Source organism: Canis lupus, unplaced genomic scaffold (assembly GCF_011100685.1).
Source record: "Canis lupus familiaris isolate Mischka breed German Shepherd unplaced genomic scaffold, alternate assembly UU_Cfam_GSD_1.0 chrUn_S2116H2315, whole genome shotgun sequence".
NCBI classification, from domain to species: Eukaryota; Metazoa; Chordata; class Mammalia; order Carnivora; family Canidae; genus Canis; species Canis lupus.
This window is the reverse complement of record NW_023330997.1, coordinates 1-53819: the sequence shown is the minus strand read 5'-3', so window position 1 is coordinate 53819 and position 53819 is coordinate 1. Positions and strand designations below refer to the sequence as shown.

The window sequence follows — 53819 nt, the reverse complement described above, 5'->3', positions numbered from 1 at the left end:
CCCTCTGTCACCATCCCCTGGACTGTCCCCACCAGTCACCAGCTGACTGATGCCCGTCTGGTCCTCAGTGGATGCTGTCCCCTGGACACTCTGGTTCCCAGGCTCAGGAGCAGCCCTGCCCCGCCAGGGGCCAGGCCGGGCTTGTGCAGAGAGGCCCTCCACCCTGGCTGACCCAGGGGCTCAAGCGCCCTTTCCCCGGGGATGGGCATGCCAGCCACATGGTCCAGGGTCACCATGCTTACACTTCACCATGAAGGCAGGGTCCATGGTAGTGACAGTGGTCACCACGGGCCCACGGAGCAGTCCTGGTGGGTGAAGACAGGCTTTAGGCAGGGGCTCTTCCAGGACGAGATCTGGACCCAGGGGCTGCCCAGTCTGTGGGCAAATGGCCCAGACATAAAGGCCCCAGAGGAGCCGCCCTCACCGTGGACAAGGTGGTGGGGGCGTCCAGAGCCCTGGGCCCCTGTGTTTGGAGACTGGGCGTGCCGACCTCGTGCAACCTCACAGCCCCGTTTGGGTCCGAGGTGGCTCTTTTGAGATGATGGGCTTTTAATGATCACCTTTGGCCCTAACAGCTCAGTGACTAAATCTATGAGCAAGAGAGAGACAGAGAGATAGAGACAGAGAGACAAAGACACGGAGAGAGACAGAGACAGACAAGAGAGAGACAGAGATAGAGATGGAGACAGAGAGAAGAGCCAGCACCAGGATTGTCCTCAGGAGGCTCAGGGGACCTGCCAGTCCCTCTGGCCTGGGGAGGTGGGGCCTGGCAGGCAGATGATCTTGCATTTTCGTACTTCCTTCCTCTGCACAGAGACCAAGACCAAAGCCAGAGAGAAGGGAGGAGAGAGGGAGGAGAAGCCGCCGGGGGTCTGCTCTAGGGACTTGAGGCCCTAAGTTCAGCGGACGCATCCTGTGAAGGCATCGGACCCAATGAGAGTCTGGAGCAGGAAGAACTGTGGGGACCTGAGGCCACAGTCCGCTGTCCCCCCCCCCCCCATGGCTTCCAGCTGTCACAGTGCTATGGAGAGCCTCTAGCAGTGAAGATGTGCCACCTGTGATGATTATTTTCTGTTAGTTTGACTGAGCCTCAGGGTGCTGTGATTTGGTTAAAGACGATTCTGGGTGTGTCTGTGAGGGTGTTTCTGGATAAGATCAGCATCTGAGTTGGTGAACTGAGTACAGTGGATGGTCTTCCCAAAGTGGGTGGGCATCATCTAATCAGTTGAAGGCCTGCATAGCCCGTAAAACCTGAGGGAAAATGCACTCTCTGCATCAGTCTCTGAGCTGGGACGTCAGTCTCCTGCCTTCAGACCTGGACTCAGACTGGAACTTACACCATCAGCTCTCCTGGGTCACTCACTTGCCAACCACATGTCTTGGGAATCCTCAGCCTCCATAGCCAGTTGAGCTGAATGCTCACAATGAATCTCTATATAAAGAGTCCAAGTGATATCTCCTCAGGTAGATATTGTCAAAGAAGAATGAGGGAGATCTCTGTGTGGAAATTCTTATTCCCAAACCCCACACTGTCCACTTTGCAAACCCTTTCAGGGCTCCGAGGCTACTAGAAACCTACCTGTTTGCACTTGGGGTCTCCTGGAGGATAAGTCTGGAGGTCGGCCCTGGCCTGGGGATGCAAGAGTCACAGGGCCCAGTGGTCATCCTGATGGACAGCTGGGGTGGGGATGGCCCCTGCAGAGATGCTCACAGCACCCAGCCCCTGGCCACCAGGGCACCAGAACCTGGCAAGCATGGGTGGGGCTGTGTGGCCCAGAGACTGGGCCACACATCATGGCATGGACATAGCCCAGAGCACATGCCTCCTCCCAGGTGTGTGCTGCTCCACTGAGCTCAGGACACGTCTTTGCAGGCCATCACGTGTGTGCTAATTCCTTCCCTCCCTGCAGCCAGAAGATGCCCCCAGGACAGCAGCCATCAGCCTCTGCTCCCAATTCCAGTGCCTTGAAGGGAAACAGAGCTGCCTTCCCTCCGTCTGATGTCCACTGACCCAGTATTCCCCCGACACGTCCCACATGCCTCCCCTTCGCAGGTGGTCCCTGCCAGCCCTTCAGGATGACGGGACCCCGAGACACAGCTCAGAACCGGGGCTCAGACTCCACCTTCGCAAGGGGAAGCTAGATCTTCATGCTGTGTGTATCTGGGGCTTGACCCACCACTTCTCCTGCTGGGTCACTTCCAGCAGATAGAGGGACTGGAGAGCATCCTCACAGTCACCACTGATGATGTCAGTGCTCAGCTCCACTGGTGAGAAAAGGGAACTCTGGTTCCATGCTGTGGGCAGGGGGGTGGGAGGAGCGTCTTCCTCTAAGAGCCCTGCATTGGGAAAGCCTGTTTGTACCAACGACGCTCTTCTCTCTGCACGCCTGGTCGGACGGTGGGAAGGGGCCAGTGCACAGGCTTTCCCTGGACTCCAAGAAGTTTCCCGCCAGAGCCCATTCCTTCAAAATGATCCCGCTGGTTTGGTTGCATTTGTATCATTTGAGGAAGACACAGCCATCTGCTGGCCTGGGGACACAGGTGTACTTCAGTTTGTCTGCATGAAGTCAACTTTGAAACACGGAAGTATTTACAGTTAAAATTCAGGTGTTCAGCTTTTTAGCTTGACTTTAAAGTCAGAAGGTAACCCCATGGGGCAGGTGTCCCTCTGGGCTGTGGCCAGCAGCGTCCTTTCTGCAGGCAGGAGCTCTGAAGCCCCCTCGGCCCTACCTCTGGGTTCCATCATACGTCATGGCCTGGAAGGCACTAAGGTTCAGAGGGAGGAGAAGTCTAGGCCCTTCAAGAATTGCTTGTCTGAGAAGGGCTGCACAATAGGGGGTCCAAGAGAACACTTGGTGTTAACTGACCACTGGTATTGCAGAGGAAACAGTAGGTCAGATGACATGTATCTGAAGCTTCATGGGGGCTTCCCTGACCTCAGGCTCTGCCTCTGACGACTCAGCCCAGGCCCTGCTAGCACCTATAGCACCTCTGTGGAGACTAGGAAAAGGCACCTGCTCCAGGGGACACCTAGATATCTGCCAAGGGCACCATGGGCTCCTCCTCAGGCCCCTCCTGCTACCCCCCCCCCCCGCCCCCATGCATCCTGAGCAGTGTACAACCTGTGCTACCAGGCAGGGCGGCCCTGACTCATCCCCTGTGATATGGGTTGGAAGCAGCTTCAGTTTGAAAGCACTCCAGGGCTTCCTTCTAGAAATTCATCTCAGGGAAGTAATCAGGACTGTGTGCCAAGATTTATGATCATAACCGTGTTGTTTATAATGGTGGAAAAATTGGAGACAATCTAAATGTTTAAAAATAGGGATCCATTAAGTAAATTATTGTGCAATATTCTCAGAGCATTCCAAGCATGCTTTACAAATAGTGCTGAAATGTGCACAAGGACGTCTGTGCAAGGACATCCATCGTAGGCTTATTTGTTGTAACAAAAGGCTGAAATAAACATCTGCTGATAGGGAACCACCTGAATCGTGGGGCGTCTGTGCAGTGGGACTCTGCTGTCTCCCCGTAGTGAGGGTGCTGTGGTCCTCACGACAGGGGAGCATCCTCGGGATGTCTGTCCATCTAAAAAGGAAGGTCATATGATATAAAAATGTTCATGTATATTCTTATATGTGCTTGTGTACCATCATCTCTGGAAAGACCCTTTAAGATGTGATGATAGTGGCCTCACTAGAGGCCAGGGGACTCTGGTCAAAGTCACTGAAAGGACACACTGTTTTCCTTCCACCAGATCCCATTTTATACTTTGCACTTTTAACCATAGACATGTCTTCTTTTGAGGAGATAAAAGCAAACAAGAAATCAGAAAAAGTTCATCGACTCTGGCACACACACCTCCTGGTCCAGGGTCTCAGAGTCATGGGAGACACTCTGCTCTGCTGGTTGGGCACCCTGTCCCCTGTGAATACCCACCTTTGTGCCTTTGTGTGGAAAACACAGCTCTGTGGCCTCTAAGGTCCTCACATGGGACTGCAGTGCCAAACCCCCCCTTCATATGTACTTACACACGTTTCAAGAAGTGTTTTATTGTAGACTAGCTTGACGTTTACTGAAGAGTTGTGGAGACAGAGCAGAGTTTTCATGTACTGCATTGACTGGCTCCCCTGCATTTGTCACAGTCCATGAACTCACACATTGCTACCACCTGATGTCTGCACCTTACCCGCTTTACCCAGAGCTCAAGGAGTCTCTGCGGACACCAAAGACAAAAGGGACGGATTATTCTAGTTTAACTTTGCGGAATTCTTTCATGTGGTCTGTTTGGCCTTGTGTGTGTGTGTGTGTGTGTGTGCATGTGTGCGTGCATCCAAGGGTGGATGTGGGTACACACATGTGTGGATGTATGTGTGAACATGTATCTGTGTGCAAGCATCTGCGTGTGTGTGCACATGCATATGTGTATGCCCACATGTGGTGCATGTATACATGCACCTGCATATGTGCATTTCTGTGTGCTTGCATGCATGTGCGCATCTGTGTGCATCTGCGTGCATGCAAACATCTGTGTATCTGTGTGTGCACATGTATGTGCATGTCAGGGTGTGTGTTCACACTTCCTTAATCTCTGGCCCCACCCGATACTCCCCATTCACCTGTTTCCCCCCCCAGCCCTCGAGTCAGCCCTTCCTCCAATGCCCCAGCTGTTTATCCTCTTGGACTGACGGATACACCTACCCAGTCCCTCTTTGCTGCCTCTCAAGGGAAGAGGCACATCAGTGACTTTAGGGTTAGAGAGACCTAGGCTATTTCCTACATTCCCTAAATGGCAATGGGGTCCCTGTATCGCCTATCTGGTGAGAAGCCCTGAGACTCCAGCATCTCTTTCCACATGGTGTTGTGAGACTGTCCAAAGGCAAAAGTTATGAAACAAAATAGTCATACGGGAATTTTCTCCAGGCACTTTCAATGTGCTGGTTGCATTAAATGCCCATTGGCAAGAATAGTGACTACTTACGAAAAGACATTTTCTGCTTCATTCTGGAAGCTGAATTAACAGCCTATCCCTCAACTGGGGATGATTGGACTAGAGACATAGATCAGAAGTTCTCCTTGTTACTTCCAAGGACTTTGTCCTTGGTCTTTCTCGGTCAACAGGCTGACAGCCTGGGTTCTGGAAACAGAGGTGCAGAGATCCGGGTGGCCATGGGCCCGCTCCAGCCATGCAGGGGAGAAGCACCCAGAGCCCAGGGAATAAGGGAGGGTGGAGACGACACAGGCCCCATCCCGCTCCCCTCCCAGGCATCCGAGAATCCAGAGCAGACCAGCATCTCTGCCAGGAGCTGCCCAGCACCAGGTTGGGTGGGGGGTGAGTCCTAAGAGGTGGTCAGAGATGAGCCTCTGACCCTCCAGACCTGAAGAGGCACTAACCTGCCTGACACTCAGGGCCTCCTGCTGCACCCCACCCCCGCATGACCTCTCTGGGCTCCTGAGACCCTCGCTGGCCCAGGAGAGAATGTGGGGAGCCCGCGAACAGCATCCTCCAGCGCGCGCCCTGGCAGAAGGCTGGGAGCCCTGGTCTACCTGGTGCCCGAGCCACAGCTGAGGCCTTTCCTGCAGGAGGACGTGGGGGTGGAGGGGCGGCTCCTGGGCGGGTTCCTGACGGAGCTTCTGTGTGTCCCGGGCACTGGCACGCAGGGCCCATTCCGAGGGGCGGCAGGCGGGGCAGGCCCTCATTTTCCCTCCCCGGGCCTGGGGCAGGAGGAGGCCAACAGCGAGGCTCAGGGGTCGGTGGCCCTGGGACCCGGGGCAACGAGGCCAGCGCTGGGCTCTCAGCCTGCCCCCCCCCCCCCCCCGAGCCACAGACACAGCCACACGCTGGGTAGCCCTGACGACCTGGGTGACGCCCAGGGAGCAGTGTGGACGCGTGGGGCGCCCCTTCGGTGAGTGCTGGTGTAGCTGTTCTGTTGCGCGTTGTATGGTCCGAAATTCCTCTGTGCCTTTACCTTCCCTGCCCCGTCCTCAGTCTGCACGTCGTCCCCCGGCATCCAGGGCTTCCAGACGCTCTGGCTTCCCGACTCCCTCACGCTGGGACCTTTCCTGCCCGACCGTGTCCCCCCGGGGCACGCTCCCCAGAGAGGACAGGGGACGGGGAGGTGGGAGGGGGCCGGCTGGGACAGAGGGACGGGCCCTCGGTCCCTACACCATCCCAGGCGCCGAGCGTCCGCTGCCCCCGGGGCCAGAGGTGGAGCCACCGTCTCTGAGCTGCAGACACGGCTCCAGGAGGATGTGTGATGTGCTCACTGGCACCGGCACGCACAAGGGTACCGGGACTTTCGCCTCCGTGTCAGTGAGTAAGTAGGACACCGGGGCCCCCGCGGGGAGCGGCTGCTGCCAGTGCATCCAGGGGGTGAGGACGGGGGCCCTACAGACAGATGGCAGACGGGCAGAATGGCAGACAGATGGAGCATGACAAGAAGACGATGGACAGAAGACGGGCAGACGAGCAGAAGGACAGGCGGGCAGTTGGGCAGACGGGCAGACGGGCAGCTGGGCAGACAGAATGGCTGACGGGCATGTGGGCAGGTGGGCAGATGGGCAGATGGCAGATGGACAGACACATGGACAGACAGGCAGACGGGGAGACAGACAGCTGGATTGGCGGGCAGACAGATGGGCAGACAGCCAGACGGGCAGGCAGCCAGACAGGCGGACAGCAAGACAGGCAGACAGATGAGCAGACGGGCCTACAGGAGGACAGACAGGCAGACAGACAGGCAAACAGCCAGACACCCAGACAGGTGGACAGGCAGACAGATGAGCAATTGGGCAGACGGGCAGACAGGCGGACAGACAGGCAGACAGACGGGCAGACGGGCAGCCCTGTGAGGACTGGCTCTGCTTCCCGCCAGCCTGGGGCCCCATGCACAGCCCTGTTTGCTGGCCCGGGAGCTGGGGGGCAGCTGGCGTCCCCCGATCTGCTGACTCCCTGGGTTCACCTCCTCCCTGGGAGGAGCCCCTCCCACCTGACTCTCAGGCATTCGGGGGCTGGGGCTGGACTCTGCACACCCAGGCCTGCAGCCAGGACCCCAGGGGACCCCACACCCGGCCAGTCCCTGTGCTCCATGTCTTGGTCACAGGAGGGGCTAGGGTGGGGACCCTCCCAGCTGGGCCTGGCAGATGGGATTCCAGGATCGGGGACGGGGGAAGGTGGCGGGGAGGGCAGGTGCGTCCTGCGCCGTCAGTGGACACTTGCACCGGGAGGGACCGTCCAGCCGGATGAGGACAGCGCAGGAGGGGGAGAGAGGCTCCGACACGGGGACAGAGCCGGGGCCGGCAGAGGGCACCTGCACCTGCCAGTCACGTGACCGCGGGCCGCGGGCCTCGGGCACTGGGGCTGACCCTGCAGGGCTCCCACCCGCCTGGCAGTTGCACAAACTTTACAACAAGCACCAACTGCTACGGCTCCGGGAGGCTCTGAGCGACCCGGGCTCGCCCGGTGGACATCCGGGTGTCAGGACCTGCCCCCCCCACGGGGGGCGCGCTCCTGCCGCTGCCGGGGAACCCGCCTCAGGCATCGCCGCCCCTTGCCGGCCACGCGTGCTGGAAAGTCAGTGTTGGACACAAACATTTGACTCTGCAGGAGCCACAGACGGTTTCCGGAGCTCGAATATTCACTGGCGGCTCCTCGGCGCCTGTGCAGTTGTGCGAACATTTCTGAGATGAGGGAATTCGGCTCGTTTGCGTAGGGCCGCGCTCGAGGGTAGCTGAGCACCTGGCGGCCCGGCCCGCCGCGGCTCCTCGCGCCCAGGGCAGCCAGACCGCAGCCTGCTGCCCGGCCCCCCCGGACCCCGCCCCCGGCGCTGGCTCTGGCTGGGGCGGCTCGCAAACCAGTGACGCCAGCATGAGGCAGGCCGGAGGGCAGTGCGGGAAGGAGAACGTGTTCCTTCAGTCATTCACTCACTTATTCAGCATCTGAATCTGTATCTGTTGACTCCCTACCTCGGGCCGGCACCGTGTCCTCACTGGAAGCACAGCCGTGAAGGGACCGACCAAACCCCAGCCCTCCTGGAGGTTATATTCCAGGCGTGAGAGCCACGTTTATTTCATACAACACGCAGTGTCGGCTGGTGACTGGAGCTCCGGGGCAGAACGAAGAGTCCGGGAGTGCGGACGAGGAGGAGGTGGGCCTGCCAGGTGCAGTTGGCCAGGTGGTGCACTGCCCAAGTCCGGCAGTACATTCCCAGCTGTCATCCTAGAGTTAGGCCCTCACAGGGGTGGCTTCCCAGCAGGTGGCAGTCACATGTCTGAGGAAGGATCTCCTTGTAATTTTCCAGGGCCCCGGCCTGGGCTCACAGCAATGGGAGGGTAGTGGTGGGGTAGTCCTGCCAGGATGACACAGAGCTGGGGATGTCACTTCCAGGCAGCCCTCCCCGCTCAGACAGCTCCTCACACAGCACTGCACGTCTCGGCCACCAGCAGACTCGGGACGAGCCAGGGCCTCAGTGTCCTCAGTGCCCAGACAGCGAGAGTGCCCCAGGCAGAGGGAACAGCTCGTGCAAAGGCCCTGAGGCAGAGAGACGGGTGTCTCAGGGACACAAGTGGCCAGTTTGGTGGGAGGCGTGGAGGAGGAGGATGTCAGGAGGTGGGAGAGGAGGCGAGTCCTGACTCACTGGTCTCAGGCAGGAGTTTGGCCTGGATCCTCAGTGGGTCTGAGGGTAAGTTGTTCAGATCAGCGCTGCTGTGAGGGAGACACGGGGTGACGGGGGGGGAAGCGGGGTCCCCTCATTTCTTCACTGATTCCGCCTACTTAAACATGATCAGAGTCTCTCCAAGGCGAGTGGTGCAGCGCCCGCTGACTTGTCTCAGGGCGCAGCGCACCGGGACGTCGCTGCGTGAAGGCCGCCGGGCTCACGCCGTGTCCAGCCCGTGGCGGGTGTGCCGTGGCGAAGGCGAGGGTGTAAATTCTCAGGTAGAGCCCACAGGGGTCCCGTCCACAGCCGGGGTCGGGGCGTTTCCCCTGTGCCGTGAACAGCAGCAGCGGGAAATGCTCTGGGTCCGGGCTGAGGCCTCCCCCGCGGGGACGTTTGCGCGTTCGCTGGCTGGTAATGGAAACTGCCCAGCTGCCCTGCTTCCCCCCACAGTGGGGCACTGTCTCTACTCCAGGCCATGGGCTCTCACGACCTCGGGCTGATCGTCAGCATCAAGGAAACAACGTACTTGTGCTCGAGTCCTGAGTCTGAAGAATCCTGGAGCCAGCAGCGATGCCCACAGCTGTCCCGGTGGTTCTGGTGTGTGCGTGGGGGGGGGGGGGGGGGGGGCGCGAGACCTCGCCGGGGCCCCAGGGCCAGTGTGGACACTGTCTGAATCCGATGGGCTCGGATGGGCCACCTGCCCACACCCGAGGCCGTCCTCGTGGGGGAGGAGGAGCCCCCGCGCTGCTCACACCTGAGTGCCCGGGGCTTGAGCGGACATGCAGGCCCAACGGCCGCCCTGAGCCGAGAGCAGGGCCCTGGCTGGGCTGCCACAGGGGGACACGACCACATGGCTCCCGGCCACCATCTCCAGCCGTGTCTACACGGGGCTGACCTCCGCGGGGACATGGCTCTGCCGGGACCTGGCTTTGCCCGCAGCCTGAGCCGGGAGCAGCCCTGCCCTCTGCGTCCTGCCGGACTCCCGGTCCTGTGCTTCCCATCAGGTACGGACTCCCCAGCAGAGAGTTGAGACACGGTGGCCTCTGCAAACCCGGGCGAGGGTCTTGGTGGACAGTTCACGTGTCGACCTGGCTGGGCTGCGTGCCCAGACATGCGGTCGATGTTCCTGTGGCTGTTTCTGGATGAGGCTGCCTGTGACGTCAGTGGAAATCAGTAAAGCACGTTGCCCCCACCCCCGCCCAAGGGTGGGCCCAAGGGTGGGCGTCCCGATCAGGGGACGGCCCGGAAGGTGCTGGGGGTGGGAAGGACTCACAGGGGAGACTGGCGCGGCCCCCTGCCTCCGACCCTCTCTGGACGTCTCCCCTGGAGCATGATACCTCTCCGCCATCCGTCAGCACTGCGATCCTTCGTGCCCTTTCTGTCAGCTTCTCCCAGAAGGGACGAGCTCCTCCCTGAATCACGGGCTGCTGGGAAACGTCTCGAGTCCCACGCGTCCCAGCGCGGGCCCATCAGGACACCCAGCGCCGAGGGTCCCGCTCACTTCACAGGGAGCACGTCCCTGCATCCAGGGGCCCAGAGGGCTTTCTCGGGGTCTGAGGCGGGCTGTGATCTGGTGTCCGGCTGTGCAGGCAGAGAACGTGCTGAAGCTCGCAATATTTTTACAAAAACTCCTTCCCAAAATTTATGAGCCTGAGCAACACATTCATTTTTGTGACACAGGATGAAATAAGGCATACATTTCCCCCATTTCTTTTTTAATTCATTGCGTGCGTTGTGCATTCCTCCAGCCTGTCAAAATGTTTTAATTCAAGAATTTGTTTTCAAACCGTGTGTGATTAGCACGACGGTGGGGGAGGGTGGCCCCTGTGAGAGTAACCGTGGTGATTATTCCAATTTGTCCGTGAGTGGCCGTGGTGGGGACAGGAGAGCGGGACGGAGGGTGGGGCGGGAAGGTGCCGCCCTGGACAGACAGGCTCCCAGCTGCTCTGCTCGCCTGTGTCCACAGACCTGGGCTCAGCGCTGCCCTCGGCTCCAAGGGCTGTTGGGGAGGGGGTGTCACGGGCGGGGGACCTCCTAGAGCCTCCCCAACCTCCTGCGGGAACCTGTCCGCAGCCTGCAGTCCTGGGGCCCCACGAAGGCCTCGGCACGAGGAGCGGGTGCTGGAAGGGCCCCAGGTGTGCCCACCCCATGTCCCAAGACCCCCAGTCACCCCCATTCTCAGGCCCCTTCACCTCCCTGGGGGTCGAAGGAGCCCCAAACCGCAGAGCTTTCCCCCAGTGACCTACAGGAGCTCCCACCACAGCCAGCAGAGCTGGCCTCTGGGGAGTGGGGCACCAGGCACAGGAGCCCAGCTCCCCACTGCTCATCAGGGCTTTGCTGACGGGCAAGTGCAGAGCAAATGCCCCCTCACTGGTCGGGCCGGATGCTCTGCCTCCATAGCCACCCCTGGCTTGGGGGAACGTGCCATCCTCTGACCAAGACGGCGGCCCAGCCTGGGGAGGGAAGGTCCACCGCGTGCAGGGCTGCCCCGCCCGGACCCAGACGCTGACCAGGCTGCGGGGGCTCAGGGGAGGGCAGCTCAGAGCAGAGGGAGCCCCCCCAAGCGGCATCCTCCTCTAAATGCACCCCCTCTAAATGCCGCCCTGTGCCCTGTGGATTCTTCAGAGCCCTCCCCCGGCGCCAGCCCACCTGCCCCTCCCGCACCCTGGGAAGAGCTGGCCCCAGGTGACGGCCCCCCGCGGTGACGGCCACTCCACCCCTGACCTCTGGGCAGAAGTAAGTCAATCGGAGAAGGACAAACAGTGTATGTTCTCATTCATTTGGGGAATATAAATAATAGTGAAAGGGAATATAAGGGAAGGGAGAAGAAATGTGTGGGAAATATCAGAAAGGGAGACAGAACGTAAAGACTGCTAACTCTGGGAAACGAACTGGGGGTGCTGGAAGGGGAGGAGGGCGGGGGGTGGGGGTGAATGGGTGACGGGCACTGAGGGGGGCACTTGATGGGATGAGCACTGGGTGTTATTCTGTATGTTGGCAAATTGAACACCAATAAAAAATAAATTTATTATTAAAAAAATAAAAGAAAAGAAAAAAGAAAAAAGAAAATTGATGTGGGGAAAAAAAAAAAGAAGTCGGGCCTGGTCACAAAGGCCTCCCTCCGGCTTGACTCCATCTCCTGGGCAGGGCGTCCCAATGGAAACTCTGCCAGGAAAATGACTTTATTTAGACTTCCTCTCTCCTGCCGGGCGTCTGGTTTTACAAAGCTTTGTCCTGAAGTTGATGCGGCAGAGAAACGTCCCCTGGTTGTTGGGGGCAGCAGAGCGCACACGCGGGACAGAAAGTGATTTCAGAGCCTTGGGCTCACTGTGGGCTCCGCAGGGCAAGGCGCAGGGAGGGGAGAGGACGAAGGGCGGCCAAGGAGGAGGCCCGCCTGGTGTGTGACGGAGGAGGCGAGGTGTGTGCGCTGTGTGCGGAGCCCCCGCGACGGGGAAGTGCCCAGGCATCAGGACCAGGGATGTGTGAGGAAAGGTGAGAAAGGCCCATGGAACTTGAGAAAAGATGCCTCACCTTCCTAATAATCAGCAGGATCTGACCTTTCTGCCCTCCCAGTCCACACTGTTATAGTTGGAGTGTAGACAGGAGCCTGGGACACCAGACCCACCTCCCTTGCGGGGGCAGCTCCCGTGTCCCCCCCAGAAATGCCCCAGGAGGTGGGCCTCTCCTGTGTCTGATGCTTGGAGGTTCTCCGTGTTCCTCTGGGCCCAGGGGACTCTGCGGGACCACGGGGCAGCGACCTGCCCGCCCCTCTCTGAGCCCTCTGGCCCCTCCCCGCCCCCGCTGGCCCCTCTCCGCTGCGTCTGCCCTCCTGCCCCCTGCCCCCTCCCCTGCGCTGGACCCCCACAGCCCACTGGCCCCACCCCAAGCCTACTGCCCCTTCACCGCCCTCAGGCCCCTCCCCGCCCCCGCTGCCCCCCCTTCCCCCAGGTCTGAGCTGGAGCCAGAGAAGTGCACGGGAGTGTGATCTGAACGTTTCTAATGATCGCCCACCCAGAAAGCATCTTCGTCACTTCTCCCTGTTGCTCCAATTCCTCTATAGGGGCTTTAAAGGGAGGGAGGCACCTTGTCTTAAGTTTATGGGTTTTTGTATTTTCCCCAGAGCTGCTGGGAGCCGGAGCCGGCAGGAGGTGGACATGATGCCCCCACCCGGGGCGGGAGCCCCGTGCCCGGTTCCCCCGTCAGACCCCCTTTCCCCCCTTTCTGAGGTAACTTGGGCCTCCTCCCTCTGCTTTCTGACCTGGGCAGCAGGCCTGAGGGACAGGTGCCCCCCCCCCCTCCGCCCCAGGGCGACGACATCTGGGGTCTGGGCAAGAGAGTGGGGCTGTTACTGTAGAATTCCCCAGAGTGAAAACACAGATGAGGCCTCAGCCTCCTGCTCTGATCTGGCCCTGTCTGACCAGGGTCCACGCCTCCCGGGCGAAGGGGGTCAGCCCAGTCCACGTGGGGCCATCCTGGGTGGGTGGTGAGCTGCAGGCCTGCCTGGAGGGAATTATGCTGAGTGAAGCAAGTCAATCGGAGAAGGACAATCATCATGTGGTTTCACTCATACAGGGAATATAAGAAATAGTGAAAGGGATTATATAAGGGAAAGGAGGGGAACTGAGTGGGAAAAATTAGAGAGGGAGACAAACCATGAGAGACACCTAACTCTGGGAAACGGACAAAGGGTAGTGGAAGGGGAGATGGGCAGGGGGTTGGGGTGACTGGGTGACGGGCACTGAGGGGGTCGCTTGATGGGTTGTGCACTGCGTGTTATCCTATATGTTGGCAAATTGAATTTAAACAAAAGTGACCGTCAAATGGTCCACGGATCTACATGTCTTAAATGTAAAAGTAAAATTCTTAAGAAAGAAAACGTGGGAGAAAGTTTTGTAATTGGTTAGGCAGGGCCTCAAGCACATTCATACCAGAGATACTGGCAAATTCACTTCATCAACATTGAAATCCTCTCTACAAATACGGTGCCGTACGAGCTGCCATGGGCTGGCAGTGAGCTCTGCCATTCAGAGACCTGGCAAGGTGCTTGCGTCTACAAGACATAAATAACTCCTAAAGCTGCATAATAGCGAAACAAGGCACCCTATTTTTTAAAACTGGCAAAAGATCTACACAGACATTGTAGCAAGGAAAGCACACAGTGACAAAGAAGCACAGGATGATGCCCAATGTCATGGGCCGCTAGGAAAATGCAAAGTAGACCACAGGAGACACCAGCGCACCCACTAGAATGGCCAAATATTACAAATATGTTCACAGGAAAAGGAAAAATGACAATGTCAAGTGTAGTTGGGGGTGTGGAGCCACAGGAGTTCAAATGCAGAGTGGCGCAGCCTCTGTGGCATAGAGCTGGGTGGTTTCCTACGCAGCGAAAGGCGCACTTAGGGAACGCCTGAGCCACCCCGGTCCTGGGTATCATTCAAGTGCAGCAGAAGCCTGTGTTTAGACAAACGCATGTGCGCCCACACCCGCGCGCGCACACACACAGACACACACACCCTGGACGTATGACACATCGTTTCACTGAACAAACTGGAAACAATCCAAGTGCCAGTGAGTGGACTGCAGACCGCGGGTCCCCATGCAGTGGACTATGCCACACACGAGAGCGTGGGACGAGTCTCAAGTGCGTTTGCTGTGTGGCCCCACTTACCTGAAGTTCTGGAGCTCCGGAGAGCTGTGAGCAGCTCCAGGAACCAGGGCTGAGAGGAGGTGTGCACACGGAGAAGCCAGGAGGGTCTGGGCAATTGATGAGACCCCCCTGCCGGCGGTGCAGCGTCCCCGACACCCTGCGTGTGTTCAAACTCAGAAGGGCCCGGCACAGTGAGTGTGTGGATCAAAACATACTTCACGGTGCATGTCCTCCCCAGCCAAGCGGTTCCGGGGCCTGAGCCCCACAGAGCTGCCCACGTGTGCGCACACACTCATCACTGGAAAGGACTGAGTTCCGTGAAACATCTCCCAGTTGGGATGAGTTAAATGAGTTCTGCAGCATCCAGGCCGTGCAGCATACTATTCAGCTGCTAAAGAAGGAGGCTGATCTCTATTTACTGATAGGAAACACTTTCCAGTGTGTGTGGTTTTATGAGAAAGCAGGTGCAGGGAAGCATATATCATGCACTACCATTTGTATGGAGATAAGAGACGTATCTATGTACTTCCTTTGCAGACACAGAACTCTCCGGAAGGATAAGGAGCTGATTGATAAACTGATTGTCTGGGGAGAAACCGAGAGACGGAGGGACAGTGGAGGATGGGCGCTGCAGTGAGGGAGTCTGCGTCATGTGTTCAAACAGAAATGATTTTAAAGCTGCCACGGGGCATGTGAACAGTGAGGTCCTGTGAGACGTCTGGGGGCAATGTGGTCAAAGCAGGTCCTTCAGGGGCAGCGGGCAGGGGCCAGGCTGGGGCGGAGATGGAGGGGGGGGCTGTCAGCAGGTGGCTCTGGAGGCTCGGGGGAGGGGCTGACCTGGGAGCCTGGTCTACCAGCGAGCGCATCAACATGCAGGACACCGTTTGCCTTGAATTTCAGATGAAGAGCACAGGACCCCTGGCATAGCTATGCCCCAGTGTTGCATGGGCTATACACATACAGAAGCTACTCTGGTTATCTGAAATTCGAGTGTACCTGGCCATCCTGTATTTTATCTGATAACCGCTGAGGAGAACACGTAAGGTGAGAAGAGACTGTGGGACTGAGCTCTAGGGAATTCAGGCAAGTGGGACCGGAGCTGACAATTCAGCCACACGGGTGGGGGTTGGGGACGCTCCCCCACCTTCTCCGCCTGAACCCCAGGACAGGATGGGGGCAAGGTGCCCCGAGGGGTATTTCTTAGGGTCCTAATCTTGGCACTCGGGACAGCAGCACAGAGCACAGGAGTCCCCGTGCCTCTGCAGATATGTTAAACACACGGGGATGTAAATACCTACATCACGTATGTCAGGACCTCATGCGCTGTATATACGGTTAGATCTATGTTCTATACTTCGTATACAATTTATGTACGATATAAATGCACACATTATACGAATATTTCATCTATTTATGTTGTTTTGAAGATGCGTCCGCTGAGACTGTGATTGTGACTCAATCGGGGAGAATGTTCTACCACTCGGAGCTTTTTAGACGCAGAATTTATTTCAGCGCCTCCCGTACACAGTCAGGGAGGACGGGGAGCAGTGGCTGAGGAGCCTGGAGCACCAGACACCGCCGGAGCAGGGGAGGCAGAAGGAGGGCTCAGAGGACAGGAGGGGAGGAAGAGCAGGTGGTCCTGCCACCTCCTCCCGCGGCTGGGGTTCAAGGGGGGGGTCACTGAGGACAGGGAAGTCCCAGTTTCTTTGAGAAAGTCAGTGTTTGCAAGACCCAGAAGTAGATCAGCAGCAGGGTGTTTGCATTTGAAATCAAGTACTCCATCCGCGTGAGGGGCGGGTAGGGGACGGAGTCTAGGAGAGGGGGTAGTTAACAGGGGGCACAGAGGACCCGGGGGGAGGGGAGGGGTGACAGAGAGGGGCGGGGAGGGCTCCGTGGAGGTGCAGGCCCCGCCCAGGGCAGCCAGCACCCCAGGGAGGTGCTGGGGCAGCTGAGGACCAGGTCCTTTCTGCTACCTGGGAGGGGCAGGGGCATCCCAGGGTATCACCTCCTCCGGGAGCCCCCCACACCCCCCAGGAGGGGAAGCGCTGTCCTCATCCCCGCACCCACGGGGAGACTGAGGCTTGGGCCCACCTGGGGCCACAGGGCCCTGGGGAGCTGGGGTCCCCCGCTGCCTGGGCCCCCGCCCCTCAGCGAGCTGCAGGCAGGAGACAAGGAGCACAGGCTGCTCACAGGCACTCCGCACCCCGCTCTGCTCCTCCCTCGAAACAGCAGCGCTGCTGATGCTCCTGGCAGCTCCTGAACCAGATAAATTAACTTAATCTTCCCGAGATTCAGCGAACCTGCATTATCTCCGGTTTCCTCATAAAGTCTAACAGCTTCCATCCAATTAATTACCGGCACAAAACACAGACTCAGAAACAGGGTGGATTCCAAGACTTTGAGTTGCTCCCCACACCAGTTAACCCTTCCCCTCCTGCCGCACTTGGAAGTCTCGCCAGCAGCACAGCTTTGGCCCAGAAGCAGCTCATTACAGGGGAGTCTCCTCACTTCCAAGGGTCCTTGGGGCTGCGTCTGTCCTGCTGCCACTGGTGAGCAGAGCGGTCACTCAGATGGCAGCCCAGGTGACCTGCACAAAATGCACGGGCAGCCCGGATGGTGACGGGACAGGGTCCTTGCAGGTGGGTGAAGGCTGCTCAGCTCTGCCCCCCAGGGCGGGCATCCATGAGGTCTGGCCTTGCCCCCTTGTCCTGGCATCCCCTTCATTAGGAACCTGCGGGCCCCCGAGGAGAGAAAGTCGCCGGCGTCTTGGGGGCTAAGAGGTGGCAGCCCCATTTCCGGAGACGAATTTAGACACCCAGTGTGACAGCTCCTGGGGACCCTGGAGGGCAGCTGAGTGAGCTGGTCCTTCTTCCTCAGGTAACAGCACCTGGTTTCCATCGGGGGGCTCTCCCCACGCTGTCCGGGTGGTCTGGGTAGGGCTGATGGCACCCCCACCCCAGGTGCTCAGCCTCTGCAGACCAGAGCCTTCCGTTCCCAGGACAGGGTGATGGATGCAGGCGTGGCAGGTGGCTGCATCCGCTTGGAGAAGAGAATTTGTCTCGGTGGACGTGACACCGAGGAGATGCTGGTCTGGGACGACGTGGGCACAGGAAACGTGACCCACGAGATAGAGAGGTCAGGCCCTGCTGCCAGGGCTTGAGCTACTGGATCAAACTGCGCCTGAAGCTGCACCATCCTGAGCTTCTCATTATTCCCCTTTGTGCCTGGGTCTGTTCTGTTTTTTTTTTTCTTTTTTTTTCTTTTCTTTTCTTTTTCTTTCTTTCCTTTCTTCTTTCTTTTTCTTTCTTCTTTCTTCTTTCTTCTTTCTTTCTTTCGTTCTTCTCTTTACTTCTTTTCTTTCTTTCTTTCTTCTTTCTTTCTTTCTTTCTTCTTTCTTCTTTCTTTCTTTCTTTCTTTCTTTCTTTCTTTCTTTTTTTTCATTCTGCTGGCTCACAAGCCCACCGGTGTGACATAGGACCCACTCCCCATTAGACATACACCTGGTCCCTGAAATCTCTAGGGGCTTTGGAACATTTCTCATGACTCATTAAGGGTCCTGCTGCTCTGAGCTGGCTCCGCCACAGCCCTGCAGACACCATGCTGGAGTCTGAGCCCCACAAACATCCTGCCCCTTCCTTTGCCACTCCCAGCCAAGGCCCCCGTCACCACTGGTCATGTCCCGCAGGGAGAGGCCCCTCCAGCCCGACCTCAGTGGCCCCCAAGCTCGGGGTGTGCAGAGGGTCCGAGGGGAAAAGCCCTGTTCAGCCTGTCGTGAGGAGGGGTCCGGCAAGCCTGCCCAGTGAAGGCAGAGGTGCCGTGGGCTCTGCCTCAGGGGCCTCGTCACAGCAGGTGGACAGGACACAGAGAAGCTCTCGGAGCAGGTGCAGCTGGGCACGGGGAGAAGGTGGCACCCACCCCCCGGTGTAAGAGGGTCTGCATCTGATCCCAGTCTTCAGAGGACGGGGGCCTGGGGGGTCAGGTCTGCGGTGACCCTGCGTCATGATGGGGGCTCATTTGCACCCCTCCTTCAGCCGCCCCCCAGCTGCGTGAGCACCTACCTCCTGCATCGACCCTGTACTACCGAAGCCTGAGCAACTTTGATCCCACACTGAGCCTGAGGCCGGCAGCAGCTGGACGGTCTGTGAGCACCGCGGTCCCGAGCTGGTGGTGGGGGGGTCTCAGTCTGCAGAGAGAACCTCTGTCCTGACCCATACTGACCCTGGCGAGAAGCCCTGGGCGCTCTGGGCCACCCCGTGCCGGCGGGGGTCTTGGTGGGCCCCCGTGGTCACTGCCCCGACTGACCTCAGAGCAGCCCCTGAGGCTCTCTGCTGGGATTCCCAGTCCCACCTCACAGGCAGGGAAACTGAGGCCAGAGAAGCCTGGTGGACCCACCCGCTCCGGCCCCACACTGATCGGACCCATGAGGGCCGTGGACACCCCCACCTCCCCAGGGGCCAGGCTCCTTGACCAGCACCTTCCAGCGGGGAGGGCATGCGGTGCTCACCTCAGGCCTGGGGCCAGGTGTCACTGCGTACACCCCTGCGCCCGTCTCTGCTGAGTGGACTCTGTCCTGTCTTGCTGGGGGTGCCCGGGTTCAGACCGCGGTGCCCTGACCCTGCCTGTGGGGGGCTCCTGGCCTCACCAGGGGACAGAGGGAGGTGGGGGCACCGAGGGTGTGCATGCCAGGGACGACCTCGAGGAAGGAGGGGCCACGGGGAGCCGCGGAAGGTTGTAGGGGAAGGGCATCCTGCCCCCGGAGTCCCCAGGGAGCCTCTTCATTGGTGCTGAGGCCTTGGCCACGTCCACCCTCACAGCTGTGCCCCCCTGAGGTCGATGACCTCTGTGTCCCCTTAGCGAGGGGTCAGCTGCAGGAGGGCCATAGGGAGGGCGGATCCTGCTGCAAAGAGCTTCATTCAGTGCCCCAGTGTCGGGGGGAGCCGGGGCTGGAGCTAGAAATAGACCGGCAGTGGCCCCACGCGGTGCAGGGCACGGGACCGGGTCCCGGGGTCACCCTTCCTGCTTCTGTGGGAGGAAACCCCAGCCGGGGGAGGCTGTTCCCAACAAGGCCGCCTTGTGTGGCTCTCTGAGGACCTTTCACAGGGAAGCCCAGCTGCAGCCCCCTCCCCTCCAGCGACCCGGGGCCTTCCTGTGGCCCAGGCCAGGAGGCCGGCAGACCCTGGGGGCCTGAGGAGGGCCTGGGAATGGGCCAGACCCACTGGAGCCCCAGCGCCTCCTCCCAGGCAGAGACTTGGGGTGCTGACCCAGGGTTTCCCATGGCGCACACCAGGGGCTCCTCTGTCAGCCCACCAGGGCAGAGAAGTCCATCAGGGAAGAGTGGACCCTGCTGGTGGGCGAGTTGTGGGCGCACTGCTGGGGACACTCGGGATGCAGGGTGGGTGCAGATGCTCTTCCACCCAGATCCCACAGGGGACTGCGGTTCTGAGCACTCTGCCTGTGCAGGGGGACAGCCTGGATCCCCAGGCGAGCTCGTCCTCCCCGGGAGGGCCCCTCTAGTGCTCTCCAGGGAGCCCAGGAGGCCGCAGACCCCAGGACCCAGCTGTCTCTCCAGTACCCCCTGCCCGCTCTCCCCGGGATCTGGAGAGCAGAGCTCTGTGGGCACCACGTCCCGTTGGGGCCGCACTCCACACCACCCTGCATGTCCTCACCAGACACACCCAGGGTCAAACGGACAGCAAGGCATTGACCCAATATTGACAGATTGATTGACTGAGTGACTGTGTGACCGGCGACAGGCTGGCCCAACTGTTGCTTGCTGTGAGCGTGGCCTGGAGCTCCCCAAGGAGGAGCAACTAGGGCACACATTGTAACTGTGCCCCCACGCGCCCCCAGAGCTTCCTTAGGTCATTACATCCCTTCCCGGGCCCGTCCAGCCTTATCGCCAGCATCAGCTGCCCCCCAGGTCTGTGTCAAAGAAGGTTCCGGAACATCCCACTGAACCCTCCCTTTTCTGAAAAGGACGAGGACATATACTATGGCTGCAAATCTTCCGATTTTGGGAAAGGCAGGCTCCTGAATGTCTGAAGATGTGACCTGATGAGTTCTGGGTGACCGTGGGGAGCCCCTTCTCAGAGGCAGATGATCGGAGGTCTCCAGGATGGTGAGCTCTGCAGCTGTCCAGATGTTTGAGGGCGGATTCCTGCCCAGGAACCAGAGACGGTCAGCACCCAGAGGGCGGGCTTCTGCGAGGTTTGGGGCAGGTGGCAGATGTGGAAAAAGGCAGCGACAGGAGAAAGTCCTCTCACACAGGGTTATGCACATGGCACGGAGGTGGTGGTGTTTCCTGCACGGCCATGTGTGTGCCTGTGCGCATACGCATGTGTGAATGTCACTGTGCGCACCCATGTCGTTCATGGGTGTGTGTGCATGCGTGTCATGTGCACATGCACATGCATGTGTGCATGGATGTGTATGTGTTCTGTGCGTGCATTCGCACGTGTACTGTGGGTGTCTGTGAGTGTGCACATGCGTGTGTGTGCATGTGCTGGGGTGTGTATGCACGTGTGTGTCTGGGTCTGCTTGTGCACCCCTGAGCCAGGAGACAGCAGGTGGAGAGCTGGCTTGGGGGGAGTGCTTCCGTTCTCTTTGTGGGCACTCTGCCCCACCCTGGCCTTGGGGTTGTCACACCAGTCCCTCCTGCGCCCAGATCCTCCCCATCTCCTCCCTGGGCCACATGCTGGAGCCGCACAGCAGGCCTGCTCTGAAGGAACCCTGAGCCCAGTGGATGCTGCAGTTTTGGGGCCCGGTCCTGAGACTGCCGGTCCCCCCGCCCCCCCTCCCCAGCCCTGATGAGGAAACAGCCTCGTGGACACAAATTAGTCCCCTGCGTGAGTCCCTGAGAACCTCTTCCTGGAGATGTTTTGTGTTCTCATGGGCTCTTCACAACCATCAGTGTGGAGACGAATCCTCCAGGGTCCAGAAGCAGCAGCATCCTCATTGTCCTCACTGGATCCTGATTGAGGAACGGGATGCGGACAGGGAGGGGAGTGGGAAAATGCTCCTGGGCCTTGGAATGTACTGAGCCGTTTGCGGGGAGCCAGGCCTGCAGGAGGTGGAGCAGGATCCGGCTCTCCAGCTGGGCACACCCCTGTTCTGTTCTGTCAAGGTGGCGGGGGAGGCTGACCTGGCGGGGTCCCCACCTGGCGTCAGGCTAGAAGCCTCTAGAAGGCCTGGTTTGTGTTGCAGGTCCCACGTCCGAGCCCAGACTCTCAGGGAGACCCAGGCCCTTGTCTTTAACCGGCTCCCAGGTGACCCGTGTGGGTCCCACAGCGAGAGAAGCAGCGTGCTGGTGGGAGCGGACTGTGGCTGGCAGTTGAAGCGCCCAGCACCCCCGCTCACCCACCCACCCGCTCACTCAACAGCCTCTCTCGTGGGGACTCGCTGGCGCAGGGGCCTGTGGTGAGCGAGCGGACCCCGGGCCCCGGGGGCATGGCCTTCACACTGAGCTGGGGGACATGGTGTGTGGCCGCGGGGGCCATGCGGGGAAACGGTTGGCACCAAGGGGTTACCTGCAGAGGCCGAAAGGAAGGCCGAGGGCTGGAACCCAGGGCGCTCAGGCCAGACAGCAAAGCTCCGGCGGTCTGCGTGGGATGACTTTCGGGAATCCAGCAGCCACCAGGAGCTCCCGAGGCCTCAGTGACAGCACAACTGAATTGCTTTTCAGGCCACTGGTCCATGAACGCAAGATGCGGAGTGAAGCCTTGGAAGGCCTGGAAAGCCTAGAGGCTGTGTCTGCGCAGGAGACCGTTCTGAACGCCAAGTGCTGCCCGCGTCAGCTGACACACCACAGTTATTAATTATGGATGCTGCTGGAATCTCTGCTGCACAGTTGGGACCATCAAATATACACAGCGGCACAAACCACCCAGCAAATGGGAGGCAACGGGGTAAAGGACCCGCCAAGAGGGGCGCACGGGACAAACTTGGTGCCAAGTGCCTGTGGGAAGAGCCACCCTTGCCGGTCCCTGTGACCTCCCCTCAGGATCCCAGGGGAGGAGATCCGTGTGTCGGTCACCCAGGGGACTCGCTGAGCGCCCGCTGTGTGCTAGGCCCCCGTGCCAGGCCCAGGGGAACGGCAGTGCCAGGGCAGGCCCGCGTCCTAGAGCACCTGCGCTGGGCAGCAGGGGGCACTGGGGCATCTGGGAACAGTGGAGCGCCTGTGGCTGTGTCTTCCCTGCTGGGGCAGGCTCGGAGGAGACCTGCTGGGGATGGAGTCTTGAGTCTGCCTTGAGCTCAGTTTGCCGTCACTGGTCCCCACACAGGTTCGGCAGCTGTGGGTGGGTCCTTTGATGAGGCCCTGTGTCTTCTGGATGCAAAGCACTCGGGATTCCAGTCAGGTCCCCTCTGAATAATGCCGGGGGGTGGGGGCATAACATGTTCTAGGTCCTAGCTTCCGGGGAGCTGGGGGCTGCTGGGCGGAGCCCACAGAGTGCAGCTTCGAACCATCGTGTCATGATTCAGGGGGAAGAGAAGCGTGGGCAGAGCCTGGGCGGGGAGCCCCCTGTGCCCGGGCCACTGATGCTCAGAGGAGGGCCTGCCGCGGGTTGGCCCCCTACCTGTTTCTCTGAGGGCCAGCTCCAGAGCAGGTGCTGCCGGGGGCTTCCTCTCGGGGTCTGGAGCCCAGGAGATGCTCAGCAGCCCTGGGGAGGGAGGTGTTTATGGCTCCATTCACTTGCCCACCAGGAAGAGCCTGGCCTCCCAGAAAACCTGACAGTCCCATGTCTGCCCGCTTGCTTGTCCAGGAGAGGCTTGTTGGTTAAGAATAAGACAGGGTTGTCCTCTGGTGCAGAAGGAGGAAACAACCAGAAACACCATCCTCTTCTCTGCTGTTGCTGGGTGTAAATGCCAATGAATCCCCTCTTGGAGGACAGTGCTGAGTAGAAGAACCCTCCCAGGAAAGGCCAAGTTTCATTCAAACCTTTGTATCTGGCTTCCCTTGTCCGGAAAGGTTTGAGTCTGAGTAGGGAAATCATGTCTCCCTTACTCCCTCTCCCTCTCCTGTTGGAAATGAAATCCAGTGATTCTTCCGAGGATAACTCTAGAATAATCTGATGCACATTTCTTTTCATTTATTTGAGTTGGAGAAATCCAGTGGCCAATTTGGAAGCTTTGTTTTTCTGTTCTTTGCTACACAGAAGTCACCAAGTAGCCAAATTCCTACCCCTAATGCTAATTAGCTCAGTCTGCAGGCCCTGAGGTAGTCCACTTTTTTTTCTAAAAACAGAAATAAAATATTAAACTATTATAACTGTGTGAGTCTGTGTAGGAGGAGGGACTTTGTCATCCCTCTATTCCCTGTGAAGTATGCTGGCAAAGCCGAGCCTTCCCAGAGAGAGCTGAATTTCTGAGAGGACAGCTTTGTGATGTTTTGCTTCTTTCCCAGGCGTGCTCCTAGTGCACAGGAGTGAAGTTAGCCCTGGACAGAGTCTCCCCTCTGAGTTTAATACCTGGTCATCTAGCATCCTGGAAGCATCGGGAAGTCTGTAAGAGCTGAAAGCGCAAGTGTCAAATGGTAACACGTGAAACTTGGGCGAGCTCCTGCCACCAGCTGCCTGTCCCCTCTATTCTTCATGGGCCTCCCTCATTATAGTAGGCGTGTGGCCACGGTACAGGTGGTGGAGATGATGTGCTAAGGAGTGTGGAGAAGATATTTTTACAAGGCAGGGATCTAGTTGCAAAGGACTGAAACCCGGTTGCTGTGGATCAAAGAGAAAAGATGTTTTTGTTTGCTCGTTTGTTTGTTTGTTTGTTTGTTTGTAAGCCTTGAAGTGGCCACTGGACCCTCACTTCTGTGGCTGTGGCCAGACTCAAGTCTTCATGGAAACAGGAGTAGAGCTTCTTGCCGTCTGCTGCCAGGCGATCCTGGTCAGGCCCCCGTTCGCAGCATCTTCTGTTCAGTACTAACCACCCCAGAGTCTAAACCATCACCACATGTAGAGGTGTATTTGTAGTTGTCTAAGTAACAGATGGATGAAATATGAATGAAATACATTCAATGAGATGAAGCACAGAAACTAAATATGCAACTAAATACGCCAAGTGACTCATCCCATGATAAAACTCACAGGTCTCCCTGGGCTGTGGTTGCTCCCTCCGTGCCAACAGGCAGCTCGGGCTGGACTGGGGGCTGGGGGATGTCAGGCAAGAATTTCAATCCCCTCCAGCCTGTGTCTCCTCGTCTGTGATATGGGGCAACATCAGGGAGCTGGGGGTCCACTGAGGCCATCACAGGAAGCATCTCTGGCACTTTCCCAGCAAGGGCCAGTCAGTGTGGCTCTCTTTCCAAGTCACCTGCAGGAGGAAGTCTGCCAAGAGCATGAATGTGTGCCAGTCAGGCCTCTCCAGTCCTAAGCTATGGACTGTGGTACAAACTGGAAAAAGTGAAGCAGGGGGGCATGTTGCCCTGAAAGAGACAAGTCCCAGGGATGGAGGTGCAGGAGGTCCAGGGCTCACTGCAGAGGGGGGTGTGTGTGTGTCAGTCTCAGCACTGCTCTCTGTGGTCGCAGAACTCCTCAGCTCCCCGTGGGGTCCTTCCATCCTCATTAAGAAGGGGTAACTAGCAGGGGTCCTACAACCCGGTCGGAGAGATGGGTAACCCGGGACGTGGTTTGCCAAAGTCAGGGACAGAGAGCTCGCTGCCCCCACTCCCCCAGTGTGGCCACCTCCCCACCGTAGTGCCATGAGATGCACCATCCATAGATGAACCCCCCTTCAGAAATGTTGGCCCCTGGGCGCTGGAAGGAAAGGCCTCCTGAGCCCATGGCAGGCAGGACACCTCAGGGTGGAAGATATTCTTCCCCTTTGTGCCTCCATCAGGGCAACATGACATGATTGTATTTTTCTGCTGAGCCCCCAAAGCTTCTCGGAGGACCCATCACCTGAGTCCTTCGGGGTCCCAGGCACCAGTGTAGCCAGAGCATCACCACGTCCTTCCCCCCACGGCCAGCATCACAGACCCTGAGCTGGGGGAGGCTTGGGGCTGTGCTCCCGCCGAGACCCGGGCAGAGCTAGGCTGCTGCCCTCCCATGCCTGCTGTGGCCACTCGGTTCCCGACAGCTGTGACTGTTCCCAGCTCTCGGTATCAACCTCATTTTGAGTGATGCTGTACATGCGTTGTGTGCTGTTTGTTCCTAGCACTTTGTGAAAGGTTCTAATGGCACCAGCACGTGCTCCTAAATGGTTTTTATTTCTAACTGGTTTGTCAGCTGTGTACAGGCGCCCTATGGAGAAACTACTGAGCAACATGATGAAAACAGAATCAATATCAAAAACACTGAGAGGCCAAATGGAACACAGAGCCTTGTAAATTAGGACAAACCCCCCAAGAGGATGAAGTCAGGAGGAAATGTGTGCAAGGACCACTCTGCTATCGATGACGGACCTTCGATGTCTGTGCATCCTCCTTCCGTGATCCTTGTCGGACAGATTACTGTCTCCTCTGACTATTACCAACATACCGAATTTGGAAGAAGGAGGTGAATACATCACCAGATATGGAAGGCCGTAACAAATTATGTCACAGAGACGTTTGCAGGGGTAAGAAAAATTATTGCAGCAGCCAAGAAAAAAACAAAAAATTGGTTGCCATGGTCTGAAAGTTTGAGCCCTCCTAAAATTCATGTTTAAATCCTCACCTTCAATGTGATGGTCTTAGAAGATGAGGCCTTTGGGGGGTGAAGTCCCGGGAATTAATGTTCTCATAAAAGAGACCTTGGGCTCTGTCCCTCTTCCCCGCTTGAGGGCACAGCAAAAAGCCCGCATCTATGAACCATGAAGCAGGGCTCACCAGGCACTGAACCTGCCGGCCCTCCACCTGGGACAACCCAGCTTCTGGAACTGTGAGAAATCAGTGTGTTCTATTTGTGAGTGCCCAGTCTCTGGTGTTTTCATAGCAGTCACTGGAGGGTTGCACGAGTGCCTCTTTCCTGGCTCCTACACCCCCAGCAGCACGGGTCAGGGAATGTTCCATCCATAGGTCACCATGACAAGTCCTTTGTGGTTAAATATGGTTAAATACCCCAAGAAGGACACGTTAGCCCGAGGCTGGCAGGAAGCCCCCATGGAGGGAGATACGACTGGGAACCAGGGGTTGGGGCTATAAAGGCAAAAGTGAGTTTCAGGATGAGTGTGGGCAGCACAGATGTGGCAGCTGACCCTGTCCCCCCAGGACACTGTGGCCAGCAATAGGACTCCAGCCTCACCTGTGTGCCTGGCCTGGACAGATGGCTGGAGACAGGCATGAGCTTCCATGGCCACTTCCTTCAGCAGGAAACACCTGAGAAGTTGTTCGGATGCCTCCGTCTTGGGGGGTGGTCTTGAAATAAAAGGCAGAGGAATATTTAATAAAGTCTCAAGAAATAAAAAGTGAAAGAAGTGTGTGGTGGTTTCATGTGGTTGCCTTGGAAACCAGACATCCCGACAGAGGATGATGCAGAGACAAGGGTTTGGAGTTTGAGGTGTTTCTGAGGAAACTGGGCTTCCTTCATCTGCTGTTTTCTTCTAGAAAGTGCAAAGCAGGGGCAGGAGCAGGTGCCTGTGTGTGGGCTGCAGGGGTTTCGCGGCTGGGCAGGAGGGTGCACCTGTCCACAGTGGCCCTGAAGGGGCTCCCAGGCAAGGTGTCCTCAAAGGAAGCGAGAGGCCAGTGATTGCCCGATGGCCCTGTCTGGCGTCTGGCATCTGCCAGCACTCTGTTTCCGTCAGGCCCTGGGAAATGACCCTCCACCTCCAGCCTCCATTCCAGTAGCACTTCGGGAAACACACACCAGGCACATGTTTGTACTCGTGAATGGGCAGGTCATGCATGTTACTAGAAGAGAAACTGGAGTATCCTGAGGTTCAGTCTTCCAGTTTTCTTCCCGTTCTTCCTTTCCTTCTTTTTAAAATTCCCTCCTTCCCATCTTCCCATCCCACTCCCATCCTTTCTCTCTGGTCATCCTCGAGCCTGGGCACAAGCCCTGGTGACTGGTGATCATGCATTCACACACCCTGCATCTCCCAGGCATGCAGGACGATGGCTCTGCAAGTGTCCACAGTGCCCTGAGGCCCTGGAGCCTGAGTTCCTAGCGTTGCCACTTCCCTTCTTCTTCCATGGGAAAGCAGGTGGGTCTCTGGGACTCAGGACCTGGTCTGCCCCCTTCATCATCCCAGTGTGGCTATGTAACTCTGACCCTCTCGGTTTTAAACTAAAAAAAGGTGTAGTACTAAAACCACCATAATAGACCCCAGGCACAGGGAGACCCAGGGTTCTGGCCAGGCCATTGGTAATTGTTTCTTACCTTCTATTCCATTTTTGGGTATGGGAGGGGGGCAGGTGAGTGAGGATGTGGCAAGTGGGGGGTAGGAGAGGACATGTGGAGATGGGATGGGATAGAAGGGGGTAGGTGGCTATGTCTTTATCCTCATATTTCTTGCCACCCTGGGGGAGAGTAGGAAGCGAACATCGGACAACAGTAGCAAAGACCTCTTGGTTTATTTAACTTTGCTCTTGTCCACACTGAGGAGTTCTGGTGAGATGAGGTCCTGTTTCCTGCCCGAGGGTTAGGCTGTGTAGGTGACACCTAGAGTTCTTGCATTTGCCATAAGGGATCCCTGACAGTGCCTGATGTGTTGTGTGGAGCTGACATGTGGCAACACTTGTCTATGCCTTCTTATCCTCCAACATCACCTGTTTCCTGCCACATGAGCTCTGGGGTGATGGTCCAGGAGCAAGCACCACGTCCCTCCAGCCTGCTGACCAGGATCCATTCCTGACCCCCTGAGACCTTGGCTCTCAAAGTCCATCCCCTTGTCCCATGGGTTCCACATCCTGGACATCATCTGGTGGCCACTGACTTGACTGGTGTCATTTGCTCTGGAAGGGAAGACTCTTTATTGGCTTCTTTCCCGCTCACACTGTGGCTGTGCTTTGGCCACACTCCCTGAGGGCAAACTCCACCTTCTCCATCTTTGTGTCCTCAGCATGCAGAACATAGTCGAGCCATCACGAGGACTCACTCAGTCTTTTGAATTGTTCAATTCATTTGTTCATTCAACGGATATTTATTTATTTATTAAATTTATTAAATTCTGGAATGCCTGGGGAAGACTCAGTTGGCACCCCTGCTCTGAAGGTCCTTACAGTGAGTGAGGAGATAGGCAAAAAATGAGCAAACATGAGCATGGCAGTAGCCAACAGAAACAATGGAGGTGATGGGCCATACTCAGGAGGGAGTATGCCTCAACCTGGGGACCCCTCAGAGCTGCCTAAAGCTGGTTCCCAGAGCCACATCCACCTGAGTCAGGAAGGCAAGGTGGTTCCCAGGATAGAATGAGCTGGGAGTGTCTCGGGTCAGGATGCCTTTGCTGTATAGTCGAGCCCATAGGCAGGACCACTCACGGCTGCCAGGGATGTAGGAAGTGTGGACTCTTCAGGAAGGCTGGAAGGGTTGGTCTCCACAAGGGATGTTGAAGGTGGTTTCCACAAGGATGTTGGAAAAGGTAATCTCTGCAAGGGATACCAAGAAAGGTGGTCCTCTACAAGGGATGCTGAGACGTGTAGCCTCACAAGTGCTGGGAAATGTATTCTCTGCAAGGCATTCTGGAAAATGTAGTCTCTGGTGAGAGATGGGTCGGCTAACATCAGAGGTTGGGTGTCTGATTCTGAAAAGAAGAAGGGGAGATACTGGTGGACACAAGGCCTCTGCCATGCCCTGCAGTACCTTGTTCCTTTAATGCTTCATAACTTTTGTCATAATCTGAATCTTCCTATTTGCAATAGATCTGTTCCTGACAAGGCAAGGATTACAATACTGGATTAGAAACAGTTATATGATGACCAGGGTGGGCATAATTATGAAAACCAGGACTCTTTATTTCTTCTCAATGATTATTTCCCCAAAAACGCTTAATAGGGGTTGCAAAAGCACATGTCCTCTGATACTAGACAGGACACATAGGCCTGTGAAACAGCTGGGTGTAGGAGAACAGGTGGTGGTGAGGAGTGGGGGGCAAACTTGACCCACCTGAAAGCAAGAAAAATACAAAAAAAAAAAAAAAAACAGTTTCAGAACTTGAGTCCAAGCAAAGCTGTTTTGAGGGTCAGACCTAGCACTCCAGTAGTTTGCAAACCAAACCATGGCTAGTATATAATGACAGGATGATTTCCAAACCCATCATAACTTAAATACATGGCCATTCAGGAGATATGCTGTGCACTCGCAGATGGCAATGAATATCACCTCTGGGGTTTGCCAATTTCATAAATCCCGACTGTCATTTCGTGGGTGGAGACCCCAGGAACCCCCATACATGTCCCCTCTAAGCAAGGTCTGTGGAAGCCTGAGGATTTCTAGCAAAGTGCTCACTGACTTGGGCCTCCCACAGCGTCCTGTCCACCCCCATCGCCACTTCCATGGGGCCCATTGATGACAGCTCCCGGGGGTGACTGCAGCTCAGCCTCAGCTGGCTCAGGAGGATGGAAATTGGGTGATGCTGCATTGGTGGCCCAGCTCAAGAGGGAACCGGCTGATCAACAGAACATGCTGGAACTCCCAGGGCAAAGAGCTAAACTTGGAGAACTGAAAAACTTCAGTCTGAGCAGAATCCCCAAAAGAGAACATGACGCAGATACAGCTATTCCTCCCTGGGCACCCTGGCCGCCTCTGCAGGGGCCCTTTAGGGGGACACCCAGGTGCGCACACATGCTCACACATACATGGACACCACAGACATCATTGACCTGAGCTGGGAGCCTCACCAGCTCTCACCTCCTTCTGGTCTCCATGGGAGAGGCACTCATTTCTCACAGCCTGTAGGACAGGGTCCAGACAGTGACCTGTCGGCTCAGTCCAGGCTGCACCTGCTGGCAGAGGACATCACAGGAGATTTCAATGCTCCACATTTGGTTTCTCCTGGATGACGGTAAGACCTGACAGCCAGGTCTGTCCTACACACTGTGGGGAACTGAGGCACTCAAGTCCCCAACACACTTGTGGGGAACTGAGCACTCAAGTCCCGACACAGTCCTGGGAAAGGCCTGAGATGAGTTTCTGCACCTATTGCTTGGCTGGCTTCTCGCAGTCCCGACACCTCCGTCTATCTTCCTGTCAGATTCCCTTATTAAATTTCATCAGGGCTCCCAAACTGCTTCTCTCATTCTGGCTGGGGTAGAGTTAACGAAGGACCTAAGCAAAGACAGTCTGCAGGCAGTCAGGCCCTCTCAACTGGCAGGTTCTAATGCAGAAGGAGCTGGAAGGCAGACCCACGGCAACAGGGAGACCACGCTGCAGGGAGCGCCTGACGCAGAGGCCTCTCCCCGAAGAGCCAAGCCCTGGTCCTACTCTGACCTGCAGACAACCTGAAGCTCATGGATCTAGTGCCAGGGGAACATTTGCATTGAGTTTGCTTCGGCCACCAGGCCCTGTGCTAGCAAGTGTGTGGTGAGTGGAGGTGAGGAGGTGCCAGGATATTGGGATTGGTTCAAAGACTAAGGATAATTATGTGAATTAGCTCCATACATTGAGCATCTTATTTATGTCACACGACTCTGTCCCATTTCTCTGAACAGCCTAGTGAGGAGGCACCCATGGCCACTTTCCATGGGGAGAGAAAGGAGGGTCAGAGAGGCTTAGGCACTTCCTTGAGGGCCACATAGGAGGTCTGGGGTGGCCCTGAGAGGAGACTCAGGTGGCCCAGGGCCCAGGGGCCCAGGGGCCCAGCTTTTTCCTACAAGCTGCTTCCTGCATCTTCATGATTCCTACCTCTGAACCGTTTCTTCTAAGAACACAACACACTCAGCCTTGTTTTGGGCTCCTGCCTCCTTGCCTCAGAGACCACAGACAGTAGGACTGCCCTCTGCTCACACATACTCTTCTGTCACTGCCCCCGGGGTAAGCCCTGTGGATAGAGGGGGACATGGGAAGAACTGGTGAGGAGCCCCCAGTATGAATTCAGGGAAAGATCCTTCCTGTCTTCCACCACATTCCCACTGATGAGTGTGGAGGCAATTCTGCTCTTCTGTCAAAACTGCAGAAAATATCCTTGTACCTCAGTTATTGGGACACATGGGAGCCTCTCTGCAGGAAATTTCCATAACACAGACCCAAGTTCTTCGAAAGCCCCTGATAAATATTCATTATGTGCATAAGTATATCTAACACCTACCTGTGAGTAGCAGGATCCCACATGGAGTGACTTCTTGAAGATGCACCAAGTGAATTTCTCCTCATTCTCTTATCTTCCTCCCGCATTCATCACATCTTCACATCATCATGACATCACCATCATCATCACCATCGTTGTCACCATGATGACCACGTACATCATCACCACCATCAACTACACAATCATCATCATCACCACCGCCATGATCATCATCATCATCACTGCATTACCACAACCATCATCATCAGCATCTCACCTTGACCACCACCACCAGCATCACCACCATCATTATCATCACCACATCATCACCATCATCACCATCATCCTCATCATCACTGTCACCATGACCCACCACACCATCACCCACATCATCAACACCATCACCACCACCACCATCAAACAGTCATCATGCTAATCATCATTGTCACCATGACCCGTCATACCATCATCACACCATCATCTTACCATCACCATCGCCACCATCATCATTCTCAACAGTTACAATCTCCTGGAAGCTTCCATTTACAAGGAGCTGAGCTACGAAGGTTTGCACACATTCACGTACTGCATCTTCCCACCACTCACATGTTGAGTGAGCTCACTTATTTCACCAACACTCAGTGGAGATCTTAATCACCTGGACTACTATACATCTGATGATAATCTTCCTCCTACGGCATTATCCTCCCAGTAGCACTCACTGAGTGGCTTACTGTTTGCCAGGAATGATAATTACTCATGCAGTTCTCACAGTGAGCACCTCGCAGTAAGGACTGTTGTCATCCCCATTTTTACAACCGAGGCAACTGAGCCTCATGGAGGTAAAGTTTACTTGGCCAACACCAGCAAGCCACGGAGCAGCAGAGCCTGCATTTGAGCCAGAGAGTCTGGCCCCACATCACAGATCAAAGAGGACCACTCCACTGCCTGCCAGACACACAGGCCACTACAGTGTGATCTGGTCCCTCCTCCTTACACAAACTATCTCCCAAGTCCCTGAAGACCCAGCAGTAGGAGGGTAGAGGGGAAAACACATGGTCTTCAGATCCTAGCATGGGAGATTTTTCCACATATACGCAGTCGAGCTGGGAAAATGTGTCCAGGAAGCAGACGCTCTGACTCGGACAAGGCTGGCCTGCTATCAGACCAGGGCGAGGCTTCCACTCCAGACCATCTTAGCATCTTGCCAGGAGGCTCTGCTCCTCATTTCCCCTTCATTGCAATTCCAAGGTTTTGCTCAAGGTAGGACAGGTGAGAAACTGTCCCTACCCACAAAGAGCAGACGGCGTTCTAGACAGAGCAATCAGGGGGAATGGATTCTAGGAACTGGTGCAGGTAAGACAGGCTGACCTGGGGGAGGGCTGCGTCCCCTGACTGATAAGCAGCTGCAAAGGGCGTGTGGCCCTGTCCCTCCCCCAACTGGCCCCCAAGCCCAGATGTCTGCAAGTCTCCCCACGGTTCGTCTCCAGAGAGGCAATCGGGCTCATTAGATCAGTGAATGCCCGGCATCAATACTCATCAAGAATGTATGCTGGCTAATCCTCCCTCTTCTGCTTTGCTCTGGAGACGGAGGTCTCAGCCCTCCCAGGGTCATTCACAGCATTTCCAGAACCCGTAGCTGGGCTGTATATGTGCATAGGATCCTGGAGTGTCCACTCGATGGAGCCCGGGGTTTCTGTTCTCCCAGGACCGGGGTCAGGGATGCCAGTGTCCTCATGGAGAGGAAACCTTGTGGGCCGCCCTCATTGCACTGCTCAGGCACAGCTCTGCACCGGGATCCAGGCTCTGCACAGTGTAGTGGCTGCGGATGGATGTCAGCTCAGGACCCTCTGCTGGGACTCCAGAGCCCCTCCCTGCAGGGGAGGAGACAGAGAGGTGCTGCGCTTGGGTGCCGATTGGACAGAGGCCCCGAGGACGCGCCACTTTCCCAGCAGCCAGAGTGGGTTGTTTTCAGAAACAGACTTGTAGTAAGAAGGGATTTACTTCAGGATTCACGTGTGTGTGTTGTGTGTGTGCTGTGTGTGTGTGTGTGTGTGTGTGCAGGTGGAGGACGCTGTTTCCAATGCATGCCCCTCCAAAACAAACTCCCAGGACAGCTGGGGTGGGAAGTGCTGTGTCTCTCCCTCCCTGTTGGAGATTCATAAACAGAGGAGCTCCAAAAGCCTCTAAGTGACAGTGTCCTCGGGAAAACAGAGAACGAGGTTCCCCATGGTCAGCCCAGAGCTCCCAAGGCTGTGTTTGAACGTAGGGCCCCCTTTTTACAGGAATGACTGAGAGCTCTGGGGAAATGCTGATCCAGAGCAAGTTTTCATTATTTTCACTTCATTATTAGTATGAGAGTTTCTTCCAACTCCCAATTCCCAAACAGGCCCTGACGTGGCATTGAAAACTATAAGGCAGATTTATTTTGGTCTTAACTCAAGTCTCAAGTGGCGGAAACACAACACGCAAAGCAGCTGTTGCAAAAACTAGAATTTACTGCCTCATATACACAAACATCTAGGGCGATGGCTTTCAGGCATGGCTCGATCCAGGGGCTCACGTGACAACTCTCAAGATTTTGTCTTCCTTTCCATCTCACAATCTGATTCCTGCATTGTGCTTAGGCTCTCCCCGTGCGGCTATCAAGTAGCTTCCTGGACCACAGTGTCACTAATATGTGCATCTTCTAGAAAGCTCAGCACTCTTCTTTCTCATCATTTGAGTGAAAAATCGAGGGCGAGTCCTCACTGCTCCACCCAGTGCTCTCCGTCCCCCACTAGGTCAGACTCTGGCAGGGGAATCTGATGATGCAGTTAGCTGGGCTTGGGTCGCAGAGCCATGATTAGCTGAGCAGAGGAACCAGCCCTCTGACCACATAGAACGATTCAGGAGATGGCTCTCCAAGGAAAATGCAGGGCCAGTTACCAGAAGAAAGTGGACTGTGTGCAGATCCAGCCACACCAGCAAATGCCCATCATCCTTCACATTCCAGATCACCTGCGGGCCCCTGCCTTTCTACGGGTGCCCTCCTCGGGGGCAGGTCCCCATCTCCCGAGCCTGCAGGCCACACCTGGTCCACTCCGCTCACTGTCCTCACGGTGTGTGGTTGTGTGTGTGGTACCCGTTTCAGTCAGACCAGCCCTGGAGAAACGCATCTGAACTCACGCTTGCTCTGTGACCCCAGCTCTTAGCACCATGCCTGTGATTCTCAGGTGTTCAGGTGACCGCCGCAGGACACAGGAACGAGTGACTGAACAGAAATTGGATCCGAGTCAAGGCGATTTCCTGCTCCGATCTGTGCAGGTCCTCCTCTCCGTCTTAGACAATATCATCTACCAGGATAGCCAGCTGGAGGCAATGAGCATGTGTGTGCAGACTAAGCCTCTGACCTGCAGTGACGGCCACGGGGCATCGTGTCGGGGTCTGAATGTCCAGGTTCAGTGTGATGCCTGGGTTCCCGAGGCTGGAGGTCTGTGAGGCTGGTATGTGCAGGACCTGGGCAGTGAGGACCGGAAGGCTTGAGAAGCACCCTCCAGCTCAGCTCTTCCCAGACACACAGATCTGCTCACTCGTGGAGACCAGTTTGGTGACCCTGGCGCCCACTCCTGGGGTGGGGGTGGGGGGCACGGTGTCACCACAGGGTCCAGTACACAATCACTAGTCAGTCCGATTCCAGCCGAGGCTTGAGTCAAGTGCATGGGGTCACTGCACTCCTGGCAGGTGTGCTGCAGAATTCCCACACGTGGGGAGGACGGGTGGGGGTCCGTGTGGTCCAGACCCCCATACTGAGTCGGGGAGGACATGGGATGGTGCTGGGGGCCCAGATGCGTTTCCAAGATCCGAGGAGATTATTCTCCTTACAAGAAAGTGAGAAGGCTTTACCTCGGTGTCCTTAAGAGAGTCCCCTCCTCACCCCCAGGCTGAGGAACCACTGCCTGAAAACACAAAGGGAAGTCGTCCTCCAGAGCCTTCCAGAAGACAGAGGGAGTGAAGCTTCCAGACCCCCTTGGGATGAGATGACTGTTCTGGCGAGTCGCTAAAACTGGGAGGAACCGGCCTCTTCTCTCTGTGCGGGCCCAGCTGTTCTGGACATGAAGCATTTACAGGAAGCTTGTCTGCGAGCTCCTTGAAACAAGATGCTGGACAGACCATTGTCTGCCCAGTCTCTTGGATCCTGGACACGCCCAGTAAGGGGAAGCACGTAGCTAAAAATCAGAATGTTCTTGCCAGGCACATGTCCTGGCATCTCTTCCCTCCACCCGTCAGAGCCTAGGGGTGCGGGTGGGTGCCCAGGGTGCGTTTCAGCCCCAGGTACCCACGCACCTGCCTGCGGGCCTGCCAGCCCCAGCAGAGGTTCCCAGAGGACCGTTGGATCCTCCTCCGGGTAGGGGTCTGCAGGACAATGAGGGAAGCACACCACTCTGGGTGCAGTCACCCCTCTTTGGGAGCCCAGGTGGCTGTGCAGCTTGCAGAAAGGGCCACTCAGGCTATCTGTGCATTTCCCGGAAACACTGCCTCCTCAGAGCAGGCGTCCTGCCCTGCTCTGGTCCTGCGGGTGTCAGGAGAGGAATGGAGGCACAGAGGCACCTGGGGCGTGGACCAGGGTCACCGGACCCCTCTGGGCCTCAGCTTCCTCATCTGGGGCTGGAGGGCGCTGTAAGGTGGCCGGGGATGCAGACCTTGGGTGGTTGTGCTGGGGGCCGTGGGCTGCTCAGTGAGGGGTCACAGAGGCAGTGAGTGAGGCCACCCCGCGGGGACATCCATGCCCTACGTAGTGAGGACTGTGCCCTGCAACTGCCTGACCCGTCCAGTGGCCCCCCGGGGCTGTCCCCAGATCCCAGGGATCCATGTCGCCCTAAGCCTCCCACCAGGTTGTGTGAGGCCAAGCCTCCGAGCAGCCCCGGCCCGCGCGTGGTCATTATCACACCTTGTACTGGGAGAACGGTCACAGAGCGGTCCGAATCAAAGTCGTGTCCCAGCCAGGGATAAGCACAGTTGGCTTGGCCTAGACCTGACCGGACTCCCCCTGCGGAGGGGGTCCCCAGACAGCCCAGACGCAGCATCTTTGCTCTCTGCTCAGGATGGGCCCAGCACCCCGTGGTCCAGAGCAGGACCCAGGGCTGGGTCGGCTCCTGAGTGCAGCCCCCTCTCCAGCTGTTCCTGCCTCCGTCGCCCATAAGGAGGCCTTTCAAGGCCGTGGTGCGAGGTAAGGAGCTAGTAGCCTCACCCAGAGAACCGTCCCACAACCTGGGGGCGGTCCAGGCGCATCCCGTCCCATGTGCTCGTGAGAAACACATGTTAAACTACGCGTATATACTTTACCATTTACGTAGCATTTCCTGATCCCTGCTGTTTGACTCCCGGTGGTTAGAACCGGGTGGTGCAGTGTCCAGGTATTTGGGGATTCTCCGGGTACTGACTTCTAGTTTAATTCCATGACTCTCAGAATGCACCGTGTCAGTATCAACTTGAGTTTTCATGTGGCCCAGATAAGCCTGACTTGGCGCCGTCTGTGTGTGCCCAGAATGATGGCACTCTGCCGTCAGCGTGCAGAGTGTTCTGGAATGTTCTGCTGAGTGCAGAGACTCGGGCGTGTGCTCCGGGGCATCACAACGGTGGTGACGTCCCGCCTGCTGGGTTCCCGACCTCCGAGGGGCAGCAGGGAAGCCTCTGCTCTAAGTGGGGCCGTGTGAGTCTTCCCCTGGGGGAGTGCACGGCCGTGGAAGAGCGTGGACCGTGTCCTGGAGAAGACACTTGCCCGTCATTCTGTCCCGGCCGGCTCGGCCCTGCTCTCTCCCTGCTCCGGAGCCCGCTTGGCCCGAAATCAGCGGTTCCCTCGTGCTTTATGGTGTGGTGTGTGTGGGTGCTCCTCCAGTCCTCCTGTGCCAGCAGAGAAGGTGGCTTTCCATGGCCGGGGACAGCCGGCTCCCGCCAATCGCTGCCCCGAGGTGCAGGGTCTCTGGGCCCCGGCCGCGTGCAGCTGCTTCCGGGCAGCGCGGGACCACGACGGCGGTCCTGTCGCTTCTCTTCCCTGCGTGTGTTGTTTCTCTTCCCCGAGTCTTCCGGCGTCTCAGGTTTAACTGCAGGTCCCAGGGTCCCCGTCCAGCGCCTCAGTGAACCTTGATTCAAACCTCGTTCTGAAACATTTCGTCATGGTTGAAAGAGGATCTTGAAATCACGGGCTTCCACCTGCTGTGATGACGACAGCCTTGTCAACGGCGTGTGCGACCACGTGACCTGCCTCCTGGTGCCCTGCGCCCTCGGTCGGCCCGGCCCGCGGCCTCTGCACCTCCCACAGACCCCTCCTCAGGGCTGGTTACGTTTTGCTCTGGCTTCGTGGCCGCCCTCCTCTGCGCTGCCCCGTCAGCCAGATGCCCAGTCACCCGCTTCTCTGCGGGATGCCCCGGCCTGCCGCGCCCTCAGCTCCCCACAGGCCGGGGCCGCCGCCAACTGGCTGCGATGCAGCTCCCTCCTCGGGACCCGGGGGGCCGCCGGCGCCTGCTCCCCACCTCCCTGCACTGAAACCACAACCGAGAACCGGGTCTTCAAAGTAGCCTCGGCGAGGGCACAGACGCGGAGAACACCATGGAGCTGAAAGCAGCGGGTCAGATGGAAATGGCACATTAATTAATATCCCATCCTCCCGAGGCGAGGCGCCTCCGTTTCCATCTGGAGCTGCCGTGGGACCTGTGAGCCGGCCTGCCAGCGATTTCCTCACGTCTGGTGTGGACGGAAGCCGGTGGGCAGGTAGCCGATGACCTGTCATCCCACCTTGCACAGCCTCATCCGGGCCCTTCGGATCGTCCATGGGACGGGGGTTAGCAGACCCCATTCTGTGTGGAATGTTCCTGAAGCATATGGGGTTTGGGGGCTCACGGCCGCCAGCTCCCCTGGACTGCACCCTGAGGCGGGACTGAGGCCCATCCCGCCACCTCGCCTCTGTCCCTGCAGAAAGGACCGTGCTACAGGGCCGGGCGTTCTCGCCCGAGGAAAACACACGGAGCCCAGCGGGGAGTGCAGGGCAGAGGGGAAAGGGGGCAGGATGTTCAGGTGAAGGGGCACGCTGCTGAACTGCAGCAGCCAGCACCGCCAGCAGCTTCCCCACTGCCGCCCCCTCCTTCTGGGTCCCGGTAGAGAGGCCAGGAGATGACAGGAAGCCTCTGTCCCTTATCACTCATGGACGCTCGCATTCACGTCTTCACAGCACTTCATCATCCTTCACTATCCTCTGAAGTCGGTGTGGTCCGCGGACTTGGGGTCTGGGCTGGGGGGCCAAGGGCACGTTGCACTCCCTGTGGTTGTTACTCCTCCTCTGGCCTCACCTGTGCAGCTGGGCTTAGGGCGTGGCCAGTGTGAACTGGACTTCCCCTGGCTGGCAGGAGGCATCTCAGTCCCGTCTTTCTGGAAGTATCCTCAGCCGTGGAGAGCAGGAGCATGGATCCCGAGCTGAAAAATAAGCTCCTGGGGGCTTCCAGCTACAGTGACGGACGCCCAGGCCAACGTGCTGGGGTCCGTGTGCAGGTGGGGTCGGGCTGTGGCCCAGGCCTTGGGGCGGAAGGCAGAGTGTTAACCAGAGATGACCTGGTCACTAGGAAGGGAGCTGGGGCGAGGAAGGAGGTCTGCGGTTAGCCCACTGCATTCCTGGCTGTGGTCAGCAGGGTGGGCACAGGGTCTGGGGCTGCGGGGCGAGGGGGTGGGCAGGGACACAGAGCAGGTGGCGCGTTCTCGGGTCCCACCACGGATTCCTCCTGGACTCAGTCTCCTGGGAGGACAATTCTGCGTTTCCCCGCACCTGCTCATCCCCAGTTCCCACCTGTGCTTGCATCATCCCCGGGGATGCGCCTGAACCTCCTGCTTCCTCCCTCAGCAGGAGGGTGTGTGGCGTGCGGACCTGCAGTTCTCGGTGCCATGGCTCAGACTTCCCGGAGGTCACAGGAACCAGCGGTGGACGGTGGCACCCTGTGGCCCCTGGATGGGGAACCCCAGGAATGAAGGGAGCCCAGCCCCTGGGAGCACCAGGAACCTCGTGAGGGGAGGGTAGCCCTCAGGGACCCCTGTATCCTGATCCCTGACAACCGGAAAACAACAGTGGGTTGAATCTGACCCTTGTGTTAGGGGCCAAAGGGTTCACCTGGCGCCTGTCAGCTCAGTCTGTTCCAGGAGCATAACCACCCTCCTCACCACAAACACCAGTTGCTAAGGATTGCTAAAGACCACATCACTGTGATTCCCCTTGTGCTTTCGGGCTCCGTGATCCTAGGTCCCGACCTCTGGTCACAGCTGCCCGCCCAGAGTCAGGGAGCTACAATCCACAGCGCTCTCCCGTGGGTGCTGGCCGAGTGGGGCTTCTCTGCCACGCCAGCTGAGCCAGCCTCCTGAACACTTACTTTGGGTAGACATCCCCTCCCCCTCCCCAGACCTCCCCACCCCCAGACCGGAGGAGACAGTGCTTAGAATCCTCTGTTTGCAAATAGGAAGACAAGGTGGTTCTGATTTTTCAAATGACCTCCTGACTCGTCCAGAGGGAAGAGAGGGTCCTGGTCACAGCGCAGCCCTGAATCCAGCTGTAGCAGCAGCAGGAAATCCGGGCTCTCACCTCCTTCCCCTTGCTGCCTCCTGCCTTGCCAGGCTCAGGTCAGGGCCCCGGAGAGCTGCCCGCGGGACCGACAGGCTGTGCCGGAGCCTCTGCAGAGATCCCCCTCAACCCCGACACCCAGCCCCACTGACAACCCCCCCAGCCTCCTGCAGATTCCCAGCCAGCCAGAAGGCACCACTGGGCAGACGAGTCCCCGGTGCTGTGGCCTCCGTGGGTGAGACAGCCCTAGGCCTGGGTGGGCCGGGGAGTGTAGGGAAACACACACACACTCACCCTCAACCCTCTCCACAATCAGGGAAGAACTCCCTGAGGTGCCCCGGGGCTGGTCCTCCTGGGGAGGGGCTCCACCCGAGGGCCCCTGACCTCCTATCATGAGGGCTCCACTGACTGCAGGTGACAGAAGAGCCAACACAAACTAGCTGAAGAAAAGGGGGGACTGATGCACACAGGTAGTCCCAGAGTCCAGGAGGGAGTCTAGAATTGCTTAGGCCAGGGGGCCCGGCTCCTCCTGCATCCTGCATCCCTGTGTGCCCTGTCGGCTTCATGCTCACATGGACCTGCCTCCTGGTGACACGGGAACACCCTCCCTCCCACCTGTTTAGACAGAGGTCCGAGCCTGGAGGCTGGCGGCTCGCATCGGGTCCCGGGCCTACCCCTGCACCAGTCACGCAGAATGCAAGTGACCAGTTCACCAGCGCCTGAGTCCCACGGTCCATCCTGGCTCTGGGGTGCACTCAGCACCCCCAAACCACAGGGCCAAGAAGGGGGGAGGTGGGTCCTCACAGGGCACCCGGAGGCTGTTGTGAACATTCAGGACAGGGACGCTCGTGGGCATGATAGCTGAGATGAGACCTTCCAGAATGGGGCGGGGGTGGGGGGAGGTATGTGGGATGTGGGAAGCCCAGCCTGCAGCTGAGGGACGGGAATGCACAGGGGACCTTTGCCCAGGAGCTGGGTGCGGGCAGAGAAGGGGCCTGAGTTGTGAGGACAGACTGGGGCACTGGGGGCACTGGTCCCACTGGGCTGAGATTTGGTCATGGATGGTCATTTCCATGTTACAGAATTTAAAATATTTAAAACGCTAGCAACTTTTCAATTTCCCAAGCCCTAACATAATTAAAGTTACTTTAGTCACACTGTGTCTCTTCTGATCTGAGAGCAAAAGCAGTAAATATGCCACCAGCATATCGATAAGACAATTATTCTGTAATCCATTCCAAACACCGTGAACTGATCTGACAAGTGGCTATGGCCCTCTTAGGCTTTCTTGGCCTCCGGACACCTTCGAGGGCAGCCCATGGGGGCAGAAGGGCCTTCCGGGTCAGGGAGCGCATCCGTTCTTCTTCCCTGGTGTGAGGAGGCAGCACGGCCCTGTGAGCTGGCCTCCCCCCACCCGAGGTGGCCTGGCCAAGGAGGACCCTGTCCCTCCCTCACCACAGCCTAGCTCAGGGCCACCCAGTGTCCCCAGCCCCCGCCCCCAGCAGGAGGCCTGGCTCCCCTGTCTGAGCCCCCGCCCTCACCCCCACAGCCGGATCTCACTGCCCAGAGCAGCCGTGAGCTCATCCCATACCCTGTGCCCGTCAGCTCCCATCACGGCCCCCGGGAAGCAGCCTCCCTCCCTCCACTGCTGCACCTCTGCCCCGCGAGGCTGGCACAGGGTCAGGGTCTCTCTCCGTGGTGGATGAGGTGCTTGCCCTTTGACTTGGAAACTTCAACATGGACTCTCCATGAGGAATTGACCGTTCGAATGCAGAAATAAACATTATTCTCTACGGAGGCCAGTAAAGCTCTTGCTTGTGGGACGTGGGCTCCACTGTTGGACATGGCTCTGCCCTCTGCGTGCATCCGGAGCAGTTTATTTTTTCGTGGTGGGGGTGGTCACCGCCTTTGAAACTGGTGGTTGAGGAGATGTATCCCCCACCTCCCAGCACCAACAGCCTGCACACAGGTGGACTCCTGCCGGCCGAGGGAGGGGCCGTGTCTGGATGTGCAGCCTGACAGTCGGCTTGGTCTGCCAAGCTCTACACTCTGGTTACTTCTTAGCTACAGGAGATGCTCCAGCAAAACTGATGTAGCCCGGTGGCACCTGCTTTATCTCAGCCATCTGCCAGGTAAGAGGGACGTGATTTACTGCCAAGATGCTCCATATTTGTCTTTGTGGCAGTCACCTCTAGAGCATGCATGACGCATTTCACCCCCGATACCTGTTTGCCGTGTGCGCAACTCTCGTGTGCCTTGGTGTTGGCGTTGATCATCTACAACCATTGATGCATGGCCCCGCAACCACATTCTTCGTGGGATTTGTTTAAGGTATTTGAATCCCAAGGAGGGCCTTTGGAGAGGATTACCCGGCTGTCTCTTGTGAGAGAAAAGTACTCAGTGGCTGGAGACAGCTCTGCTTCTCAGCCAGTTGAGACTCAAGCAACATAGTTCTAGCTCTCCTGGTGCCACCAAATGTGGTCAGTGCCACCTATTCTGTTGATCCTTGGTTCGACCCAAGAGACTCCTGCACTTTGGTCTTCGATTGGATGTGGGTCCCACAGCCGATTTCAAGGATCAAAGAAGATCCCGAGATTTGGGACCTGGGTTCTGGGAGGATGGGGCTGCCTAGAATAAGATGGCAGGAGCTGGTACTGGGTGGTCAGATGACTGGCTGTGGCCTGAGCCTATCAGGGATGTCACATGGCAACTTCAGTGTAGATGGCGTTCTGGAGAAATTGGGGCTGGAGGACCAGAGATGGGAGTTATTCACACGATACTTGAACCATGGGGTTAAGTGGGATCCCACGGGAGAACTGACAAAGAAAAGGTGGCAAGTAATTGACTCTTGGGGGAACATCTGCATTGACGGGTCCCGAGGAGAGAGACAACGATGGGGGCTGTAAGGAATCAGAGAGGCAGGAAAAAAATTGAGACGTAGTGCCAGAGAAAACCATCCATGATGCATCGACAGGAACTGGCCAGTCATCAAAAACGTTTCAGGGAGAATGAAGAGAAAACCAAAGATGAGCCCCCAGTCACAGACCACTCCTTGCTGAGAGCAGAGTGAAGCAGCCTCATGGCCTTGGGGCTGGGGGTGGAGGGGCTGTGAGGGCCAGTCCCGGCGGGCCGCCACCTGCTGCCTTCCTGTCTCCCCGGCTCATGGGGGACTACCCCTCCCCACCGGCATCCTTTCAGGACAGTTAATCAAGAAGATTAACGGGCCTAATGGAGTCTGTCCCGATAAATGAGAGAGCGGCCTGACCCTGCATGCTGCGTGGCCTGCTCTCATAATTGGATATTCTGCAGCCTCCTCTGCCTCTATTAGGTTAACAAGCCGTGTTTGTCACATTGCAAACGGCTCTGTCCCTCTGTTCTCCTGGTGTTACGGATCTCCCGGGTTTTGGGAGACTGCGCCTCAGTGGCCCACCTGTCTTCTCTCCCTGGTGAGTCCTCTCCATGGACCCTGGGTGGCCTCCGCCTGCGGGGGCGGGGCGCACGGGGCCCCCAGAAGGTCCCTGCCTGGCCCTGCCGGGAGGATGACCAAGCCCTCCCAGCGCTCCTCCCAGGATGCAGGCCGCGGCTGCCGGGGCTTCGCGTGAGGCTGCTCCCCAAGCTGGGGGGGGGGGGTGCTGCAGAATGTCGGGGGCGGGGGGGGGGGCACACAGGACGGCGACCTGCCTGTCCCGGGCAGCTGGAATGTAGATGTGGGCACTGGAGCTCACGCAGCCCCTGAACGCCAGGAGGAATCCGATATTGAGACATTCCTAGAGGCGGGATAGAGCAGCGTCCTCCCCTTACGCCCCTGAACTGAAGAGCCAGCCTGGACTACACTTCTCCCGCTCGGCTTGCGTGAGAGACAAGTCGCTTGCATCCTGTCTAAGCTCCCCTGCGTGGACTGTGGGGCCCGAGGCTCTCAGCCAACTGTGTCCCTGGTCCCTGCAGCCGGGCCGCGCGGGCGCATCCCGCCCCTCCGGGCGCGCCACTGCAGAAGGCGGCTGCCCTGCGCTGTGGCTCAGAGGGCAGCGGGCCGGGGCTGGCGCCACGGCGGAAGCCGACTCCTCGGCCTGGGCTGGGGCCGGGGATCCTGCATCCCAACAGGCTCCGGGCCCGTCGGGCTGCAGGGCCCCGACCACACCGGGGGCAGCAGGGGTCCCGGCCGGGCCTCCAGAAGAGTAAGGATCGATGGGTGCTGAGCCCTCCCGCCCCAGGGGCCGGGCTCCACATTCAGCCTGCCTGCTGGCTGCTGGGCTCCAGGGGCTGCTCCTGCGGGCAGCACGTGGACAGGAGGTGAGAAGGCCCACCTGCCCCCAGGTGAGCTGGCCGCGGCGCTTGCACGATTTCCTGATCCACGGCCCGCCCATGACGCTGCGCCTGCGCAGTGTCCGCGGCCCCGGCGCTCCCGCCGCGTGGACCTCACGTCTGCTGCGGACACGCTCGGCCCCGTGCGGTCGTCGCGTCCGGGATTCCCGGGGCCGCAGGAAGGCCGCGGAGGCCGGGGAGCCCGGGGAGGGTGGACGCCACGGAGGCACTGGCCAGCACAGGCCAGGGAGGCCAGGGAGCCTAGACGGGGGGGGCTGCGGAGGGCAGGGCGGTCACAGAGGCCGGGAGACTGGAGGGGGGGGCGGCGCCCGCGGGATCCGGGGCCGAGCCCTAGAGGCAGCAGAGGCCGAGGCGGCCGCAGAGGGCGGGAGGTCGCGGGCGGCGCCCCTCGGTCCCCACGGACCAGAACGCTGAGGCCCCGCAGGGGGAGCTCTGGCCCCGGCTGGAAGGAGCACGACCCCGACTGTCCCACCCACGGTGCGGCGGGTCCTCGGGCTCCAAGGGACAGGCCCCACCACGAGGCGCTCCTGCCCGGCGCACTCAGGCGCGGCTGGATCCAGGGCCCAGCGATGGCCTCAGGACGTCCCTCTCCAGTCTCTGACCTCGCGGGCGCGGCTCCCCAAACAGCCGCCGCCGGTGTCTGTCGCCTCACCCCTGCGCGGCGACGAGACAGCAGCTGCGCGTCCTCCCGTCCCCTGACCTGACCGCGGCTCCTCGCAGGCCCCGGAGCGCGACGCCCCTCGTCAGACCGGGCCGGCCCCGGCCCCGCGCCCCGCCCCGCGCCCCGCGGCAGGGCCTGAGCCAATCACGGCCTCCGGGGGGAAGGGCACACCGGACCGTCCCTCTGATTGGGTGGGACGGCGCCACGTGACCCCGCCTGGCCCAATCGCGGCAGGCCACGGGGCTTCCGGGCTCGCAGGTCGGCCTCGCGCTCCTGTCCTGACGAGCCCTGGGGAGACCCCGGGAGAGCGCTGGGTGCCCGCGGCCTCCGGGGCGTCCTCCGCAGAATCCGGGTGCGCGCCCCAGACACCCCGCCCAGGCCCGGGCCCGGCGCGATGCGGAGGAGGACACACAGCCTGCGGCCTTTGCTCCCAACCCCCGGCCGCGCCTCGGCCTTCCTGCCCTGCTTTCCTGGGCGCAGCCTGGACGGCAGCTCAGGCTCCGGCACCGACCTGGCCGAGACCGGGCGCCCCCTGCGCCTGACCTGGTCCCGCAGATTCCCGCGGGGCTCCCCAGCCCGGCTCCGCCGACGCCTCGGGCCCCCTCTAGCTGCAGCCTCAGGGATGCCCTGCCTAGTGCATCTCTCTCCGGTTTAAACAGAAGTGACGTTGGAGCCGTAGAGCCAGGGAAGTCTGACCTTTGCTCCAGGAAGGTGAGATGATACCGGAGAAGCGGCAGCGGCAGGTGAGTCCTGCATTAACTCTGCGGAGCACTCAGTGATCCCCAGGGAACACGGAGCCCATAGCTGTTGGGGCCCGGGATGGAGGCACCTCCCAGGCCAGGTGAGTCACCCGGGGGGCTGACCTCCAGGGAGGATCTCAGGGACCACTCATGGGGCAGATCCGCTCCAGTGGTGGTTCCTCCATCTGTCTGCGGTAAGGAGAGCATGAGAAGGCTCTAAGCAGGCATCTCTCCGAGGCTCTGTAGCCCACGGGCGCGTTCTGCGTCAGCTGCTGCCGGCACAGACATGCCAGCTCCAAGAGCGAGTCACACGGTGACCCGGTGGTTCCGCAGCCATTCCTGACAGAGAGCACAGAGGCTCTGGCTGAGCGGACGTAGGGGCACGTTGCCTCTGGCCGGGTGGTACGTCATCGAGTTACCATAGAACGCACTTGCTCCGGAGCGTCCTCGCACAGCACATACTTTCCCACCAGACTCCCCTTCAGACCGAGGGTTCCCGGGCACCGAGCCAGTGTTGGACAGGAATGGTGTGATGAGAGAGCTCTTTGTCTCTGCACAAGGAGTGCTGGGGCTTGCCGTACCATCTCTGTGAGGAGGCGCACAGACCTGGACCTGGGCCGGGAATGCAGGTGCTCCCAGGAGCATATTCAGGAAGGGTCACACCCTTGCTCTTGGCCGGCGAACAGCCTTCTCTCCTGGGTCGGCTTCCCTCCTGCTTCCTGTGGCCACTACTCCCGCCCAGCATGGCACAGCTGCCATGTGTCCAGTTGAAGGAGCTTCAGGGCTCTGTATGGCCTGCGGGTCACTCCCTGACCCTTGTCCAGGCCAGACCCTCAGGGACCTTGCATTGAGGCATCCGAGTCTCATGGAAGGAAGCTCCCCTTCCCAGGGAGAGGCTCCAGCGTGGCTGGGGGACCTGGGGAAGCAGAACTACCTGACCTCAAAGCCCCATCTGTGGAATCCGTTGATGCTGGAGTGGGGCACACTCAGCCTCATGGCATCCCGTGGCCACTGTCTGCTTCTCTGTGCCCCAAGGACCACCCCAAGGCCTCACTCCTATAATAAGTGTCAGAGCCTGGACTGATGCCCAGGTAGGCAAGGTCTGGAGTTCCAGCTTTTAACCTCACACCCTGGAGGTGCTGCCCTGACCTGGTCCCATTTATCTTCCCCTTGGAAATGAGGCCAGAGCCCCACTGCCCCTCTGGGATCCATTACCCAGACATTGGCCTTGACAGAGGGCATGGTGATCCTTCCGTTTCTCCCTTTTTTCTCTTCAAAGGAGAAAGTTCTTGCTCTCCGGTGCATTTTACATGCAGCTTCTACGTCCTTGTGATCTTTTTTTTTTTCTCTTTGCCACAAAATCCGTCCGTTCTGCAGCAAAACAAAACTACCTCCATTTTCCTCTGGGTTCACACTTCTGTTCCTTTTCTCAGGATTCTGTTCCATCTCCTTTTCTCACTCCACTGTTCGCACGATAACCACTACTCATCTGTAAGATCCCGTCCAGGCATCACCCCATCAGGGGAGCCTCTGCCCAGCTGGGTGAGCAGCCTGCTCTCGGCAGTAGGTGCTTCTCCCCGTCACTCACGGACTCGTGCAATCAAGCAGTAAGCATTTGATGGGCGCTCACTGTGCCAGGCACTGAGGATACAAACGTGACTGTATCCTAGTCGTGCCCCTGCCACATCCTATGAACATCTCACCGTGGACACATGAGCCAACCTTCATGGCCACCATTCGTTTATCCATAATGGGCACCGGACAGAAGCCAAGCCAATCAGAGTCCTTCCCTGAGATTTTCCAGGTGGAACAGACACAGTCTACGTTTCTCCAGTGGTCACGGCTCCATGACATGAGGCTTAGGGTCCGTAGACTCCCATGTTTCCTGCCTCCTGGAGATGCTGGTCCACCATGGGAGGGAATAAAGTTAGAGCAGGGAGTGAAGGGGACACAGTGGTGTTCAGTTGTCTGGTGTCTGCTGCTCCAGAAGCTCACGCCTGTCTGCTTCCTGTAGCGTGCTGGCTCACCTGACTCAGGTAGGCTCCAGGTGGGACCAGATGACACACCCTACCTGGAGGACTGAAGAGTCTAAATGATCCTCAGAGGTGCAGGCAAGTGAAGGGAACCCACAGGAAGAGCATCTCTGGGCCTCGCAAGAACGGGGAGTCTTTGCCCTGGGCTTGTCTGAATAACAAGGGAGGAAGCAAGTTTTCTCGGAGCCAGGGAGAGCTGTAGCCTGGGGGAGTGGCCTGTGGGCAGGAGAACTGCGGCCTCTGCCAGAGCCACAGGCCAGGGGACGGAAGCAGAAATGCCCCAACCCCCCTCTCCTCCTGCCCTCCAGTCTCCTGCCAACTCCCCCAACTGGCTGAAGCCCACCAGGAGCTGACAGACTGCTTTCAGGCATGGTGGGGACCGGCCTCCCTGGGCACACCAGGGTGGGGAAGAACGAAGAGCAGCAGAGGAGGGGCACACACAGAACAACCAGCTCAGAAGCCTTCTTGATCCTTGACCAACACCCACCCCTTGACCTCTGGCATTTGGAATTGTGTTTCTGTGGCCAAAAACTGGGAGTTCTGACTGTTCAGTCTATTTCCATGACACTCTCCTGGACCACACAGTCTGATCAAGGACTGTACCTAACGGGATCCCTGGGTGGCTCAGCGTTTTAGCGCCTGCCTTTGGCCCAGGCATGATCCTGGAGTCCTGGGATCGAGTCCCACATCGGGCTCCCTGCATGGGGCCTGCTTCTCCTTCTGCCTGTGTCTCTGCCTCTCTCTTTCTCTCTCTCTCTGTCTCTCTCACACACACATGAATGAATGAGAAAATCTTAAAAAAAAAAAAAAAAAAAAGACTGTACCTAGCCCAGAGCCTGGTATACAGTAAGTGCTCAAGAACATGTATGGAATGACTGGTGGGTGGATAATAAAATCTAATGCAGATGCCACAGGGGAAGACTACTCTGATGGATAATGCCTGCCTGGGTTTATCACCTTCTACCGAGTACTTAGGTGAGAAAAGCATCTTTTCCTTTTTCTGCAGTCGCAGACCTAGGAGAAGGTTGGGTGAGCATCATAGAGCCTCTCTTTCCAGCAGGGCGCTGAGCTCTTTGTGGTTATTCAGTTACTATTTTACAAAAGAGAAGAAAGGGGCATAAGTGTCATGGGCTTCCATGTCAATTGGAAACCACAAGCGCCTCCTACAGAATTGTCATCCACGCTAGGACCTCAGAAGGACAGCTTCTTGGGAGTGTCGTGACACTGGCACCTCATTCCGTGATCCCACTCATCGCTAACCAGTCTAGATGTGTAGACGTGAGACGGTCTCAGGCGTGGGCACCAGTCCCCTCTTAGCACAGCGGATAAACCCACCCCTTTGAACACAGGCTCAGCCTGGCTCTGCTCCTGCTAAAGCTGCAGTACTGGGTCCCTGTGTCCTGCTGGAGAAGCACTATGGGGAGCTGGAAAGTGAGAGCAGATCAATTGGGTTTCGGGGTGAAAGCTGAACAGGTGGCCCTGATTCTTGGGGAAAGTGTACACCTCTGTCCTGAAGGGAATATTGGTTGCTCTGATGGAGTCTGGAGTCTGGAGTGTGTGTCAGCTAGGCTTGAAGAGCCTAGGCCAATCTTCCGGGCAGTTCCTCTGGCAGAGTGAGTGAGTTTGCTGTGGAAAATTCTCCACCGCTGGTCAGCCTGTGACCCAGTCTCCCACCACACCCCCACCTCTGTGCAGGGGCAGCAGTGTTGTCGGCTCCATTCCCTCTGGCCTGAGCTCCTTGCATAGGTAGGATGCTTCTGCTGCAGAGGAAGAAACATGATTTATTCCCAGCCCGTTTCAGTGGGAACCCGCCCGGCCTGCCTCTCTACCTTTTGTGCATGAAGAAAGATGGTTTGAGGTCCTCACAGATCCCAAGCTGAGCTCAGCTCAGGCTGCCGAGTGCTGGGCAGCTCCCTGTGAGGACACGGGGTCAACCCGGCAGTGCTGCTGAAGTCGCAGATCCTAGGACTGCTCGCCCCACCCTGCTCTCCTCTGGACTGGGAGCTGGCCCAGGCAGGGTGCTGTGGGGAAAACACAGGGCGACATGGATGTAGCGCCTGGATAACTTTGGAATAAATCCTTCTAGGCTCCTCCAAGTGCAAGAGACAGAAAACCCAATGCAAACTGGCCTACAAAGGAGACTTCCTGACTCCTCTAACTGAGCAGAATGAACAAAATCAGGAGAAGGTAGATCTAGGACTTAGAAAGCCTGTCAAGATCCAGTTTTCTCCTTCCACCTTGAGGCCCTGGGGATCCGGGACTGGACTTGCGATCTGCAGCTGGGCTCTGACCTGTGGCGTAGGGGGCTCCGATTCCCGAGCAGCATCCTGATAGGGCTGACATCCAGCCCGTGCTGCAGGGAGGTTCCTCCGTGGAGCCCACTTCTCCTCCCAGGGCACAGCAGCTGGTCAGCAGGTGTCCTCTGCTCCCGAGGACTGTCCCTGGGCAGGTGTCCTGCTGCTATCGGGTCCAGGACCCAGTCCTGCCTTCGGTCCCTTTTCAGACAAACCTCTTTGGTCCCAGAAGGACGACGACATCGGCTACTTTGGGACGCGGGTCACTGGAGCTGCCAGCACGCAGAGGCAGCTGACCCAGGTATTGGCTGTCTCTGCGCTCCTGTCGTCTGCCTGGACACACATCCTCCCCAAGGAGCCTGCTGGTCCTTGGTCCTGGGTAGTGTCCTCACAAGGAGATCCACCAGCCACAGAGGAGGAGCCTGGAGCTCCCTCCAAGCCAACTGGACAGGCTCCTCCCACCACCACGCTTTTACCAGCTCTTCCTCCCTGAGGCCACACGCAGTCCCCGGAGCCCACAGCCCTGCCCTCTCCCAGGCCGTGGCCCCCATGTCACTCCTCTGCCACCCCGTGTACCTGGCTGTCTGCACGAGTGTTCTTGAGCTTTCCTGGTTGCTCTCTGCTTCATCTGCCTTTCAGGAAGGCCTCAGCCGGGACTCAGAGGGGGAGAGGATGAGTATTTCCTGCCCCACATGAGCAAGGAACAGCCCCGCCTCTTACCTGAGCCTTGGGCCAGGTGCCGGCCCTCCGCCCTCAGCTGCACTGTCCCCTGTCCACTGTCCTGTGATGGCAAGGCCACCTGGGCCCGAGCCCTGAGCCCAGGCAGCAAGGCAAGAGCGCTCCTCATGAGCCCTGAGGATGGGTCTTTGGCCTCACCAGTCACTGCAGTGACCGGGCCCCTGAACCCCAACACCGAGCCTGACAGATGGGGAGTGAGTTGGGGTCAGTGGTCACTGAGAGGCCTGTGGAGTCCCAGATGTTCCTCCCTGCTTCTCAGGAGCAGCCAGGAGGGTTCAGGCCCTTCCCACATTTCAGGCCTCTGAGAACCCCCAGGTGAGATTCCCCAGGGGAGGTTCCCAGAAGCAGAGGCTCCCTCCATACACCACGCCCCCAGGTGAGGCCCCAGGAGAGCTGCCCTCGGGGGTCTGAGCCCCGATTTGATGGGGAGCAGGCCTGGGGCCCGAGGTCTCCTGGGAGGGAGGCTGATGTGTCCCCTGCTGTCACACTCAGACTATGTCTCTGCCTGCAGGAATGGCATCCAGCTGGTTTCTGATTCCAGAGCCCAGGTCAACCCCAGCCTCCTAATCCCTGTATCACATGCAGGGAAGGGGAGGGAGGAGGCCTAGGGAACCCTGTCCCTCGGGCAGCCCCCCCTCGGCCTCACACCTATGGCAGGACGGAGACCTGGGGGCAGGTATCTGGGCAGAGAATGGGCTTAGGTGCATAGGGCAGGTGCTCAGGAAGCTGACGCTGCTCCCTGTGCTGGCAGGTAGACAGACGCAGAGATGGCAGGACCCAGTCCAGGTCTCAGGAGGGGCCCCCAGACCAGCCTGCATGCCCTGCGGGGAGTCAATCCTGTTCCCCGGGGGTAGCCCATCCACCTGGAGGCCGAGGCAAGGAGGGAGCCCCAGATGCCTCCAGGAAGTGATCCCAGCACCCACTCCCGGCTGCTCACGGTGACCCCAGGGCAGCTTAGAGGCTGGGATGATCTGTGAGCTCTGTTGACCAGGCCAGGAGCGCTCCAGCTTGGAAGAGGCCCCACAGGGGTGGGGAGAAGGGGTCTGGGGAGGGTTCTCAGGTGAGGGCCCCAGAACATCCTTGGGGGCCTGCCTGGGAGCCCTCGAGGGTCACCTGATCTTCATGCCTCAGGAACCGACTCTCCTGGGGGGTGGGAACTGTGTCCCACCTGCCTCCTGCCCAGTGCTACCTGTGAGAGCCCCCACCCAGTTGAGGGGCTGGGGCGCTACACTTGGGGTTTGCAGAGAAGACCTCAGGTGGCTGAGCATCTTTATTTAAATAAGTCATTAGGAAGCATAAAAATCAAGCTGGACAGATTTCTGCTTAAGGACATTGCAGTCTTTAGACTTTAGATTATTTATTCCCTTAATTTCTCCTCTAATGCAATCATAAATCCATATTATTAGATTTTTAATGAATATTAATTTCTTTTTTGAATATTAATTTCTAAAATGAAAGTCATGTTTCTGATTCTCTCTGAAAGGCCAAGGGAGGGAAGCAGGGTGCATTTCTCAGGCTCTGGAGGCCCCGATTCCAGAGGCAGGTCCTGGATACCCGAGCCCCTAGCAGGACCACCAGCTGTGTGTGTCTGGGGGTCTTTAGAGGAAGGAGGCCCATCCCCTGACCCTGAGAAGGAGATGGAGGCAGGAGGTCGCGGGGGATGGTGGCACAGACACCTCCACGGGTCACGTTGGTTCCACGGAGCAGGTTCACTTACGTGGAGGCTTGTACTGCGAGCCTCGGGGGCCAGCAGGGTTGCAGCGGGTCCCGAGCTGCAGGGTGAGCCGGGCCTGTGGGAGGCCAGTGTGCAGAGCAGGAGCCCAGTGGGGCTGGGGGCTCAAGAGGAGCACGATGAGCAGCCGGCTCCGTCTTCCGTCAGCTGGTGCAGAACTGCCAGGGTCCTCCTGTGACAGCGTCTCCCCCTGGCCCTGGGCCCCACCGACCGCAGGCACCAACTCCCACAGCCTGGCTGGGCTGCTTCGCCAGAAGGGCTGAGGGCGGAGGGTGGAGGGTAGAGGGCACTGGCGTGTCCTGCCGTCCTGTCCGTCCCCTGATCATCAGGCACCTGGGGACGAGGTCGGGTCAGTGACCGCGTGCCTCCCTCCTGGGGCAGTGCAGCCCCTGACTGTAATGACCCTTTCACCCTGCAGATTCAGAGTCCCGGTCCACCTTGATGGGGATGGGGGTGAGGGGTGCTGGAAGCCCTCACCTCCCTTTCCCCAGGGCCACCAGCCTCCCATCAGGACCTCAGGCTCCTTAGAGGTCCTGGGACATCTGTCTTGCAAAGCAGGGCTTCTCAAATACCGTGCCGTTGTGGGGGTCACGGCGGGGGTGGGGGGGGGAGGGGAGTTTGTGGAAACAGAGACTGACTCAGGCAGGATGGAGGCAGGACCTCAGATTTCACATGTCTCCAGAGGTTCATCCACCCATCCTCTGTCCCCTGAATTCCTCATGGGTTTTGCAGGCTGTGAAAGGTCGCCCTGGCCTTGGCCAGTCTGGCTCAAGGCTTGTGTCATCAGGGGACTGTGCCCGTTCAGACACAGCCAGGGAGAGGAAGGCCGGGGGGCCCTGCACGCATGGCCCTCCTGGGGAGGGGAGAGGCTGCTGTTGAGAATTTGGTTAGTGTTTCCAGGGGGACTTATAGAGGCAGAGGGCCCCCCCATGACCAGGCGTCCTGTTCAGTCTCCTTCAGACTCCTGATCACATGGCAGTCACCACTGGGGGCTGGCCTGGCCTTTGACATGTTTCAGCCTTCCTCCTTGCCGTCAGATGGGAGCCTGAGTCAGAGCCTTGGCGGTGGTTGTGTTTGTCTAGCTTTTAATAACAGGGCTGTTTGGAGGCATTTCACGTATTTAAATGAAAAGTGAGTCGTTATTTAAAAATAATTAAGTTTTAAAAATCAGTTTTGGGTCTACGGCAAAGTCGAAAGGAAGGTACGGAGGTTCCCACGTCTCCCTCCCCGGGCACAGCCTCCCCGTCGTCAGCATCCCCGCCATCAGGACATAGTTACCA

At 58.2% G+C, this 53819-nt stretch overlaps 1 long non-coding RNA gene across 2 annotated transcripts; it reads left to right on the top strand.

Moving 5' to 3' along the window:
- Window positions 1–17045: 17045 nt before the first annotated feature.
- Window positions 17046–21645, top strand: LOC119878935. 2 transcript variants are annotated; one of them, XR_005387241.1, is made up of 5 exons: window positions 17046–17181; window positions 17303–17439; window positions 18336–18441; window positions 20281–20422; window positions 21508–21645. It is a non-coding gene; the product is annotated as an uncharacterized LOC119878935 (long non-coding RNA). The 2 variants fall into 2 exon arrangements; XR_005387240.1 differs by having other exon boundaries at window positions 20281–20481; window positions 21508–21627.
- Window positions 21646–53819: the final 32174 nt, after the last annotated feature.